Source organism: Equus caballus, chromosome 20 (genome assembly GCF_041296265.1).
Source record: "Equus caballus isolate H_3958 breed thoroughbred chromosome 20, TB-T2T, whole genome shotgun sequence".
NCBI classification, from domain to species: domain Eukaryota; kingdom Metazoa; phylum Chordata; class Mammalia; order Perissodactyla; family Equidae; genus Equus; species Equus caballus.
This window is the reverse complement of record NC_091703.1, coordinates 37,596,987-37,667,657: the sequence shown is the minus strand read 5'-3', so window position 1 is coordinate 37,667,657 and position 70,671 is coordinate 37,596,987. Positions and strand designations below refer to the sequence as shown.

Genomic DNA, 70,671 nt, shown 5'->3' with positions numbered 1-70,671 from the left:
ATCAGTAATTGGAACAGGCCTTGGAGGGCCTCGAGGTGACTGTGGAGCGCTCTTTGTGACAGCCCCGTGCCTTTGATCAGGGCTCACCTGGGCTCACTTTTGTGCCTCTTGCTCTCTGCCTGTGACCCCCACTGCCCCCTGGCACCTGACTCAAGTCTTGCATCTGTTCTCAGAAAAAGACCCAGCTCCTGTGTGTGTCCCACATCTCCCGAAGGACCAGCAGCCTGAGCCCTTCTGTTCACCCCGTCCCTTTTGCAGGCACCTGGCAGAGTGGTTAAGGGCCCAGCTCTGGACCCTTTTTATTTGTGCCCTTGGCAAGTTACTTAACCTCTCTGTGCCTCAGTTTCCCCATCTATAAACTGGGGCATGACAGTTGGGTCCCTAGGTTGTTGTGAGGGTTCGATGAGTATACAAAGCTCATAGAGCTGTGCCTGGCTCACAGCGAGCACACACAGCGTTAGCTCCCCTGGGAGCAGCAGCCGGGTGCTGGGAGCAGGGAGGGGTCCCCTAGGTCGGGCAGGGCTCTCCACCCAGGCTGCATATTGGAAGCACCTGGAAACGAACGTGCTTCTATCCCTGACCAGGCCCTCTCCCCGCCAGCTGAGTCAGGGTCTCTGGGTGTGGGCGGCACATCAGGATTGCCAGAATTCTCCGGGTGATTCTAATTTGCAGCTGGCCCGAGAACCACCAGGTTGGACAATTACAGGAAGGGCCCCAAGTCTGGGTGACAGGCACAGTCCAAATGGAGGCCACCTGGGAGAGTCCCAGCTGGGTATGACTGCCTGAAGTCTTCCTGGAGGAAGGGGCAAAAGTGGTGAGGGGGGAGGGAGAGGGGGTAGGTGGAACGGTTGGGAGGATAGGGGGCTCTGAGGCCCAGGTGGCGGTGCGGGCCCCCCTCCGCTGTCTACCTGCTGTGTCCCACTCCTGGCTCCCAGCTGCCTCTGCTCCTCTGCTCTCCTGCCTCCTAGGGCCCCGCGCTCCAGCTGGCGCCCGCCTCCTTAATAAAGGCAGATTGCTGCTCAGCTCGTCCCCAGCACTCCTGACGGGGCCATTAATATTCCAGGGAAGATTAACTCCCCCTCTGCTTCCTCCCCTGCAGCCGCTGGGCCCTGCCTGACAGATGAGGGCCTTGGGCTCAGACGGAGATGCCGCTGGAACCCAGGCAGGGGGCTGCCGGAGGTGACCTCGGGAGCTCAGGTGCTTTCCTGCCTCTGCGCCCCCTTCCAGGTTTCACCTGTGAAAGTAGAACAGGAACGAGGGAAAGCACGAGCGAGCGAGGCTGCCTGGAGCCCCGTTCGTCCTGGGACTCTGGATGGAGTCTTAAGGGATCTAATTTGGGCCTTTTATTTGCCTCAGAGAATGCAAGTGATCTACCTACAGTCTCGTGGCAGGAGTGGGACCCAGGACTCCTGACTCTGGCCGAATGACCTTTGCATACCCGACCTCAGGGCCTGGGTGGGTGGACAGCACCGCTGCACCCTCCCTGGAGGCCTCCTGGCATGGGGCAGAGGTGTGACGAGAAGGACGCCCTCTGGGAGCTGCTGGCAAGGCAGGGGCCTGGCTGCAGGGCCACCACCTGGACCTGCTGCCTCAGTGACCGGGGAGTGAGGAGGGACCCCGGGCCTGCTGCACCCCAGAGTGGTCTCTGGTCCCTTCTTTCCTCCTGATAGTGACTGGGGGTGGGTCTGCAGGTGGCAGAGGTGCTGAAGGAAGGAAGTGGGAGCCAGCAGAAATGGGAATCCAGCCCCTGAGGACTCTCATTAAGACACACCCTCCCTTGAATCCCGCTTATTCTCCGCCAGCCTCCAGCTCCCAGCCATGTGCAGACACATATACTACCCCCGACACTGCACCCACCACACAGCACACACACCACACCCCCCACTCTCTAGTGCACACAAGTGCACACAGAACTCGTGCATTCCCAGGCTTTTGATTAGCACGTAAACGCTGCTGGCGCCCCAGTCTGTGTCTCTGGTCCAGCCTCCCTCCAAGCTCCAGACGCCTATCTCTGTGACAGGTGGCCCCCAGTGAGCCACGCCTCCTGGTATTCGCACCCTGTGCAGTCCCTACCCGTGAACCTGGGCCGCTCGAGCCAGCGGCAGAAGTGACGCCGCGTGACTGCGAAGGCTGGAGTGTTAGAAGCCTTGCAGCTCCCGCCCGGGCCTCCTGGAATGCTCACTCCCAGGACGCTCCTTGGGATGCAGCCTCTGTGCGGTGATGACCCAGGTAGGGGCTCCTGTCACAGCCCCAGCCGCGTTCCCAGCCCGCGCCATCTGCCAGCCGTGTGAGGACGTCGTTCTGGACGTTCAGCCCAGTTGAGCCTTCGGGTGACTCCCGCCCCGGCCACCACCGGACTGCCACCTCACGGGGGTACTAGGTTAGAAATGCCCAGGGAGCCCAGCAAGCCCACGAGAGGTCAATTGTAGGCTGAAGCCACTAAGTTTTGGGCAGTTGGCAATAGTCAAACATGAGATGAGCGGGGTGAGAGCTACGGCAGAATAGCCTGGACTCTGGGGAATCCGGGCTGTGCCACTTCCGCAGGGCGTCTTGCGGGGCCGTGGTCAGGGATGGGGTGGGCTTCTCCCAAAGGGAATCAACAGTTGCTCACCCTGGGCACCGAGGGATCTGGGCAAAGGGAAGGAGGACTTGGGACGAGGACTTAGACCAGGGGCATTAGGATTAGATCCAGCTGCAATCACAGAAAGTCCTCAATCGCAGTTGCTCACAGTGGAAGAACGTTCCTGTCTTCCCTGCCCGGCGTCCAGAGGTAGGCAGGCGCGGCTGGTGCGATGCTGCGGTATCAGGGGCTCCGCTGCTTGGCAAACTCCCAGGATGCCCTTCACACTGTATTCTGTATTTTGTGTTCTATTCACTGTAGAATATACTGTGAAGGGCGCCCCCTGGAGGAGGGCCACGTAGGTGCCAGGCTTCTATCTTGTTGCCCCATCGTATGTGGCTTCCATTACCAAGGTCACCCCCACCTCATGATCCAAGGTTGCTGCTGGAGCTGCAGACATCACATCTGCATTCCAACTGTCAGGAAGGAGGAGTGATGAAGGCCACACCTCCTCCCTTTATAGACATTTCTTGGAAATGACAATTCCACTTACACCCCATTAGCCAGACTTAGTCATGTGACCACATCCAAAGGTTGGGAAATGTAAGAGTTATTCTGGTTGGGGACATGCCCAGCTGCAAATCAGGAGTTCACAGAAGAGAGCGGATACTGGGGACACCAGCAGTCGCTGTGGTAAGGGGAAGCCTTGCTTTCTGGGTGCAGGTATCCGTTTGGCCCAGACACCAAGGTGTGGGGAGGTGAGGGGTGGCCACTCAGAAGGAGGCAGAGGGCAAGGCCCCGGGGAATGCAGGGAGCCAGCTCAGAAGAGACCCGTTGGTGTGGTCATGTGACAGAATTATTCCCAAACCTTCAGGGACTTGTTGAAAGCCACAGCTGGGACCCTATAGGGAGCTGGGGGAGCAGGGATGGGTCTGTCCCATGCCTGGAACAAGATGGATGAGGAAGGAGAGTGGCCTCCCCAAGGTCGGTGGCAGCAGGCACGTCCGTGCCAAGGAGCCCGTGGGGGCCGCTCCTGAGGACACGGAAGCCACACCTGGGTCTCCCGGAAACAGGGTCCTGTCTTCTGGCAATACGCTGTGGGGCCGCTGGGCGCTCTGACAGACACCTCACCCAATGTGTCTGAACAGAGGCTCACCCCCCTCCCCCCTCCCCACTCCTACCCGCTGGCCTAGTCTTCAGGCTTCTCCAGTGCCCTCAGCCCATCCAGACACCTGGGGACACGCTAGACTCCTCCATCTCACGCCCCCCCAGTCGGCCACCAGGCCACCGCTCCACCCCCTAACATCCTCTCCAGGCCTCCACCAGGCCCTGTGGTCTTGCCTGGATTGCTGCAGTCACGTGCGACTCACTTGTCCCCTTCTCTGTCTCCCTGTTCCCACCCCTTCTCTGCGCATTCACCAGGCCTCCCACCCCAGACCCGCCCAGAGGCCCCGCGCGATCTCTCCTCTCTCCCCGCCTCCAGCATATACAAGCCCCAGGACACAGCCCCGCTTCCCGGAGGAGCCCGCCCACCGCCCCCGTCAGCCTGTGCGGAACTTTTCGGGGGGGCTCCCACACACACCTGCTGCTTCTAGCTCCCTCCAGCCAGGTTCGTGACGTGACGCATTATTGCCAGTCCTCAGAGCCTCCTGTGACAGGGTGAAGGCAGTCCCCGTTCTACAGCTGAGAGACTGAGGCCCAGAGAGGTTAAGAAACGTGTCCAACCTCCCAGAGGCTGAGGGAGAGTTCAAACCCAAGGTGACCTCACTCCACAGTGGGTGCTGTCTCCTCCAGCTGTGCCCCAGATGGCCAACCTCCACCTTGTCACATCCATTCCTGTTCTGTCAAGTTCACCACACATGTGCAGTGTGCGTATCGTCCTCCCTTGGGGCCTCATTCTCTCTGATGGGTCCATTTTCATCTTCCCGTGGATGGCTCAATATAAAGAATCTTACCGTTTCTCCTAAGGGAACCAGCTGCTCGATCCAGGTAAGCTTTTACCTTCCCAGGCCTCAGGGCCTTGGCACGTGCTGCCACTCCTTGCCTGCCCTCCCAGAATGCTCTCCCCTAGTCATGGCACGGCTGGCTCCTTCTCATCTCTTAGGGCTCAGCTTAAATGTCACTTCCCCACAGAAGGTAAAATGGTGAGACTTTGGAAAACAGTGTGACAGTTTTTTTAAAAGTTAAATTTTACCGTATGACCCAGCAATTCCACTCCTAGGAATCTACCCAAGGGAAATGAAAACATACGTCCCCAGAAAGACGTGTGTGTGAAATATCCATAGCAACTTTATTCACAATAGCCAAAAATTGGAAGCAACCTAGATGTGCATCAGCTGGTGAATGGATGAACGATGTGGTCTATCCGTACAACAGAGTACACTCAGCAATAAAAAGGACCAGCCACTCGTGCCCGCTACCATGTGGTCCCCGGAAACGTGCAGAGTGAAAGAAGATAGACGTATGAGATCGTATAGTATTGTAGGATTCCATTTATATGAAATTTCCAGAAAAGGCAAGCCTACAGAAACAGAAAGTAGGTTAGTGGATGCCAGAAACGGGATTAACTATATACGGGTTTAAGCAATCTTTTTGGGGTGTTGAAAATGTTCTAAAACTGGATGATGGTGACGGTTGCACAACACAGGAAATTTACTAAATATTGAATTGTATGTTTGAAATGGGTGAATTTTATGATCTGTAAAATATAACTCATTAAATCTGTAAAAGAAAAAAGATATTAAAAAAATTCACTTCCCCAGGGCGGCCTCGCTGACACCCGTTCCCCAGCGCCCTCCGACGTGGCCCTCCTGGCCTGGCTCCCCGTCCTCGCTTTTCCATCATGGCCCTCGTGTCAGGTGGAGAGACCGTATTTCGTGGGTGATCTGTTCCATGCAGATCTTGTTCTACAGAATGGAGCCTCCGTGGGGAAGGGCCTGGGTCTGGTTTCTTTTAAACAGTTTTATTGAGATATAATTTACATACCGCACAATTCAGCCACTTACAATGTACAATTCAACAGGATATTGAGTTAGTAGACAGTCGCATGCAGCATAACAACGCTTCAGTCAACGATGGACCGCGTATACGACCGTGGTCCCATAAGGTTAGTACCAGGTGGCATAGGTATGGAGCAGGCTACACCGTCTAGGTCTGGGTAAGGATACTCTATGATGTTTGCATGACAACGAAATCGCCTAATGACTCATTTCTTAGAGCTTATCCCCGTCATCAAGCAATGCGTGTCTGTATTCACAGGTAAGTGCAACCAGCACCACAGTCAATTTTAGAACATTTTCATCACCTCGAAAAGAAGCCCCACACCCTTTAGTTATCACCTCCCGCCATCTTAGCCACTCCCCTTAGCCCTAAGCAACCACTTATCTATTTTGTCTTTATAGATTTGCCTATTCTGGACATTTTGTATAAATGGAATCACATAATATGTGCTCCTTTCACTAAGCATGATGTTTTCAAGGTTCATCCATGTCGTAGCATGTAACAGTACTTCATCCCTTTTTATGGCTGAATAGTCGTCCATTGTGTGGCTAGACCACCTTTCGTTTATCCATTCCTCAGTTAGACATTTGGGTTGCTTCCACCTTTGGCTGTTATGAATAACGCTGCTATAAATATTCATGCACAAGTTTTTGCATGGACATATATTTTTACTTCTCTTGGGTATATACCTAGGAGGGGAATCGCTGGGTCATATGGCAACTCTATGTTTAACTTTTTGTGCCAGACTACTTTCCAAAGTGGCTGCCCATTGGACATTCCCACCGCAAGTGTGCGTGGGTCCAGCTCTCCACATCCTCACCGACACTTGCCTGACTGTTGGATCCCAGCCAGCCTAGTGAGCCAGAAGTGGTACCTCATTGTGGTTTCCACTTGCATTTCCTGATGCCTAATGATGTCAAGCATCTTTTCATTTGCTTATTGGCCATTTGTGTGTCTCCCTTGGAAAAATATCTACTCAGATCTTTTGCCCATTTTTAAATCGGATTTGTCTTTTTATTATTGAGTTGTCAAGAGTTCTTTATTCTAGATACAAGTCGCTTGTAGATATCTGATTTGCAAATACTTTCTCCTATTATATGGGTTATCTTTTCACTTTCTTGATAGTGTCCTCTGAAGCACACACATTTTTAATTTTCGTGAAGTCCAATTTATTTTTTCTCTTGCTGCTTGCACTTTTAGTGTCATATCTAAGAATGCATTGCCAGATCTGAGGTTATGAAGACTTATCCCCATGTTTCCGTCTAAGAATTTTATAGTTTTAGCTCTTACGTCCAGGTCTTTGATCCGTTTTGAGGGCATTGTTGCCTATGATGTGAAGTAAGGCTCCAACTTCACGCTTTTGCACGTGGAGATCCAGTTGCCTCATCACCACTAGTTGAAAGGACTATCCTTCCCCCCATCGAGGGGTCGTGGCACGCTTGTCGAAGATCAGCTGACCATGGACACACAATTTTATTTCTGGACTCTCAGTTTATTCCACTGATCACATTATATGTCTATCCTTAAGCCACACTGTTTTGAATTCCGTTGCTTGTCTTCACCACCACACTGCCTGGAACACTCTGGTTCAAATCTCTGTTAATCGTTCAAAGCCCAACGAGCAAATACCACCAGGAATGCACTTGTAATCAAAAAAGTTAGGTTGAGGGGCTGGCCCAGTGGCGTAGTGGCTAAGTTCGTGCACTCTGCTTCAGTGGCCCAGGGTCTGCAGGTTTGGATCCTGGGCGCAGACCTAGCACCGCTCGTCAAGCCATGCTGTGGCGGCGTCCCACATAAAGTAGAGGAAGATGGGCACAGATGTCACCTCAGCAACAGTCTTCCTCAAGCAAATAGAGGAAGATCGGCAGCAGATGAAAGCTCAGGGCCGATCTTCCTCACACACACACACAAGTTGATTTAGCTTGCTGCTGCAAAGGAGAGCACACCCCAGAGGGCCTCTGGAACCTCTCAGAAAGAGGGTTCTGAGAGGGCCCTCTTGGAGGGTTTGGGCTGGTGCTGAGTGATTTTGAAGAGAGGTTGGGGGAGCAGAGGCCAGTCTTGGCAGCACCCAACAAGGGGGGCAACTCAGTGATGGGGATCTCAGTTTTTATCCAGGGGATGGGAGGATGAAGTTAGGGCTAGAGTTGTTCCGGTGGCCTAGTGGTTAAGATTCAGTGCTCTCACCCCTGCAGCTCAGGTTCGTTTCCCCATCAGAGAACCACACCACGCGTCTGCTGGTTGTCATGCTGTGGTGGCTGCGCGTTGCTGTGACGCCGAAAGCTATGCCACTGGTATTTCAAATACCAGCAGGGTCACCCATGGCGGACAGGTTTCAGAGGAGCTTCCAGACTAAGACAGACTAGGAAGAAGGACCTGGCCACCCACTGCTGAAAAAAATTGGGCCTCAGTTTCCTCACCTGTAATGCGGGGAGATGGGACGGGATGGCGCCTGGGCCTCCTTCCACGGCTCATCCATGATCTTGCTGTCTTCCTGTGAAATTTCAGAGAGAGGGAACCCTCCACTGGTAAACGTCCCGGTCCCCACCACACACACACACACACACACACTCGCACACTCGCACTCTCCCCACACACGCTGACTCATCTGGCCTCGAGTCGCTGAGTCAGTCTCTTAGCTCAGCAGCTCCCAGACTTTTGGATTTTATACCCTGGCAAAATTTCCAGAAACTATTTTTGGGATCCACGTAGGGTTGCCAATATTTTATTTTGTCGAGTAGGACATTAAAAAAATACTACCACCTGTTGCAAGCACTATGCCATAAAAGAATGGATAATAAAAGGAAGGATAAATCAAAATAAAGGCTAATACTCTCACATTGCCTGCGTTCCCCTCATTTCTTGGACAGCGGCGAAGACTCCTGTTAGGATGGACAGTTGCTGTTCCCCTCTGGGTTTGGGAAGGGGCTGCTTTATCTTATGGTTTTGACTCTTATTAAAATGCAAATCCTGCCATTGGGCCAGCCTCGATTGTCCCGGAAAGCAGTGATGGGCTCTTTGGGGAGCTGTGGTTGGCGGGAGGAAGTGGGGGCGGGAGGAGCTCAGGTCTCTGACCACCGACCCGAGAGGCAAGGACGGGCACCACATCCCCGGGCTATCTCGACAGCCTCCCTGATTGCGGGATTGGAAACACTGCGCGGGGAGAAGGTGCTGGGACCTAGCGAAGCTCTAATCACACGAAGGCTGAACCAGACGCTCTTCCCTCAGGCCTTGAAGCCGCCGCCTTCGACCTCCCATCGTTTCCACCTCCAATGCGTGCCCAAAGCCTGTGAGAAACACCGTGTGTGTGGTGTGCGTTTGTGGTGTGTGTGGGGGGGGATGTGAGTGATTCCAGTGACCTCCATAGGTATTTCTGTGAAAGGGACTAGGAAGTGGAGAGGGAGTTGTCGCAGGTCTGTTTTCTAACTCTTTTGGGTCACAGGACAACACATGGCCTCCGTGGGTTCACTCTGGATGGTGAAGAGCTGCATTCAAAGAGGGGCCTCCTCCCACCCTGAAACCCGTGCTCCCAGGGCGTTCGGCGCACTGTGCTACTGTTCCTTTAAAAAGTGCCCCGGTATCGCCAGAGAGAACCAATCAGCAGACAGAGGGAGGAGCTACTTGAGGGCCTGACCACCGGTAGTGCTGTGGGAAGCCCCAAGAGTGACAGCCTCCTGAGGGGGCCTGGGCAAACCTATTTAAAGGGACAGTGTCCCAGAGGGCGGTTCAGAACTGACCAGTGCATCCTCAAGGCGGCTGCTGTCCCCTGCCCCGCCCCCACCAAGATGATAATTTGCTGGGAAAGACGAGTGATTTATCTGTCTAATTGGGCTTTTATTTGCATTTTAAATCACGCTCTTTTGCTAAACTAATGGACCCCCTATTTATAGATGACACAAAGTGACTACTAATTACTACAATTAATATCACGTTAAGGGCTTGCCAGCCAACTTCACAGCAACTTGTATCGCCTACTCATTTTCAATTAAGGCACATTGACAGGGAGAATACATGGTTATTAAGAGCGGGCCCCAGGGGTATAATTACTGCTCACAAGGTCATTAAGCAAATCCCCTGCAGGGTTGGCACCTTGGGGTCTGGGGGCTGGGGACCCAGATCCGTGTCCGACCCAGGGGCCATAAAGGCGCCGTGCCCCAGGCTGCTGAGCAGATGGGGGCCTGGCTCTGAGCTGCCTGGAGGTGGAACAGATGATGCCAGGATGGCTTGCGGGGGATGGGACAGCCAGGCAGGGAGGCTGAGGGGGACGTTCCACCCTTTCTTGAAGACAGCAGTTCGCGGCAGCCACCAGAGAGATGACAGAACTGCAGCCTCCCTTGAGCAGCGTTTGGAGAATGTCTGGAGGCTTCCTCTGGGACAGGCAGGGGTGAGGGGATGAGAGCCTAGGCAGGAAACTGCCAAAGGACCGTGTAGGGGCAGGGCCTGGGAGGTGGAGGATGGGCTTCAGTGCTGGGAGGAGGCCAGGGCTCCAAATGGTCTCCTCTGATGAGGAGGAGGAGCTTGAAAGTGAGGGAAAGGCCTGGAAGGGATGGTGGTAGTGGAAGTCAGAGAGACCTCGAGAGGGTGTTCTTGTGGCTGCCTGTCGCCTGATTCTTCTCTACCCAGTGGCGGAGGTCAACCTGCCACAGACAAGGTACAGGCTGGTGGGAAGGCCTGGGCCCCATCCCTGCCTCCCAGGGGCCAAATCCAGGCCAGGCAACCTGTGGGCACAAGGCCAAGACACCGTGGTAGGGTGGGGACCCGTGGCAGGTGATGGGAAGCCCCTGGCAGTGGTGAGCTGGAGCTGCTTGTGGGCCTTCCCAATTCTGCTCTCAGCCTCTTCGTTTCTTCAGCTTAGAATCACCATGGTCGGGGATTGAGACCATGGAAATCTGCAAATAGTACAAACCAGGGCATTTTCCTCCAGAGAGCTGGTTGTTAAACCCTTGCCAGCACACCACTGGCCTGCGTCAGCCTGTCCCGGCAGCATGCCCTGGGGCTGCAGTGTAGGGCCTGCTTTGAGTTTATGCCCTTAGCGCTTGGCCCTGTGTACACGTGGTGTACACAGTGGGACTCTGTTTAGGTTTACTGAACTGAGTTCACTCGGAACCCCGAGGAAGCCCACTTCCAAGAAGCAGCCACAGGGAGAGCTCAGGAATGAGGTGGGAGCCCTGTGGTGATGTCTACTCCTGTTGTCTTGATTTGGGAAAAACCTGCAGGTATGCAGAGACACTGTCTCCCTGCCCCCGGCCTCAGACCTCACCAGACCAGCACCCGCCCCCCAACCTGCTGCCTCATGGGAAGGGGGTTGGGCCTTGGTGGCCAAGTGGGAAGGTGGGAGTGGACACTGGGCCCTCCAGGGAAGAACTGGGGCAGGTGTGGGGGTGGGTGGGAAGTTCCTCCTTCCCCTGCTCTTCTGGAGGGTTCTACCCACCACCCCTGCACTGACAAGCCCTCCCCAGGCTCTGACCTCCCCTGCCCGCACCACGTCCACTGCCTTGTGCCTTGGCATCCTTGTGCTCTCTAAATGGCCTCTAGCGGCTTCCATATCCCTCCTCTGCTCTCCAACGGCAGTGGCTTCATCAGTGCTGGTGGAGGGCAGGGAGGAAAGGAGGGAGGAAGGAGGGGAAAGGGAGCGAGGGGGGAGGGAGGGGCCACAGTACTGTGCATCAGGATCACGTTTGCCTGCACAAAAATGATGGTGGCTTCAATAAGATGGACGTTTCTCTTGCACCTCAATGCAGACAATCCAGGGCCCATTCTCAGTGGTGCCACGGCTATCTGATTGCTCTGCCGTTCTCACAATGTGGCTTCCACCTCGTGGTCGGAGATGGCAGCCATTGCTTGTCTGCCTTCCAGCCAGGGGCCTGAGGAAAGGGCAGGAAGAGGCGCCCGCTCGCCCCTCTGAGGCGCTTCCGGAAGTCCACACACAGCAATTGTTGGGAGGGCCCATCCGACGGCCACACCTGGCCGCGAAGGAGTGCTGTGAAATTGTGCAAGCACTTCGTTTCCACCTAATAAGCAGGGTTCTATTGCTAAGAAAGGCAGGGATGGATGTGGAGGGACAGGAGCAGCCTGTCACGCAGTGACTGTGGTACTCCCTGACAGTCAGGATGACTGTCAATGTTGGCAGGGTGGAAGGACTCCCGACAATGGACAGCTGCTGCTGGCTGCCCTGCCCCACAGTCCCTGCTGCTGCCGGAGTCACTGGAGAGATGGTCAGAAGGGTCTCAGAATCTGGGAATCTGGGTAGCCAGGGCAGACTGGCCTCTGTCCCCAGCCACCAAGACCCTCCCCCCTTCCAGGGCTGGGACTCAGCATCCTCACCTGGTCCTCCTTGGAGCTGGAGAACTTCCTTTCGCAGCACAGGTGTGCATGGCTGAGGACACAGCAAGGAGATGGGCGTTCTGCCCCCAGGGCACTTCTGCGGGCAGGCAGGTCGGAGCTCTGGAGGCAGACAGGGGTGGCCACGTGCCCCCAATGGAGAAAAGAAGGGTAAGCGGTGCCGCAAGGCAAGGGCATTTCACACCCTCAGAGCTGAGATGAGTGAAAAGCAGAGACCACAGGGGCAGAGGGGGCTTCAGGGGGGTTGGCAGGTTGGGGGTCAGAAGCACGAACTGAGTAGGGAGCTGGGGTGGAGAGAGGTCAGGGCCATCTGTGTTCAGTGAACCCCGAATCTGAGCATGATTGCCCTGTTTCTCCTGAGCACTTGCTGTGGCAGGCGTTATGCTTAGAACTGGAAATAACTTATCAGGTGTTTCTTCCTCAGAGAGATGTGCTGTCCCCATTTTACAGGGGAGGGTACTGAGGCTCAGAGGGGTTAGGAGTTTGCCCAGGGCCCTGAGCTGCCCAGCAATGGGGCTGCCATTCCATCGCTGCTGAGTTACCTGCTGATGTGCGCAGCTCAGGGGCTAAGGAACTGTGCCATAAAACCCACATGGGAAGTACTGTGGGGGGGGGGGGGGGGGTCGCCAGGGCTGTGCTCACTCCAGGGCCTAGCGGGGACAGGATGTGACTCTGGGCAAAGAGCATGTTCAGTGGCTGTCCTGTGAGCCCACCGAGTTCTCTCAGAGTGGCTGGGAACGGGGGGCAGGGAGGTTGCAGGGGGCTGGGCCGGGGGGGAACCGGTAGAGAGAAGGCACATAGTAGGCACTAAATAAATGCTAATTATTCTTCCCATCTTTCTCTTCCCCATCGTAACACAAAGTGCTTTGTGAAAATTTCTGGTTACTCAGAAAAACTGTCAAGTTAAAAAGCAAATCCATTCAACACCATCCCAATCAGAATCCCAATGACATTCTTCACAGAAATAGAACAAAGAATCCTAAAATTCATGAGAGGCAACAGAAGACCCCAAATTGCTAAAGCAATCCTGAGAAAAAAGAACAAAGTTGGAGGCATCACAATCCCTGACTTCAAAACATACTACAAAGCTACAGTAATCAAAACAGCATGGTACTGGTACAAAAACAGGTGCACAGATCAATGGAACAGAATTGAAAGCCCAGAAATAAAACCACACATCTATGGACAGCTTATCTTCGACAAAGGAGCTGAGGGCATACAGTGGAAAAAAGAAAGTCTCTTCAACAAATGGTGCCGGGAAAACTGGAAAGCCATATGTAAAAGAATGAAAATTGACCATTCTTTTTCACCATTCACAAAAATAAACTCAAAATGGATCAAAGACCTAAAGGTAAGACCTGAAACCATAAGGCTTCTAGAAGAAAATATAGGCAGTACATTCTTTGACATCAGTATTAAAAGGATATTTTCAGATACCATGACTTCTCAGAGAAGGGAAACAATAGAAAGAATAAACAAATGAGACTTCATCAGACTAAAGAGCTTCTTCAAGTCAACAGAAAACAGCATTGAAACAAAAAAACTACCCACTAATAGGGAAAAAAATATTTGCAAGTCATTTATCCAACAAAGGGTTAATCTCCATAATATATCAAGAACTCATACAACTCAACAACAAAAAATCAAACAACCCGATCAAAAAATGGGCAGGAGACATGAACAGACATTTCTCCAAAGAAGATATACAGATGGCCAATAGGCACATGAAAAGATGTTCATCATCGCTGATCATCAGGGAAATGCAAATCAAAACTACACTGAGATATCACTTTACACCTGTTAGAATGGCCAAAATAACCAAAACAAAAAGTAGCAAATGTTGGAGAGGTTGTGGAGAAAAAGGAACGCTCATACACTGCTAGTGGGAATGAAACTGGTGCAGCCACTATGGAAAACAGTATGGAGATTTCTCAAAAAGTTAAAAGTAGAAATACCATATGACCCAGCTGTCCCACTACTGGGTATCTATCCAAAGAGCTTGAAATCAGCAATTCCAAGAGTCTCATGCACCCCTATGTTCATCGCAGCATTATTTACAATAGCCAAGATGTGGAAGCAACCTAAGGGCCCATCAACTGATGATTGGATAAAGAAGATGTGGTATATATATATACAATGGAATACTACTCAGCCATAAAAAAGGATAAAATTGTCCCATTCACAAGAACATGGATGGACCGTGAGGGTATTATGTTAAGTGAAATAAGCCAGATAGAGAAAGACAATCTCTGTATGACTCCACTCATATGTGGAAGTTAAACATGTAGACAAAGAAGACAGATTAGTGGCTACCGGGGAAAGGGGGGGTGGGGGCTGGGCACAAAGGGTGAAGGGTTGCACCTAGAACACGACTGACAGACAATAATGTACAACTGAAATTTCACGAGGTTGTAAACTACCATAATCTCAATAAAAAATTTTTTAAAAAAAGCAAATCCATCAGTTATTTTACTCTTAAAACGAGTTTATTTGGGAATAGCCAAAAGAATTGCAATTTGGGATTTGCCTGCTATGGCGCCATGGGCCCATCCAGAGAGACAAGGGAGGGGCTTGCTTTTATAGAGTAGGGGGTAGGAAGGGCCTCCTGGAGGGAGCAGGGTGGGGCTGTTCTAAACCAAAGTGCATTGGAGGAAAGGAACAGTTCAGGGTAACGACAGCTTCTCATTGGCTGAGCTGCGGGGTTTCTCATTGGCAGGGCTGTTGCCAGGTCAGGAGAGGAGCTTCCTTCAGTAGTAAAGTAGTTGTACTTCCTGTGGGAGATGCAAGCGTCTCTTCCTGTTTGGAGTAATTGAGATGTATGACAGGGCTTGAGAGCTCCCCCTACAGGCCTTCCCAACTCCAATTTGATTGAAGTTTTTTTTATTCATTTCACATTTACCCTTTTGATCAAGATCTTTCTCCAAAAGCATTGCTGATCAACAGTCAGGTTCTCTGCACGTTGTGGTCTTGTCCCTCGGTGCCAGGAAGGACCTTTCCTGGTTATTGTGTCCCATTGGAGGGAAAGTACATAGTGGTTGGAAACCATTTAGGCTACATTTGAGTGACAAGGAAGGTTAGAGGGAGAACTCTCAGGCATTTCCCATGTAAAGTCTATATCTTGCCAAGGTTATAGGCGTTAGAGATCATCTCAAAGTGCTGGGCCAGCATCACCTTATTGGGCACGTCAGTTTTACAGAGGTTCAGCAGGCAATAGGTACAGAACTTTACAGTAACTATACAGAGTAAGATTAAGAGCAATACTATAATCCCAGTTTGCAGGATGGTTCTAAACCAGGAGCCCAGACTTGAAAGTAACCAGCGGAACAAATCAAAAGACAGTGGATTGTCAGGTGAAATTTGTTACAGCCAGTGTGTTTGCTCTCTAATCTATGTACTTGGGTTTCTGCTTCCCCAGAGGCATTTATCCATGTGCAACAGGAGGCGTTTACCACCACATAGAGACCTCTTTGCCCAGTGAATAGATAATCAAGGGCTATATAATTATCCACAACTATCTTGGCCAGTGAGTTAAGCTGTTGTTGCTGAGCTGAACTTGCTTTGGATGTGGAGCTGGCCAACTCTTCCAGTGTCAGGGAGAGGTTCTTGATCATTTGATGGTTGGCACTCACTTTGGTACATGGGAAGAAAGCTCTTCCCACGGAGGCAAACCCACCCAGAGGTGACGGATCACGTGCATCTCCTGGGAGTTCTCCTTTAGGGAGACTATAGAGATTCGATGCGAGAGACCAATAAGAGGTCTCTGTTTGGTTCTGCAGGACAGAGAATATGACAAGGGCACGTTGTCCTTGTGCTCTTCAGTTGTCCGGGTGATGAGTTGCCCAGGCATAAAGGCTATTACCAAAACTTCCACACATGAAGGTTTAACCAGAGGGTGTACATAAGGCTCCTGCATTAGTGGGGTTATCTATGGACTCATTCATTGGCATAGAGGCATTAGCATTATCTAACCAAGGCTCAGACATTATGTTGTTACACATTGAGAGGTTGTCTAAATGTATGGATATATCAAGAAATTTACAGATGGCCTGGGTTACATTGGCAGCCCCACAGAATATTTCATACAAATATTGAAAGGATCTTGTTTTCCCCTCCCAAGACTGGGTTAAATTAAAGCAAGAATGAGTTTAGGTGGACTTAGCACCCGGCTCAGTAAAATGGGCCAGCAGAGCGATTTAGACAAACAGCAGCATCTGGCCTTCCAGTGAAATTACTCACAGAGTGAACTAAGGGGTCATCACTATCTTGGACAGACCAAAGTTTCTGATGGCAAATCCAGCAATCAGACTGGTTTCCCCGTTTTGCGAAGGATTGGGAAACGTGGACAAGAACACTGTCCTTCCAAGAAAAAGAGGGAAAAAATAAAACAGTGAAAGAGGTACACAGGCCTGGTCCGGTCATCTTGGGGAGGCTGCCTGCCTCCCATGCTGGCTGCCTCTCTTCCTAGTCAGTTTGATTTCAGGTCCCCAGTGTTTCTACAGGACTAGGTGTCAGGTGGAGCCTTCTTTAGCTGTAAGATGCGCACCCAAGGCTCGAGTCCCTGAAGTGTGGCTGCCATCTGGGCAGTGAGGAGGGCCTGGTACGGTCCCTTCCGAGGAGATTTCAAGAGCAGTAAAAATTGGAAACATTAGTTTGGAGAGTCATACCCAGACGTTTAAGGAAACTAGAAGAATTTGGGATCCAGTCCAGCTTACAGGTATGTAAGAAAACCTTAAAGATAATTAATAGGACCAGAATTTAATATTTACAAAGGTGCAAATATAATTTCTTTCTCCAAAATTACCCCCATTTTTATTAAAGATAATCATAGTAAAACTAATTTGTGTTAAACTTGGCCTGATTGTTTATATAAATGCAGCATAAATAGTGATTGACCATATAAGGTCTTTTTTTTTTTTTTTAAGATTTTATTTTTCCTTTTTCTCCCAAAGCCCCCTGGTACATACTTGTATGTTTTTAGTTATGGATCCTTCTAGTTGTGGCATGTGGGACGGTGCCTCAGCATGGCCTAGTCGAGTGGTGTCATGTCTGCGCCCAGGGACCAAACCGGCGAAACCCTGGGCCGCCGCAGCAGAGCGCAGGAAATTAACCACTCGGCCACGGGGCCGGCCCCTTTATATATATAAGCTCTTTTTAAGATTGCTTTGCTGAAAGCTTGTATGCAATGTACTAGGCTGATTTTTCCAAGCAGTTCTTAAAGCTGTCTGGTCATTTCTGAGTCTATGTACATCTTTCTCGAATATGACATTCTAGTCAAAGCCTTGATAATGTAGCCAATATTTCCTGATTGTGTCTTGTTACAAGGAGAACAGACCTTAACTGAACCCATGCAAATACATATATTGTCTTGAAAAGAATACTTAAGAGTTTCCAAATTCTGGAGGGATCGGGCAGTGAGAAAAGAATAAACGTTTTAATCCTTGTTGTAAAGATATACTTTACCAAATTGTTGTAAGTTATAGAGAGTTTAAGAAGAGGAGGAAAGGGGGCCATTTATATCTGGGAAATGAAACATTAAAGCAATAATTTTTCCATTTGAGTTTTAGAAATTCCTGCCCAGTTCAGTGTTATGACCTTAAAGTTATCAAAAACCTGTATTCCAGAGTACTTGTCAAAATCTTTTCCATGAATCCCTTTGAAAATGAAGTATATTTGTAAAAGCATTAGAGTAAAATAATAATTGTCTGACAAAAGACTTTTTAAAAAGGCAATGAATGGGTAATGCAATTGACAAGGAAATTTGGGGGTTTTTGTGACATACATTTTAGATAGTAACTAAAATTAGAGGTAAAAACATTATATTACAACATATCCGAGTTTTAGGAATTTTATACTATTTCTAGAACCTTTATAGTGACATTCCTCATACAATATGACCTAAACAGCTTTATTATCACTTGTGTGATCATACTTCTCATGTAATTTGACATACCAAATAAGACCAATTAGCGTAATCTCTCTTTTTATATAGAGAAGAAACAAATCTTTTGAGATGTCTCAGGTGCTCCCTGGAAAATCCCAAAGTTACAACTAGGTCAAAAAGACTTTTTAGAATTTGAATTTTTGGGAGACCTGTCAAAAATATCAAAAGGTTTGGACACTTGACCAAACAGGATCACAAGTCATTGTTAATACTTTAGTATCTATTTGACCAAAGTAACAATAACAGGTTTCAAAGGCAAATACAAAAGGTTACATAGGGGGCTGGCTCGGAGTGGTTAAGTTCCCGCGTTCCGCTGCAGCGGCCCAGGGTTCGGATCCTGGGTGCGGACATGGCACTGCTCGTCAGGCCACGTTGAGGCGGCACCCCACATCCCACAACTAGAATAACCTGCAACTAAGAAATACAACTATGTACAGTGGGGGTGTGGGGAGATAAAGCAGAAAAAAAAAGGTTACATAGTTGTAAGCAATATGTAACTCTTTCAATACTAAGAAGACTCTGTTATCCTAAGTGATTAAAGACCTGATAGAAACAACACGGGAAATTATTTTGACAAAACACAAAATCTCTTCTCTAGGCGTATTGCTTAAAGGTAAAGAAGCTTTCACAATCTGCTATCAGGAACAGACCAAAAACGAGCCAGCCCTGATGGCCTACTGGTTAAAGTTTAGCACGCTCCACTTCAGCCGCCCAGGTTTGGTTCCTGGGCGCAGAACCACACCACTCATCTGTCAGCAGCCATGCTGTGGTGGTGGCTCACATAGAACTAGAAGGACCTACAACTAGAATATACAACCATGCACTGGGGCTTTGGGGAAGGAAAAAAAGAGAGAGAGGAAGATCGGCAACAGATGTTAGCTCAGGGCAAATCTTTTCCAGAAAGAAAGAAAAAAAAAAAAAAACAGATCAATAGCCCAAGAAAATTTTGTCTTTTCAACAGAAAAGAGAGCCAAATTTTAATTTTGCGTCAGTCTATTTTCGATATTAAAATTCATTTTAATAAATTCATTTTAATCTTAGCCAGCTTGACCACACATTAAAATTTCTTTCCTAAGATTCTTTCCATGAACCTTCTACACTTTCTTTTCACATTTAGATTTTGTCCTATGTTTTTCTTTTTCCCATTCTGAAATAACCATCCTCTCTTTAGGACAAAATCAATTTCCTTTCCTTCAACAAAATGCCTTTCCATTCCTCATACCCTTCTTTTATTGAAACACACATCCTACTTTCCTTCCATACAGGGATGTTTCCCTTTTTATTTCTAGTAGCTTTATTACATATATTAGAATTCCTAACCTTAGAATCCCAATTCCCAGTGAAAACTAAGAAGTAAGCAACCATGGACTGGCAGATTTATAAATATATTTCATAATTTCTGGGAGTATGTGCCCTTTTGATAGTGCAATCTTTCAACATGGCACAAGACAGTTACTAACAGACCCAAATTTATCCTTAGTTTTCTTTGCAATAGGAAGCCAAAAATAGATAAACCCTGGGGCTGCCCTGTGGCTGAGTGGTTAAGTTCGTGCACTCTGCTTCAGCAGCCCAGGGTTTCGCTGGTTCAGATCCTGGGCTCAGACGTGGCACCATTTGTCAGGCCATGCTGGGGCGGTGTCCCACATGGCACAGCTGGAGGCACTCACAACTCAGAATATACAGCTATGTGCTGGGGGCCTTCGGGGAGAAGAAGAAGGAAAAAAAAGAAGAAGATTGGCAACAGTTGTTAGCTCAGGTGCCAATCTTTTAAGAAAAAAATAGATAAACCTATGTTCAGTAATTAACGTTCATCTTATCTGGAAATGATTTAGATATTCAATGACCACCCATTATTTAGTTTAACTTAGTATAAACTTGGATCTTATTTACATTTATTTACATTACTTGCTTTTAACAATCATGCTTGGATTTGACATTAGCCAACTATCATCTTGAGCTACTTTCTTGCTGACAAACCTTGTAACAGAGATAACATGAGCTTAATAAACCCAGGTACAGTGAAAATTGTATGTCTGCATTATACTCAGCACTGATAACTCTAAAGACATGCCTGTTTCAGTTAAATGAACAACCTTAAGCTAGCTTTTATTTACTAAAGATTAATCCTAGATCATATAAACTTGAAAACATTTGGGTTAGTTTCTATTATATTTTTGAGGTTTAGGAACACTTAATTTATAAGTGCTTAATTTCAAGCCAATTAAATAGAGCTCTTTACAAATTAGTTTTGGCAATACCATCCAGAGGTAGAAAAATATCACATCTCTATAACATACATATATAGACACATAGACAGACAAACAGACATCTCCTAGCTTTCACTTTAAAAAATTTAGCTATGTCTCAGATACAAAACTCAAAAGAATAGTTGGATCCAAATCATATTTCTGGCAGATGGACTAAGTTAAGTTTACTTGTTCAGATGGCCAAAGTCTTTTACTAAAGATATTTTTTATTTGCATGTTATAGGGAATCTTTTAGAGCTGTTTTTGGAGTCATTTTAGCTATTCTCAAAAGTCGAGGGTAACTACTATTTAAGTTTTTCCTTCTAGTTGTTTATTTGCTCCAGTTAACTTAGAAATGGTAATTAAGGGTTTAGCATTTGAATCCTCAGAGGGTCTGATTTTAAAGGGGCAGGTTTTTGCAGGGGGGAGGGAGGAAGATGGTGGTGGGGCAGAGCCTGAGCACAAGATGGCTGCTGGAGCAGAGTCTGAGAAGACAAGCAAGATGGTGCCTGAGACAACGAAGGAGAAGGGGACATGAGGCTTCAGAGGCCGTTTTGCTCTCCCTCGGTTTTTTAGGTGTGTTGGCTAATTTAGACACAGTATCTTGTGAGGCAATTTTAGTGTTTTGTGTGTGTTCAGAAGCCTCCAGGTACCAGTGAAAATAGATATACCATTCATTTTGCTTAATTTTGTAGCCATGGTCTTCCAATTTGGTTTTAAGAAAAATGAGTTTGGGAGATTGAAAGTCCCCTGTAACGGCCATTGCAACTCTGCATTACTCTCTGTCAGTTTGGTCCACTAAGTTAACACTGAGCGTGTAGGGGGCCCAAAGTTCTTAAACATAAACCTGACTGGGGTCCCTGAAGGAGGGTTTCCCTCAGAACGTTTAGATGACTGGGATCCTATTTCTGAAATTTCCTCTGAAAACCCAGGAAAGTTGCTAGAGTCCTAGCCCTGATCCCCAAAGGAATCTAAAAACAAAAGAAACTTGCTGGATTCCCAGGCTTGATTGCAAAAGGAATCTGAAAAGCAAAGAAAAACTCCTGGATTCTCAGCAAGCCTGACCCCCTAAAGGAACTGTGCCGCCTTCAGAAAACAGCTGAGTACTCACCAGGGACGATGCCTCGAACCCAAGTACAGAGCCTTGACCCAGGAGGACAGTCCCTCCACTGAGAGGGCAGAGCCTCTCCTGATCCTGAGTAAAGTCAGAGAGCTCGGAATGCAGAGGGAGCGGAGCCTGGAATTCCCACACAGGGCCTCAGTGTGGGACCTTGCTCAGTTCTGGGGGTCACCATCTCTCGTGGGTCACGATCTCCAAATCCCACTTCTGACACCATATATGTCAACTTAAAAAGCAAATTCACCAGTTATTTTACCCTTAAAACAAGTTTATTTGGGAATAGCCAGAAGAATAGCAATTTGAGATATGCATGTTATGGCACCATAGGCACATTCAGAGAACAAAGGAACAGGCTTGTTTTCACAGAGAAAACGGGAGAACAGGGAGGGCTGTTCTGAGAGAAGGTCCATGGGGAGAAGTAACAGTTCAGGGTTCCAGTGGCTTCTCATTGGCTGGGCTGTTGCCGGGTCGGGAGAGAAGTCTTCCTTCAAGGGTGAAGTAGCTGTACTTCCTGTGGGAGATGCAAGCATCTGTCTCTTCCTATTTGGAGTAATTGACAATGTATGATAGAGCATGAGGACTCCCCCTACAGGCCTTCCTGACTCCAATTTAGTTGAGGTTTCTCTTATGCATTTCACAAAACCTATAAATGACTTTTTCCTTTTATGACAGTTTAAACAAATTTAAAATTTTAATTTTTTCCCATCCTTCTTTTTCAGGTGCTAGTAAGGATCACGTATAGATTCAAGGTTAAAAGGTGCAAAGAGAAGATTTCGGTGCCATGATGCAACAGAACTCAGTGCCTGGGTTTGGTGGCATGAGGGTGAATGCTGTTGTATGGGTAACCTCTTTGTCAGCTGGCCTTCTGGGGCCACGCCACCTGCCGAGGACACCCCAGCCTCTCCTGCTCACTGACTCTGTTCCACTAGAAAATGACCCACGTCCACCCCCACACCTGGGTCCCTCCTCTTCCCTTGACTGGGACTGCTGACCTCACTCGCTCCTGGGTGCCTCAGGCTGCTGGGCCTGCCTCACCGCCCACCCTCTTGGCCATAGCCCCACACCCAGCAAATTAATACTCTAGCCTTCCCAGCCTCTCTCCATGAGCTGCTGGGCACCACTGTGACCAACACGCATCCCAGCAGGCCAGGCAGGCTCCTAGTGAGCCCTAGTTAGCCCCTAACCAGAGCCTAGTTAGTCCCCAGTCATCCTCAGAGCCCCCATCCTCTCAGCAGAAACAGCACCTCCTCTTTCACAGAGAAAAGAGCAGCCACAGAGAGGAACCCTCAACTCCCTTCCATGTCTCCCCGCCTCATCCTCTCCCTCCCTACTGGCCCCTTAGCACCAGCATTTACTCACCCTGAGGTCTCTCCCTCCCAATGGGAGCGCCACCCCTGGCCCTCATAGGCCCTTAGGTGCAGGGTCTGTGCTGAGGCCTGACTGTCACCTCACCCAGCCTCCTGAGGACCCCGCCTCAACTGAGGGAGCTGGGCCTGCAGGGTTCCCTCTGCCTGGACTGCTCCCCACCCCCACCTCCCATAGCCACAGGGCGCCCTCCCCTCCTCCCCATGGGCCAGCTCAGGCTCAGCTCTGCTTCGTGGAGGCCAGCCCATACCCCAGCCCGCCCCCTAGAGGAGGAGCTGCCTGCCTCTCCCTGCAGCTGTTACATCATCCTTTGGTTTTATCTCCTTCGCCACACCCACAGCTCTTGGACATAATATTAATTTGATTTGCACTTGTTTTGTCCCCTACCCTGTCAGCTGGACCATCAACCTTGGAGGTGAGCGCTTGTCTGTCTTATTCATAGATGTACTCCCAAGGCCTTGGGCAAGTGATTGTGGCCCCGAAAATATTTGTTCAATCAATGAATGCGTGGATGAACGAGCGAGTGACTGATTATTATCATCTTAATTATACAGGTGAGGAAACTAAAACAGCCCCCACGCCCAGCTTCAGCCTTCCAGCTTCAGCCTGCTGGCACCAGTTTCCCAGCCTGGGCTCCTTTTCTGCCTCTGTCTGTGCCCCAGCCCGGGAAGTCCTGCCCACTGGCAGCTTGCCTCATCCCATGGAGCCCTCCTCTGCAGGGCCACTGGGATTTTCCTCCCCACACTCCCGCTCTTGTGCAGGGTCCCTAACAAATGCCCCAGGGTTGGTTCAAGAGGAAAGAGGATTTATTAAGAGATGCCTGGTAGCTCCCAGGCTCCCGGATCAGGCCAGCAGGGGAGTCTCAGGACAGGCCAGGAGGCGTGGTCCAGCCCGAAGCAGCGCTCGGCCGTGCCTGGGGTCTGGGCTCACTAACCACACCTCTCTCCCCACCTGGCATCTGGGACCCTGGGGTTGGATGCCAGAACTCTACTCAGCCCCTCAAAGACTCAAAGGCCCCTCATTTTCTGGAAAACAGAACTTCCTGCGCAGCCTCACAGCAGCACCCCTGATAACGGAAACCCAGATCACTGCCCCTGCCAGGATCTAAAGGAGCCAGTGACAGAACTCTCTGGATTTGCCCTGGGGATGACCGAACTCAGGGTGTGGGAGGTTATCCCCCCTCACCACAGAGGGTAATGTGTCTGTGACTGGTCCAAGCGTTGGTTGGTGTGATCTGCACGGAAGCCCAGGGCAGGGGCGCCGGGCACCCCCACAGAGCGGGGATCTGCCTGCCCTGTATGTGTTCCTCTAGGAACAGTCGGAAAGCCCAGGAGGCTGCCACCACCTCCCCTGCTACCCTCCAACCCTTCAACCGCGGGAGTCTCTCCACTGTGGAGCAGGGCCCTGGTGGGGCTGGGAGATAGGAGGGCGGCGCCCGTCAAGGGGATGGGATGGGAGCAGAGGAGGCAGATCCCGAGGGGAATCTAGATGCCCACCCCAGGCCGACTGCCAGGGCTGGACAGTGGCCCAAAGAAAAGCATACCCCTTGTCCTTCCCCCGTTTTCTTGGTTGCCAGTGACAGGACGGTTTTGTCATGATGGTGACCTCTGTGCAGGAGGCACACCTGGGAGAGGGGCTAGATCTTCAGGCTAGAACTCCGCTGAGCTCCTGAACCAGATACCCACATCTTCCATCTCTTCCTCAATATGCCTGAACCCAGCCTCTCCAACCGGACATGGCCTTTTCTGCCTAGAATTGGCTCCTCCCTGCATCCCTCCCTCACTGAAGGCCATCACTGTGCACCTGGCTTCCTAGGCTAGCAGTCACTCCTCTCTCCCACCACCTGCTGATACCCCTGTATCAGTCTGTAAGCCTTGTGGGGTCGGTCTCTAGGTCTCTCTCAGTCTCCGTCGTTCCCTGAGCTCAGGCCTCTGTCATCCCTGCCTCTCCAGCTGCAGTAGTCTAACTGGCCCCCTGCACCCAGCCCGGCCTACACCACCTGCAGGCCCAGGCCTTTCTCCGGCCCACACTAGATCCTCTCTCTGCCCACTCTCTCATGGTGGCCAGAAAGGCCCTGTGCCCGGGTCTGGCCCTGCCTCCTCTCCGGCTGTGGTTCTCACTCGACACTCCAGCTGATTTCCTCTCTGACTCCTTCCCCTGCCTTGCTTCTGTCCATCCTTTACGTCGGAGCTCGGATGTCTCCGCCTCCTGGAAGCTCTCCCTGCCTGTTGCCCCTTCAGACTGGGATTTGAGCCACACCTCTATGCTCCCCAACACCTCGTGCTGGCCCCACCTACACTTCTCACACTGCACTGTGCACTCTGTGTTGACAGAGGCCGTATCTGTCTTGCCTCCTGCTGAATCACCGTAAGAGCCCAATGCACACTTCAGGGGCCAGCAGAACGCTGGGGCAGCCACGATTCCGCCCTCAATGCTTTTGGTGAGATGGAGGAGGAGATCAGGAGGCAGCTATGCCAGGACACAGTGGATTGGAGTGCTGTCTTGCACCCCAAGGCCTTTCCTCCTCCCTAACCATCCTCAGTGACTGTACGTAGGGATGGCACATGAGGCGGTTCTGGCTGACGAGATGTAAGCAGAAGGTGCTAGGCCCAAAAAGGCCCCGTCTGCCTCCTCGGGCCTTCTGTCCCTTCCCTCTGCGCACGGTACCTAGAGGAGCAGCAACATTCTGTAACCACAAGGATGGAGGTGATTTGCCAACGGTGGCAGAAAGATGAACAAGGTCCTGATGGCCTGGGCACCAGTCCCAGCCTGTCAGCCTCCACACTTCCTCTCCCAGTGGACACGGGCGCTATGTCTGGGTCACTGGCCAAGACCCTTGGGGAGACCCCCCAAGACGTCCTGGCTCCCCACTGGGGACATGAAGGCACTTCCTCTCCCCACCGCTGTGCCATCGCTCCTGCTCAGGAGACCCCACTCCAGGCACACTCCTGGGCCAAGAATCCGGTCAGGACGTTCCCAGGCTCTTAGGACCTTTTCTGATTTTACGTTTTGATCCTCAGTCTGAACTGAGGCTCCCTTGGTCCTCCTTGCCCGGGAGGAGGGGTAACATGCTGCCTGATCGCCAGCTCTGTCTGGCTGGCTCCCTTAGTGACTTTGGTTGTGGCTGCCAGAAACCCCCAGCCCACAAGGCTTGTCCCCTACGCCTGGAGCAGGCACTCCCCTGACCCAGCCTCCAGGGATTATCTGGGGCTGGCTGGGGGTGTGGGGTGGGAGCGGCCAGGCCCATCTCTGTGGAGTCTGAGCCCACATGTGCGTGTTTGGCTCAGCTATCGTGGACTTTGGGCCCAGTACCGTCTTGTGGGACACAGTTCTTTCAGCCCAAGGCCATTTGTGGGATTGGTCAGCATCAGCACTTTGCTCTCTGTTTCTCAACACTAATGACCCTGTAAACACCTTGGAGAGAACCAGGGGGTGCCAGCAGTCAAGAAGGCCTCCTGGAGCTAGGAGTGCTGCGTCCCCTGACAGCAGTGGTGGCTGATGGGGCAGAGCTGTGACACTTAACCCACACAATTGGGCAGAGAAAATGAAATTTCTTTTTTTGGTCTATAGCTTAAAAAACCCTGCCCAAATGCCCATTCTGGTTTACAGTTCAGTCCCATTCAATGACTATACATAGTCTCTCCCAGGCCCCAGAGGTGGCCTGCTCTGGTCTGGCTGCACCTGCTGGCACTCTGAGCCAGCTATAGCCTCCGTGAGGTCCAGCCAGTATCACTGGAGTGACCTCCACACCAGGCACCTCTGCAGCCAAAGAGCCAGCCTCTTCTGAGTCCTGCCTACAGCACATGGGGACTAGGGCAGATCAAGAAAATCAAGGCTCAGTGCCCCCTCAGCCTGCCCCTGAAATGCAGCCCAGGGGCAGGTCTGTGCCAGGTGGCCATGGGGCTGCTTGCTCTTTGTTTTGGCCTTACTCAGCTAATAATGCTCTCCCTGCTCTGGGCTGACCCTGGAGAGGGGTTTCTCTTTCTCTCTTCTCTTTCCCAGAATCCCCTGGGCAGGCAGGGCCAGCTTTGCCCCTTCCTTTTCATGTCGACCCCGCTCACATAAAAATTCCATAGTCTGACTCACCGAGCCTGGCCCTCAACACTGCTGAAGATGATTAAGAAAGTTCGACACTCTTCTTTCACAATCAAAGCCTAGGTTGCTTCTTCCTAAAACTGTGGCCAATGCCTGCTTACAGAACCAGAAGCTGATGATTACTTCCATCGCGTCTTTCGTTCTTTCTAGAACAAATTGGAATGCTCCCATCAACCTTAAAAATAAAACAGCCAGTTATTTTACCAGCAAAATGAGTTCATTTGGGAAAAGCCAGAGAATTGTGATTCAGGATGTGCGTGCTATGATGGACCATGGACAAACCCAACACACAAGGGAGAGGAATGTTATTTTATAGAGAAACACGAGGAAGTTGGAAGGGGTTGTTTTGAAGGAAAATCTGTTGGAGGGAATCAAGAGTTCAGGGTGACGAGCAGTTCTCATTATTGAGTTGCTGGGGTAGGTGATTTTTGTGTGGGATGCAATGCACATTTCTTCCTGTAATTGAGGATTCTTTGCTCTTGATGACTTCTTTCTGTTGGGGTCTGTAATTGATGATCTTTCCTGTAATTGACCTTGAGCGAGACTGCCTGGGAGCTCACCCTTCCAGCCCCCAACTCCATTTTAAATGAAGTTTCCCTTTATTTTCACACTCCCATATTCCAACCTTAGCTATAATTTGGGGCCACTTCTCTATCTGGGTTTTATTCCTGCATTTGCTCCCTTGCTCCTAGACTGTTTTGTGGCATGGAAACTGGCTACTCTACCATGGTAGTTGATATCACCCTAGTCCATTAAGATCCCAAAACCCTGTCCCACCTCAAAACCCCCTTCATCCCTGCTCTTGTGTATATTCTCTTCCCAAGAATTTGAGGTTAGAAGAACACAAGTCCCCTGTGGAGGTCAAAGAGTCTCTGGCCATCCAGGCCAAGTTCAAGGCCAGGCCGGGATCCAGAGGGACCTGCCCCGGGGACGGTCGTGCCTCAGGGCCCTGCCACCAGCTCCTCCATACCTCCAAGCTCTTTCACCAGGAGCAGTGCTTTAGTCCCCTTCCTGCCTCCAACGCAGACTCTTGGGAAGCAATTCTCGCCCTCCCTCTCCTGCCTCTTCCTGCTAGCAGGATGCCCCAGAGTTCCCACTCTCACTCCTGTGCCTTCCCCCACACTGTTAGGATCCCAAGTGCTGCAGATACGTTTCTGCTTTGGTGGCTATTTGGGGCTAATCCTTAGCCCTCCGTCCTCTTAGCTTTACTTACTCTAACTTCCGAAGCCTAAGTATCCCCAGAAACCAGAACAGCAGTGATGTCAAACCTCAGAAACCCTAACACCTGATCGTTACAAAGGTGGCATTCCTAAAATCCTTCACAGCTGGGGACCCCAGTTTGGATTCCATCACTCTCACTTATGACCCAGACTGTCAGGCAGGGTCAGTCCCAAAAGGGGTCCCTCCTTTGAAGGCCTTTAGTGTGGGTGTCGTGCCTAGAAAACCCCCTCCCCCTCTACCATCACTGAAGCTTGTATATAACCCTTTACCAGGACCTGATAGGAGTCCAGGGACTGCCAGGGAGGCTTGGGGACTGATGCAGCGACCTGTCATGGTCCCCACTGATCTTAGGCTCTCTGCCTCAGCTCTCACCATCTGGAACAGGGGCCCCACTTTCAGTGGGGTCCTCCTGTGCTGCTCCAACTGGCTAATTCTGGTTCCCCATCAGCCCCCAACTTCCTGCTCAGCCTGAGAATCCACATACAATATCCAGAACAAACTAAAGCTCAGCTGACCTTCAGGAGACTCAAGAACATCCAAAGAGACATGAAAGTGAAGACAGAGCCTGTGGTCCATGAAGAACCCAACTGGAGGAAGAGGACTTCCCAGCTACGAACGTTTCTGCTTGCTCTGGGACAAATGCTTTGTGATTGTTTCTGAGATTTTTGGGCATCCTTATGTTGTTTGTTACCCCACTGTTCTTAGCAGAGAAGCATTGAAAATGGTCAGGGACTCCATGCTTGACTGGGAGGTGACCAGGAAGCAGGCAGCTGGAGTGCCCCTCAGCGGCCACTGCTGAGGGCAAGGACAGGAGCCTCAGAAGGTAGGGTAGGTGGTTGCAGCTGTGAAGGGAAGAGGATGCTGCACTGAGACCCAGAGGCCCAAGCGAGAAAAAGATCCATGGGGAATGGACCCAAGACCAGGAAGCAGGATGGGGCTTAATTGGTAAGAACCCCATTATAAACATGGGGGACAGGGACAAGGAGTGGGAAGTGAGTGGGGTGGGGAGTTGGGGGTGACAAGGGGTGGCAGGTTTGGAGGACAGTGGGTTCATGCAGAGGAATCCCCAATGGGATTCCCTGTAGGGGTGGCCGTGTGGGGGCCTGCAGAAGCTCATGAGATTGAGCCAGATGGGCAAGGGTGGAGCCTCCAAAGCGGTGCCACACTCTCCATCTCCTGGGCCGAGATGCCAAGACCCGGAGGTTCCCAAGGCCCAGACTCATATGCTCTTTGGGGACACTATGGGATGCTTATGGACCTTCTATTAGGAGTGAGGGACTCGGCCAAAGCTGGACAGGCAGAGAGAACCGGATGCAGCGAACGTCAATCTGTCACCCCTATCTTTGCTCTGGGTATAGTTTTAGCCTGCATTGCCCAGCAGACACATTTGCATGCGAAGGACTCCAGCCCCAGATATCCCCACCCAGACCGGTATCAGCTTGGGGTTCCTCTTTCTAGACTCAGATATTTTCTCTCTTAAAAATAAAAGATTTAAAGTCCCTAGCAAGTATGGAAAGAGGGAAGGAACCCCTTAGAAGAGAGAAAAAGGCATCATCGACCTCTTCTAGAACCCATCTTCAGTGAAGTTCCTGAATTCCTCTCCAGGCTTCTCTGCCCCACCCCTGCCTCAGCCGTCTGAGATTTCCTGGACTTTGAGGTGCTAGGACCCTGTGGACCGGGGGAAATCTCAAGGTGTCTTCTCTTCTTTTGACTTCTCATTGTGTTGGCTGTTCTAGGGGCTCGGATGTAGCAGTGGCAGTGCAGTAGGCTAGAAAAGAGAGCGAGGCTGGAACCGCCTGTGCTAAAGCTGGAGAAAGGTCCAGGTTGAAGCTTCCGTCACCTGGGCAAGGGGCAGTGGGACAGCCCCGCCCATTCCTGCACCTAGCGCAAGGCCCATCCCACTGCCCATCACCAGACTGGCGATTGTCCCTCAAGAACTGTGCCACCCTGTAGGTTCACTGTGCACAGCACCACACTTCCCAATCTGTCAGATGCTCTGGGGACCGCGCTTCTCCCTCCCTTGCCCTCAGAGACCCCTCTGGACCATCTGGCTCTCAAGAACAGGCCCCACACCTAGGCAGGGACACAGAGCTACACGTTTTTGGTCCCTCCTTTCCCCGCCTCCAGAGGTCCAGGCTCAAATGACACTGGGGTTGCATCCCACCCCACAAATATTTCAGCAGGCCATCTGTGATACTGTGATTCATAAGAAATAGGTATTTGGTCACTGAGATGACCAAAATAAATTTCTCAGACATTATTTGGTCTTCACCCACAGTTCCTGGCTCACAGCTCCCAAAACTCTCAGAATTTCTTAAGTGATGAGAGTGATAAAGATGTTTTTTGTTATGTTAATGAGGTGACTTTTGGAAAGCTCAGGCTGGGGGCTGGTTGCCGATGGAGCCAACCATGTGATCAGAGGATTGGAACCGTCAGTCCCACCCCTGATTTCTGGGGCCGAGGGAGGCTTGACATTGATCAGTTGCCAATGGCCAATGACTTGGTCATTCATGACTACGTAATGGAGCCTCCATAAAAACCCAAAAGGACAGCTCATTGCCCCTTCTTTTTTCAGAGAGCTTCTTCATTGGGGAACTAGAACCCTTCCACATGCCACTGTGCCGGGCCCCAAGCTCCACGAGGACAGAAGCTCCTTTGTTCGGGAATTTGCCCTACATATGTCTTCATCTGGCTGTGGATTCATATCCTTTAATGTCCTTTGTGATAAATCGGTAATCCAGGGAGTGAAACAGTTCAGAACAAGCCTCCCCAAGATATTCCACTTTGGCACTTGAAATATTTTAAGCCAAAGGCAATCAGGATCCTGTGTGCTCAAGAGAAACTTTTGTCTCCCCCTTAAAAAAGTTAAATGGGGAGCCTTGTCCATGGTAAGAGATATTACCAGAAAGAACTTTTTGTGACCTATCTGTTTGAGGGCAAATCTGTAATTAGTGAACACCTGCTCTTATTGTCCTGTGCGTCACCCTCTTCCTCTCTGAAGCCTCAGACCCTTAACCCACTCCTTAACTAAAGATGGCATAGATACCTCATTCTGCCTTTTTGTCTCTGAATCCTTCATGTATGTGGGGTCTCTAACTCTCTCATGTATGTGGGTTTCCTGTACATATGCAATTAAATTTGCTTTTCTCCCATTAATCTGTCTCAATTTCATTTTTAGACTAGCCAGAAGAACCTAGAAGGGTAGAGGAAAATTTCTTCCTCCCCTACATGAGTAAACAGGTTTTCTCGAGTTCTGTGATCCTTTCTAGCAATTAATTAAACCCAAGGAGGAGGTCATGGGAACCTCTGGTTTATAGTCTGTTGATCAGAAGTACAGGTAACAGCCTGCACTTGGGACCGGCCTCCTGAGTTGGAGGGAGTCACTGGAACCTCCAGTTTGTAGCCAGCTGATCAGAAGCACAGGTGACAGCCTGGGCTTGTCACCAGACACAAACACAGGTTCTTTACCTGCCACACAACAGGGGCCAATAAAAGCTGGAACACCAGGCTTATGGCAAGGAAGAGCTTTTATTTAGGATGACATCAGCCAGGAGACGAGAGTGAGCCCTCAAATTTGTCTCGTCTCCTTAAAAGATGGGAAGCAGGAGGTTTTAAACCTTGTAAGGAATGTGGCCTCTTGTAGGGGGGAGGAGCCTGTGGCCTTGCTGGTTGGCGTTTTCCCACCAGCCTGCGTTTGGCCTTGTGAGGCTGCCTGCAGGAAGGGGGATGCGAGATAAGGGAATCCACAGGTGGTGTCCTTGGTTGTTTGCCCCCATGATGGGTGGTGGATCCTGGCACCAGGAAACTGAGGAGTTGGGATCTGGGAAGCTTCAGCTTCTTCATATTCTCTGGACATCAGTTTCCCTGTAATAAACCTGAAGAACTTCTAATTAGCCAAAACTTCAGTGTGAGCCCAGCGTGAGGCCACCTGGACTTTTAACAATTTATAACTACTATTTGCCTTGTGAAGCTCAGGGATACAAAGATTTAGAAAACCCATATTTACTTATCAGTGTAACTTAGAGAAGCAGGGAGGGGAGATGAGTGCTTTTGGTTTTAACCCCACAAATGCTGGGCTTAATGTAGGGGAACCATATCAGGGCCGCCATCAGGCTTGCGATGGGCGTCTGAAGTGGAGGGCAGTCTTGTGGGACTGAGCCCTTAACCTGTAGCATCTGATTCCATCTCCTGGTAGACAGTGTCAGAACTGAGTTGAATTCTTGGCCACCCTGCTGGTGTCCGAGAACCGCTTGTTGGTGTGGAGGAGCCTCCACACACACATCGCAATTGGGCCCAGGAACCCTTTGCACCATCTGTCAGGGAGCAAACACTGGCCAGCCCAGGCCCAGAATGCCTTCTCTACCAGCGTCCCGCAGGCCATCTCCTCAGCTGAGAGCTCCCCCTGGGGGGTCCTGGCTTCAGAGTCATGGAGGTTTAGTACCACCTTCATCCCATTTGAGAGCTGGTGTTTGCCCATCTGTTGTCATCCACCCATTCATCCATTCAACAAATACTCATTGAGTGCCATCTCCATCAGGCCCCCTTCTAGAAGCCGAAGGTAGAGCTGCAGCCAGGAATGACCAGAGCCCTGTATGCACAGAGCTTACCTTCTCGGGAGGAGAGAGAGACAACCAACAAGGAGACAGAGACAGACAAGACAAATCCAAATAATGATAAGCGCTGTGAAGAAAACAGGACCAGCAAGGCGACAGGGAGGCACGGAGCTGCGGGAGTCAGAGGAGACCTTCCTGAGGCGTCCAGGCTGAGCCGGAGGGATGGAGAGGAGCAGTGCACAGGAGGAGGAGTGTTTCAGGAGAGGCCAGACGGCTCCTACTGTGGGACCCCCTCAGGGGTCGGAGGAGCATATGATTTCATGGGAGAGGAGACCCCGTGGAGGCACCGGGGGCCTGGATGGATGGTGGAGCGGAGGCCTGCTCCCTAGGGAAAAGCCGCCAGCTACGGAAGCCTCCCTGCAGGGCCCTCTGCCTGGCATCTGCCTGACTTGTCTCTGACAGGAACTCTGCTCCCAACACCCACCAGGGGCCTCCCCTGCTGCCTCAACTCTGACCAGTCATCACTGAGGGAGAGGAAGGGCAAGCACAGCCCTGGCTCAAACCACATCTGAGTTCCTCTCCCCACTCCCACTCTGTCTGTCCCGCCCTAAGATGCAAGAACAGGTGAAGAACGATGACCCCCACTCTTCAGTTCAATCTGGCCTGTATTTACGGGCCACCTGGGCTGCGCCCTGTTTCCAGCCATCCCGGAGCCCAGCTGTGGCCCCAGCTCTGCGACCTGGGAGAAACCTCCTTCCTTCCCCTCCCTATACGCCAAACCTTATCACCCACCCCCGCTACAGCCCTCCCTCCCGGCTGACCCGACCGGTACAGGACTGATTATGGGTCCTCTGGTCCCATGTGCAAAGCAGCAATTCCAAAGCCCGGCCCGTCCACTTGGACGACTGTCCGGCTTAGGAAACCCTGGAGCCTGTCCCCTCGGCCCAGTTGCCACATCCTTCCCAAGCAGGTCTTCCCTTCCCTTCTCGGTCCCCTCGCCCCCACTGCCTCAGCCCCACCGCAGCCCCCGGCTCGCCTGAGCCTGCCCTACACTCCCTTGGTCCCAGAGGCCCTAAGCACCAGGTCCAACTCCTTCACTGACCTTGGAGAACTCAGCTCTTCCACCCCCACCGACATGTCATCAGCTGTTGGAGTGAACGTCCTTGCTGTCACAGCCAGTGCCCACGTTTACTCAGTCCTCTTTAGCCCCGAACCATCACCACCATTACACAGGCGCTTAGCACGAGGCCAGCTTCCCTGAAACTCTCGTTTATGCCCCAGAGGGGCTGGGTGGGGGGCTTTAAAAGAAATGCCGGGTCGGGCCTATGTTTAAGGAGTTTATTATCTTGCTGGCTAGAGAGAAGAATGCCTAAGAAACTCTTAGAGATTAAAACAAAGTTGAGCATAAATGGAGTATAATAAAGCCCTAAATAAACTGGGGGAGTCGGACAATAAAACTTTGCGTCGCCAGAGGACTGGGGCGACGGCAGTGGGGACCGAGGAAGCTCCCTGGAGAAGGGCCCAGGCAGGCTTTGAAGAGTGGGCAGAGCGATAAGGAGAGTGAGGAGTGGGGTGGGAAATACCAAAAAAACCCCCAAAAAGCCACAGCATTCTTAAGGGACACTATAGCATGAGACCCTGGAGCTGGGCTGGGAGGCCTGTCCCCTGCTGTCTGCTGCCTTGCTTTCGTGAAGGCGTGTGGAGGCTGGGCCGAAGAGGCCTGAGCAGTGGCTCCTCTCTTTGGCCTGTGCAAGAGGACAACCTGCTGAGGGGTAAGAAACAAGCAGGACAGGCCCTGGTAGGGGGGGCTTCGGTCATTTGGATTTGGGGGCATGCAGGAAGGAGAGACTGGCAGGGCAGGGCACCTCTGTACCAGGGAAGAGGCTCTTTCAGTGCAGCTGGGAGTGAGCTGACCATGGACTCTGTTGTTGGCACAGGCGGATGGTCAGGAGGTGGGGAAGGGAGGGCAGGAGCTGAAGCCACTGCCAGAAACAAGCACGAGGCCGCCGCCCAGCAGCACAAGTGTGGCTGCAGAAGAGAGGTTCCCATCAGATTGCCAATCATTTGCCCCTGTGTGGTCCAAAAGGATGGCCATCATTTCCCAGACTCCCTTCTCTGCTCTCAAGGCCCGGAATGCCCATCCTCCCGGCCACGCCATGTCAACAGAGCATCCTGCCCCAGCATGAATTTTCCTCTCTCTCCATATGTGTGGGTCTTCTTCAGCAGGCTCTCTCTGCCTCATCCTCTCCATCTCCCCAGCCCTTTTTAACTTGCCCCTGGATTCTGGAATCTCTGACATCGAGATCAATCCACAAGCAGCGAGCACTTGCAGCTGCTGCCCTCTCTGGCCCAGGCTATCCCAGGCTCTGCTGCCCTCTCTGGCCCAGGCTATCCCAGGCTCTGCTGTCCTCTCTGGCCCAGGCTATCCCAGGCTCTGCTGCCCTCTCTGGCCCAGGCTATCCCAGGCTCTGCTGTCCTCTCTGGCCCAGGCTATCCCAGGCTCTGCTGCCCTCTCTGGCCCAGGCTATCCCAGGCTCTGCTGTCCTCTCTGGCCCAGGCTATCCCAGGCTCTGCTGTCCTCTCTGCTCCAGGCTATCCCAGGTTGGGTTCACCATTTCATTCTATTCCTCCCCCTCTCTGCCTGCTAGACTCATTTTTCAATACCAGCATTTTCATCCTGCAATTCTCTTGTTCATCTCAAGTCCTCAGATCCAATGTAGGACGTGAGGAGATACGGTAGAGCCTCTGAGACTGAATGCACGTGTTAGATGAATGGCTCTACGTCGCTGGGAGTGAGACTCAAATGGAATCTGGGTAGTTTTTCAACTAACATAGGAGAAAACACCAATCCCATCAAACGGTACAAGATTCTGATTGGTACCTACCCTGTGACAGTCAGAGGTCAGGAGGAAATGTAAAGGCATTCAAAGAAGATGGGGGTCACGATGAAATTTACCCATGTAATCTGACAACCGAAGGCCCAGGATGTGGCAGAAAAGCAAAGACAAAGTCTGTAACGCACATCACAAGTCATGAAATAAATGGACGACTTGGAACGGTTGGCGCAGCCTCTAAGGAAGTGAGTGGAAGATATTAGCAGAAGGGAACCGAGCAACGGCCTGCAGCTCTGACAGACTGGAAATTCTACAGGAAGGAAGAGAGCAGGAGAAGCTGCACTCCCTGGGGGGGTTCAACGAGCAATTCCACTGCGCACGGATAAGGAGCGGTAACATAGCTAGAATGGGCTTGTTTTCAATAACTAAAATCTCATTTTACTAATAGCCCTGAGATGTCCCCAAAGCTTTCTAGAACTTTCTTTTTTCCAGTTGCACCGCTTTTCTGGATGATGAGTTCCATATGGTACCCTGTCAGTCAGCTGCCATTTTCGCTACTCAGGATAAGACTCCCCTCTCTCGGCTCCCGACTGCCGACTGCCGCCTGCTCTCGGTTAAGATAAATGACTGCTCCCTCAAATACAGCGTTTTCTCAGCCATAAAGAGAGGAAATAGGCTAGGTTTGTTCTCCAAAGTGACAGACCCCAAAGTGGGAGGGGTCGTTGGGGCAGCTCTTAACACCCACATGATAGCATTTAATACCCTAGTGGCAGAAGGAAAGCACCAGATATTCCCTCTCAGGTACTCAATTTCAGGCAAAGGAACTGTGATGAACTGTGGCAATTAGCAAGGGAAAAATGAAAAGGAACTATTTAAAGAGCAAAAACCCCACAGGAAGCCTGGGAGAATACTGGAAAACAGGAAAAAAAAAAAAAGTGTTTTGCCAACAAAAAATCTAGGCCCACAACCAGATGCCACAGGCAGCTGAATGCAAAGCCACCATGAGCAGAGAGCCTGCTGGGAGAGAGGGTCTGGGAGCCAGAGGCCTCAGCTCCTCACAGACACCCAAGGGCCCCTCACAAACATCAAAAGCAGGAACTCAAGAACGAGTGAGCTGCAGAAGGATTGCATTAGGGATAGAGCAACGGCAGGACAGACAGAACCCCAGACACACGTGTTGCAAGCTAGTGACAGCCACCCACCCAGTCTGCCAATGACACACAGAGGAAAGGGAGAAGGGCTATTGACCACACTGTGCAAACCAGGCCTCTCCCACGGCCACCCAGTTGGCTTCCAGGAGCTGCAGGAACCGTGACCAGGAGAGATGCTTCTGTCCTTGTCAGAACTCGGGCAAAGCCCTGATCATAGGTAATGCCTGTGCTTCGAAAAGTAAGATTCTCCACCCATCAGAGGCACTGTCACTGCTGTTAGTGGCACACTATAGTTAAGCCCCCCGTTCCCTGTTTTCTGGTCCATACATTGTAAGACCTAAAGAACGTCTGCCCAACAATTTCTAGCAGGGATTCTGAGAATCTCTCAGGAACCTCTGGGCAAATTAGAAAAAGGTACCCTCCTGGGTGGAGCCAGGGCAGCTGGGCCCTGCACAGCCTGCTGTGTGGGGCTGGCTTGACCTGGAGAGCCATAGTTGTAGGCCTTGCCACAGGGAACACTGGGTACAAGCCCTGGAGAATTCCAGAAGGGAACTGGTTTTTAGTATTTATGACATGGTTGGTCATCTGGAATGTCTTTCACCATAACTGGTGAGGGCATGGGGAGAAGACAGAGGTGGCCAGTTCTTCACCCGGAGCAATGGATATGAAGAACCACTGCCATTGTGGTGGCTGCTGTTTCCAGCCGGCCGGAAGGAGTCCAGCATCTGTTGGAGGCGATCTCAGAAGTGACTGTCCTTGGAGCCCAATGGAATTGCTTCACGCTAGATAGTCTCCTTCTTTTCAAAAAAATAAGCTTTTTACTGAAGTAGAATAAGCACATAGAAAAATGCCATAAAGGTATAGACCAATGCATTCCACCAACTGAGTGGACCCGTGGAACCAGCATCGAGATCAGCAAATAGAATACGGTGGCCCCCCGGGCGCTCTGGGGTCTCTTTCTGGTGAGCTCTCTCCCCGAGAGTAACCGCTATCCTGAAATCTAGCCCCAGCGATTACTTTTGCCTGCTTCTTGAACTTTACATAAAAGATTGCAAATAGTGTCTAGTCTTTGGTATCTGACCTCTTTTGCTCAACAGTTCTGTTTTGGAGATGCATCCACGCTGTTGCATAGAATTGCATAACATTCCATTGCAGAAATATACCACAATTTATTTATCCATCATACTGTTGAAGGGCGTTGGGGCACCTGGACTTTCTTTTTAATTGACTTTTTTCTGATTACAAAGATAATTAAACAGTCATTAAAAAGATGTCCCCATTTTTCAATTTCGTGGAGCACTCCAGCCCTGGAGTCTTGTTGGGGCCTCAACATCCAGGCTTCACTTCCTTCCTTGACTGCTTAGACCCTGGCTCACCAATGTTCACCCCTTTGGGCTCTTGCCCATACATCTCAGCCTCCTTACAATCCCCAACCCAGGGACAGTCCTCGCTCTGTCTTTCAGCCTCAGACGCTCAGGCCTCTAAGTACCGCAGGAAAGCCGCTGTCCGGGACAGTGCGTGCCCTTGCACCTGCCCTTTCACTTGGCTGCGAAATCTCCAGACTTCTTGCAACAACTAGCCAAAGACTCTGAAAACGCTCTCAGTAGCTATTTTGCTGAGGAAAGGGAAGGCCTGGAGCCCAGCGGCCTTCACTGGCCTCCCCCCACCCACCCTGTGCCCATCGACTACTCGTGCCTCTCTCCCAAGGCTTCCCAGAGTGGGGGTCTCAGAGCCCTCCACCAGCACCCAGGACCCCTCTCCCCCCACTCCAAGACTTGACCCCTTCAGGCTTCTCCCTCAGAATCCAGAAACCCTCAGCCCCACACTCTCTAAGGACATCTTCCCCTTAGGCTGCTAATGGGTAGCCCATTCCTTCCTTGTTGGGGCCGTGGAGCGCCCCCACTACCTCCACCACAGCACAGCTCCAGCTGAGCTCACTACCAGCCTTCCTAAGCCCACAGGGCACAGCACGGGCCTTTACAATGTCACCTCTAGGCGGCATCTGACATTGTCCCCCGTGCTCTCTCTCGAGACTCTTCCCTTGACTTCTGGGACAGCGATTTTCCTTAATCTGTCTCTCCACCCCACCCCTGCCCTTTCATAATTCTCTTTCACTGGTTTTCTTCCTGTGCCTGCCCCTTAAGCGTCAACTTTCCCCAAAGCTCTGGGTTAATCTCTTTCTTTCCTGGACCCCTCCTCTCAGCAACACTGACTATGGAGACCCCCATCTCTACCAATCCGGGTCCCACCCTTTCCCCTAAGTTCAGGCTTCCTATCCAGCCATTCCATCTGGGGGTCCCAGAAGAGCCTCAGAATCTCAGGGCGATGCCTCTCGAATAAAAGTATATTCAAGTTTTACAGGGAGAAATCAAACCATCAGGTGTCTACACAATGTAGAGCTTAGCAAAGCCTTGGCAGGCGGGATGCAGAGCAAGCAGTCTAGGCCTCCTGAGCATCATGGTGCCTCGTCACGCGGTGGGGAGGTCTCCCCCCCGACCTGAGAGGTGCATCAGAATTTCAGGTGGAGCGTGAGATTTGTGTATTTACCAAAAGGAGACATGGCTTTGAGAAGTTGAGTAACCACACTGGAGAGAAGTCAGGGAGTGCCCATCAGGGTGCCAGCAGGAACAAAGACCCTTCCACGCGGGCAGCAAAGCTCAGCGATCCAACTACCTACAATGGCGAGATCTAGGACGTGCTGCAGAGAGAAATCGAAGACCTGGAAGCAGAAGGAGCAGGCAGTTATGAGACCCAGAGAGGGCAGCTGTGTAGAAAGGGCAGCCGGGCCAGAGTTGTGGCCTCCCACCGAGGGACACAGCCCGGGCTCACCCTCCCCATCTACATTCGCCTCCCCATCGCGGCTGGTGTCTCTCAACCCCACTGGAAGATGTCATGGCAGTCCATTCCGGTCAGCCCCCTGCACCCAGACCAGGGTGGAGCGGCCTCAGAGGGGGTTGGAATAGGGCTCTGGACAAGAATGTGAGAAAGAGCAGAAACAGGGTGACATGTCAGCTCCATCAGGACGTAGAATGAAGAGGGAAGACTGTCCATGACACTGCAATAGAGACCAGGGAGTAAAACTGGAAGGACCAGGTGACATTCCTGGAGCCTTCACACCTTCCGCTCATCCATCCTCCTTGCGTAGTGTCTGGAGTGCTTATCAAGCCCCGCACTGGAGAGGACCTGCGTGCTTGACCCAAGGCGGAGAACGCCAAGGCCCGGCGGAGGGGACGATCAGTCAGCCTGCCCTCCGCCTCCCTCTATGATCTGTCCTGTCTTCAAAAAGGGCCCCCCGAGCGAGGGAGCTGGGAGAGGCAGTTGGGAAAAGAGGAAATAGGCAGATCCCTGGGGGTTGGGCTTTAAGGAGGAAGCAATCCGAGACAGAAAGATGTATCAAACACTTGCACGGATAAGAGAAGTGGGTCACCAAAAGCAGAAACACACGCGTATGTTTCCCAGTAGAGAACTATTACCAGTCGGGGGGTCTGGGGAGCCACGCTGGGACCTGTCTTATTCCATGGGGAGATGGGGTACACAAAAGAGAATAATGACACCCAGCGGGTAAATTCCCAGCACAGGGGACGGGGACGCTGAGGTGGACAACTGTAACCCGGCGTGCGTGGGGGAAAGCATGGCCTCCTGTGTGGCCTGGAGATGAAGACCAGGATCTGGGCCCCCCCAGAGCACGTGAGGCCAGTGAAAGGGTAGGGTCACCAGCGGAAAGCAAAGTAGCCCGTCCTCTGACCCGACACACAGCAAGGTGCGTCTGCACGGGAGACCGACTCAGGGCCGTTCACTGATCTCGAGCAAGATGGTAAAGGCTTTTCCTAGTTCAGAGAAGGCTGCCAGGAAGCTCGAGGGTTCTAGAAAGAAGAGGGCTGCCCTGGGCTATACGTCAGGCCTTCGAGGCTGCAAGGAAATGTCAGCAGACATCACGAATCTGTTCAGGAAATCCTACGGTCTCAGGGCTGGGGCACCCCTTCGTGGCCGTAAGGACCCATTTAACCAAACGTAGTTTCTCTCAGGAGAGTTTTCTAAGTTGAAAATGAACTTGAAGCAGGGTTTAGATACATCCAGGGCATGAGAGAGCCCTGTAAAAGTGATGGGGTGGGGGGGGTGGCGCTGGGAGCCCGACTGAGGGCTCAGCCCCGGAGGGGCCCCGTCCTGCCCCTTGCCACAAGTCAGTCTCCAGTGCCTCTGCGCTGGGCAGGAGGCCTGGGCATGGCATTTCTTCCATTCCAGGCCACTGTGGAGTGTGCGTGGCATTGTCACTGTGAGCAGTTCCTGGGTGTATGAACAAAAGGTGAAGAGGTCTGGTCTCTAAGAAACCAGAGTGGTTTCCGGGCAGCCGTCAGCCTGATGGTCTCAGCAGACAGCAGAGCTCAGTCAGAGCTGAGCCCAAAGCTTGGTGGTGCGGGAGCAGCGGCGGTGGCCAGGCAGAAGCAGTGAGGGAGCCCCATCCTGCGCTTCCACATCTCCAGCTCACGTCCAGGCTCAAGGCCCCGAGGGGAAGCACCAGCGCTGGGGGAGGCCATTCTGAGAACCGTGAAGCCTTTCCCACCCAAGTGCTGCGGTCCCTCCCCGCCCGCCCCCCGCCACCCTCGCCCAGGCCGCAGTGTCCTCCTGCCCTGGGGCTCAGGCTCCTGCTCCTCGCTTCCAGCTGCCTTCCCTTCCCTCCCTGCCTATCTCAGCTGCCTTTGTTTTCTTTCTCCAGGAGCAGCAGGTGCTGAGAGGACGCCAGGAGAAGGAAGAGTGACCTGACCCAGGCTGCTGGGGGCACCGAGAAGGTCCCAGGCCTCGTGGGCATCCCAAAGACTGTGGGGGCAAAAGGAGGAAAAAGACATCCCAGGAATTCAGCTCCCCTCGGTTCCTCAAAGGCCTTCTGCCTCCAGCTCTTAAGGAAAGACCATTCCAGACTCAGAGGGGCCCTCCCCCGAGAGCAGAGGCTTCTTGGCCTCCAGGGGAAGCCGAAGGCCCCAGGTCATCCTGCCTGGAAGCTTTGTCTGGAATCTAAAAGAGGACAACTTGACTGTTACTGCCATGCCGATGGGCAGGTCATGCGTGCGTAGGGAGGACCCCATGCCCACTCTCCAAGAGACGGGGAAGGAAGACGAGGATGCCCAAGTCAAATGACAAGGTGAGTAATGTATGTAGAGAACGGGACAGATGAGAGCAGGTGACCCCAGAAACTGGGGCTCAATCTGGAAGGTGGCATAATTGGAGGGGGACAGGGTGTTCAGGGAGAAGGGCAGGCGCCCTTCCTGAGACCCCCAGGAGTGAACCCAGGATATGGAGTCATTGCCACCTACCCCCCTCCAGGCCCTTTCTGCACCACGGGCCCCACCACTGCCCCCAGACCTCTTCCTCCCCTGTGGCTTCAGGGTGGCCCAAAGGACAGAAAGAAGACATCAGAAGGACATTTGCTGGCTCATGGGAACCCCTAAGATATAGGAGAACTCAATGTGCCTGGTGGTTACCCCATCTTAGCCCTCTTTCCTTTGGGGTCCCATTTCCCTCTGTGTTTGACTGTCTTCCAGTCCTGCCGCCTCTGTGTACATGCCCCTCTTCTCTTGGGACTCTCTCTTGGCATCTCCTCCTGTTTTCCTCCACGTCTCTCTCCCCGCCCGCTGTATCTGGTCTTCTCAGCCCTCTCCAGCCCTTCTTGTTTCTCTCCACTTCCACACAATGGGTGAGGGCCAGAATCCAGAGCTGAAGTCACAGGGAGGAGCCTCATCGTCCCGGGGATGGGGAGCCCCATGGCGTCTGAGGAAAGACCTGCCTTTCCCCTTCCGGCAGCCCCGCCCCCCTCACCCTCGCCTTTCTGTGAGGCTGAGGTGTGGGGGAAGGCAGGAGGGCTGCGAGGAGGAAGCTGCCTGCCTTCACCCCATCCGCAGCCTGCCTTCCTGGAAGCTCCTCTTCCAGCTCTTCTAAAGCAGAGAAGCTGCTCTTCTTCCTATCCGTGGAGCCCTCAGCGCTCCCCTGGCTTCTTGGCTCGTCTTTGTTATTCTAAGTCCTTCCTGGGTGACACTTCCTCTTCCTCTTGGAGCCCCACAGCCCAGTCAGTATGATCCCCTTCTTCCCATCTTCATCCACTTGCAAGCCAGTGGACTCCCCCACTCACCTCCCCCCAGGCTCAGCAGAGGACCTGGCACATGGTAGGTGCTCAATAAATCTCTGTTGAATGAAGGGAAAACTTTGGCCTCAGACTCCAAGGTGTTATCTTTGCCCCAATACCGCGCCCACCTAGACAATTTTAACAACTCCCAAGAAGCCTCGTCTCCACTCCTCTCCACTTCTGCAGCCCACCCCACAGCCAAACCTTGAACCCAGACATCTCCCAGGAGGCCCCATCTTGGCCCCCCACAATTCCCTTCTCTTGAAAGGCTTCCATGGCTGCTCATCCCAACTTGCAGGTCTCCAGTATCACGTTTCCCGCCTCATGGTTGACCCATTTAAAGCCCTCGGTTTCCCTCCTCTCTGCTGGGCTTGCCTTGCCCGCTCCCCAGCCTGGGAACAATGTGACCTTTCATTTTCTCTAGTCTTGCACCTGAGCTCTGCTAAGACAAACACGCAGCTGGTTTGTTCCCCAAGAAAGGTGTGAGTAACAACTCAGCTCGGCCCTCCTCTGCTGCCAGCTAGCAATCAGTTTACTAACCCTTTTTTCCATCCCCAGAGTTGACCCTTGCCCCCAAACCATTGTCCCCATTCCTCACCCACTCACTTTCCCTGACATATCCACTCTTAGTGCATAACCCCAGGCCATCAACTCTGACCTCCCCCCTGGCCCTCCCATCTCATCATATCTGCCTGTACACCCTCCTGCCCAACGCGCTCCTCACCCTTTTTAGGATAATTCCTCCATTTGGGCTTTGGGTCCCACCTGCCCTTCTACACACCCCGGGCTGGCCCTCCAGCCAAGTGTCCCTCCCCTCAGCAACCTGTGAAATTACTTCTGATCTCGCCTCCTTCCCCTAAGCCTGTCAGTGTGCCGACAACTCCCACTGGATATAAAACTTCCCTCCATCACACCTCTTCCTTAAGCTGGCGTCCACTTTCAAAAATGCCGTTCACCAGAAAACTGCTGGAAGGATCTTCCCAGTCTGTAGATGGCTTGTCCATCCCTCCTGCCCACTCCACCCAGTGCCCTTGGCCTCTGCTCCCCACCCCCTGCTAAGGAATCTGAGCTCCCAGAGGGCAAGATGCCCCCTCCATTCTGTATCATACAACCTTTCTTTTTCCTTTTTATTGCAGAAAAAATGCATGCTCATTCAAACCATACCACAGAGAGAGTCAAGTCGTGGGAGCATTCTCTTACCCTATGCTCAATCCCATTCTCCTGAGGAAGGAGCATTCAAGGGGGGCCGTGTACGTATCCTTCCAGGCTTTTCTCCAGGTACAAACATGTATGTAGTTTTATGCACACAAATAGAACTGCTTTTAAAAGATAAATGGGATCCTAGCACACACATTGTTGTGTAGCTTGCTTTATTTCAGTGAACGCATCGAGAGTTCCCCATCAGTGCTTGCCCCATCACACTCCTGGTGCGGCTGCTCTGCAGCCCAACACACCGATGGACCGTGGACTTAGCCACGCCCCAATTAGTGACTGCTTAAGTTGTTTCCAATTTTTTAACATTGCTGTCACAACTGTCCTTTCATGTCTATCCTCACAAAGTTATGCGAGTATTTCTGTTGGAGAAAGTCCCAAAAGTGGAACTGCTTTTTATGTTTAAAAGAGCCCCCCAGAAAGGCCGTCCCAGCCCTCCTGCCCGCTCCCAGCACAGGGGGGGAGCTTCTGCCCATGCCTGGCGGGCGCCTGAAAGCATCCCTCATGACATCTGCAGAAATGCCCGAGGTCTCTACCCCCCAAACTCTGCTGTTGGATTACTTCTCACTTCTTCTCAAACTGTGCCCCACCCCTCGACACTGGCCCATCCTCCTCTGCTGGTCCCTTGGATCCTGTTTCCTGATGTCTCCGCATTTACTTTTTGAATAACCTCCTGTATCACCTTTTTGCTAATGGGTCTTTCCATGCGCCTCCTGGAGCTGGGCAACCAGGCAGTTCAAGTGAACTCCGCAATGAACGAGGGTTGCACAGGCGAGTGAGAGGAAGAGGAGAACTCAGCTGGCCCCTTTCATTCACGCAGTCTACAAATATTTATTGAGTAACTATTAAGTGCTGGCGCATTGCAAGAGAGGCTGGGGAGAATGGTGAGCTGAAGCAGGCACGGTCAGTCTTGGAGGGGAGAGAGACATTCATCAAATAATCACACAAATAAAAGTATGATTTCAAATTGTGTGAAATGCTACAAAGGAGTGGCTCGTGGAGATGTCCCTGACAGCTGCCGGTCCATAGGGCCCAGGAAGGGTTCCCCAGGAACTGACATTGGAACTGAGATCTGTGTGATGCACAGGCTTTGAGCAGATGAGGAGGGTAGGGGAAGAGGTCTCCATGTTGGAACAGAAGGCCTGGCTAGAGGGGAGTAAGGCACATTCCGGGTACCGCAAGAAGAGAGGACAGGTGAATATTGAGCTGAGGTCTTAGGAAGCCTTGGGGAGTAGAGGCAGGCGGTGGGGTAGATAAGATGTGTTGTGAGATTCCTTCTCTTGACCTTGCTTGCATTTCTAGCCACAGGAAATAGGAAAACATTGCCCCCCCACCAACTACTTTGCCCCTCTCAGACCCCAGGACCTCAGCTTTAGGATGTACTGATGGGGAAGGAGCAGAAAGTAGAGGCCTTCCCCCTGCATTTCATTGATTATCCTGGTCACATCCCCATATTCTCCCTTTGCAGATGCAACCCTCTGCCTTGGCTGGACACTCAAAAGCTTCCTATAAGTCACTGGCCAGAGAAAGTCAGCATCTGGGCCACAGCAAGGGGCGGGCGGGCAAGGGGGGCTTGGCTTTTGACCAATCAATCTATTCTTCTGTTCTACCAAGCCCACCACTGGCTTCCAGATGCATGCTCTTCCGACCTCTGGGGAGCTGCGCCGGGCAACGCTTTCTCATTGGATGCATGGGGAGGGATTCTAGTTTTTCATTCACTGGTATTTTCTGCTCTTGGAATCTGGGTACCTCTCCATAGAGGTGAAAAATGCTGATCCCTGTGGATAAAACAAAGCCACTTAACTTGGCCATTGGCCACTGGCCCCATCATCCATATAACTTAAGTTTCTCCAAATGGTGGTCTGACCATTGGCTGCCTTGTCTGGCTACTCAGAATCTTCCACGGGCACCATCCTAAATGACGGAACAGGTGACAGAGGGTCTGGAGCCCCACCCTAGCCCACCCTGGAGCCCACCCCCCAGCCTTTCGGCCAAGAACCACCCACTCTCTGCCCAGAGAGTCCACCCTGGCCTCCAGCCATGGGACTCCCTCCTTGCCTCCCTGGGAGGGAAGGCCTGCCCCTATCCCCAAGGAGATTTACCCTTCCCTACCCCCCGCCGCCTCCACTGAAGTGCGAAATAGGTTAGGTGGTCCTTTCTCTCTTCATGGCACCTGGTCAATCCTGCATTTGATGCCTCGAGCCCCTTCAACTAACACAAGAAATGCCAAGGCCAGCCTACTTCCCGCTTGTCTGCAGCCTGAGGCCTGTGGTGTGAGGACTTAAAAGTTCTTCCAGAAACAGGCCAACCAGCTGCCACCCATGTCCCACAGCAGCCCTACAAACATGACTAAGCCCACGGCGACATCACTTGAGTTCACCCTCGTGCCACCCACACTGATTACCAACCGCTACACTTTGCCTCAGGAAGCTAAGGCAGGTGCCCAGGGCTGGGGCTGCAACTTTGAACTTGTCGTGAAGAGCGGGATCCCCAGGAGGGAAGCACCTATCTGGGAGATGACCCTTCTTTCTGGACTTTGGCTGTGAAAGGACTGAGAACCTGGCAGCTCTCTCCCTTCTCAACCCGAAAGACCGCTATATAGTTCCATTCCATTTCAAAGACTTGGATCTGAAGGAAAATGGTTATTGCAATAATAGCGCTGAGATTTTGAAACAAAGAATGGAGCCAAGCCCTTTGGGAGATCAGAGCTTTCAGGAATTAAACACTCAGTTAACTCAGAGAGAAAAGGATGTGTGGTGATTTCTGCACTCCTTTCACCTGGGCAGCCACGTGGCTCCCACCAGTGCTCTCCCACCTGCTGTCCGGTACCCCAGCCAGGTGTGGCTGCTTCCCGGCCCAGGCTACGTACTGGCTTAGGGTCTAAATGGCCTGAAGTGCCAGCAGAGACAGCACTTGGTGACCTCAGTTCACCAGCAGGAACTTGGGAACCCTCTCTGCATGATGAAGGCACTGCCCCAGGCGGGCGGCACCACTGCTGGGTGCAGGGTCCAGGCCACGCCCGGCAGCCTCACTCCCCAGCCCTTAAGAAACTCTTCCAATATTTGACGGAGAGTAGACATCAGAGGGTATAAAATACTTTTCCTGTGCATCTCCTCAAGTCCCAGTTTGGTCTCACTGAGCTGCAGACTATTCATGCAGAGAAGACAGGACGGACTCGCTTCTCCCTGGCCCCTAACCCCGGCTGATGCAGGCAGCTTCCCTCCTGCTCCTGGAAACAGGACCTGGACTGTTTTTTCTAGAGAAGTCAGCCACCCACTCTGTCCAGGAGTGTAAGTACAAGACCCCTTGGTGGGGTCCCCAGAAGCCCTGCTCCTTCCAAAGTTGAAAGCAATGATGACCTGCTAAAGAAGCCAAAACGCCAAAGAAAACTGCTGAGAAAAGGAGGCAGGGCCTGAAGCCCCCAGACAACCAAGTGGGGAAGGTGATAGCTCCTCTGGGCTGGGCTAAGACCTTCCCATCACTGACCCCTGACTTCTGCCCGGTATCAGAGGTGTGTGCATCTTTCTGAGGGCCCGGGGAAGGGAGACTGCAGCACAGGCCAGGATGCTTTTCCTAGGCCCCTGATGCCCTAGCAAATAGTCCTCTGTCTGCCTGCTGCGGGGGAGGGTGTGTGTGACGGGGTGGCTGGGGAGGGGGCTGCCTTCTATTGCTGGTAGTTCTAGGAATCTATGGCCATCCCTATCACGGCTGTGGGTAGCGGCCAGCAGTGGTCAAGCGGCTGTCTCTGGGGCGTTGCTGGGCGTGGAGTGGGAGGTAGCTGTCACACTGTCTGCAGCTGGGGCCCAGGATAGGACAATGTGTACAGCCCATGACTAAGGGACAGAAGGGGCAGGCAGCCCTATACATACAGCCCTTTTTCCTCTACATCTGGGTGTGAGTTTTAGCGTGCATTTCTTGGCAAAGAAGCATTTCAGTGCACTTTTTGCGCTGCTGTCCTCTGCTCCCAAGCCTTCTAATATCTACTATGTGAATTATTTACCGGGAACAGATGTTGGAGTTTAAAGAGTGTTGAGTGGGGATCTTTTGCTAATCAATTTAACAGGTTTACGTATTTAAGACAAGCCAAGTTGGAGATTTCCCTGCCACTGGAAGACCATGATGCTACAAGACCGTGTCACCAGAGTTTCCAGTTCACCCCCAGCCTGCTGCCTGTGCTTTCGCTGCCCCATCCTGGCCACGGTGTCTGCTCTACTGGGATTCTAATTTGATCTGGAGAAAGAACTGCTGTCTGTCCCTTCCCTCTCCGACCAGAAAGGACAAACGTCAGTCCTGGGGTGGGACTAAATGACCCTGCAGTGAGGTCCAGGTGTGCCTCTCCAGACTTCCAGCCAAGTCTTCCCGGATCACGCTGTTAGAACATTCCTGGGATGGAGAAGACCACCTGAATTCTAAATGAACAAGGGCTGTGGACCTAAGTGAGCCCATCTGTGTCTCTCCCCGATGGCTGCCCTCACTGGGGCCGTCCAGGAGAGCTGTGGAGCACTGTGGAGCACTGTCGCTCCAGCCCTAAATCCCCAGCAAGCTCGATGGCAGCCCTGCTAAGGGTTGAGGGCAGCTTAAAACATCGCAGGGGAAGGTGGGTGGCGGGGAAGGAAATGATCCAAACAGGGCAAGGCCGTGCTGTCCACGAGAATTTACAGTCTACCAGGTGGCCAAGCCTGCTCTCACATTTTCCTGCCCCATCAGTGAAGAAGGGAAAGACAAGCTCTGCCCCCAGGGGCCTCTTCTTCCCTGCCCTCTGCCAGCCCCCAGCTCATGACCACCGTGTCCTCTGGAATCGCCCCCAGGAGGGAAGAAACTGAGGCGTTTTGAAAGTCCACAGGGATTCCCATGCCCGCCACGGCCCCATTTCATTCGCCAGCAGCTGCTCTGGGCTCAGGGGGTCTGCCAGAGCCGAGATGGTCTAAATGGCAGACACGCGGGGCCAGGGCAGATAAAGCACGGCTAGGTGAGCTGCCAGTGCCCCATTACTAAGCTTCCCATCTCCCCAACACTAATCCCGCCCAGAGCCATGGTCCAGAATTCTCTGATGGTTCTGTAGTCTAAGATTCTGTAGCCTTGGGGTGAGAGCACCTCCTCCTCCGAGTCCATCTTTACTTGAGAGGCGGGGGGAGAGTGGAGGAGGGGCCCAAGAGAAGGTTTACCTTTGCTCCTGCCCGGACCCCCAGGGCTATCATTGTCCCAGGGCCACCTTTTAGGTGAAATTCTGTGGGCCCCGCCATAAATCTTAAGAGGCATGTATCCAAGGGAAAACTGCAATCACTGGAGATGTGGGTCACCCTCCACGTGACGGCGCAAGGAAGTTGCACAGGGACAGGCAACTTGGGTGCAGAGGACAGACGAGGACCACATAAACAGGAGGAATCCATTTCAAGGAGCTGAATGCCATGTCCACGTGACCCGAGGCCAGGGTAAGGAGCCATCACGTACTTTATTTTGCCTCCCAAATGGGGGGACTCGTGATCCTGGGGTGGAGGAGAGAAGCAAGCTTCCCTGGTTCTTCCCAGGCTGGGGCCGGGGCTCTGCCTCTGGCTAAAGTCCAGAAGAAACCATAACACCTCAGACATGACAGTCTCCCTTGGCCTCGTCCAGTATTTGACAGTCGTCACTCGCCGCTGGCAGAGGTCCCTGTGGGACGAGCTCCTGCTCCCCGCCCCCAACACAGATCCCGGTAAAGATCACTGTCCAGAATTCTCTGATGGTTCTCCAGTTTTTTGGAGACCTAATCCTGTTGTTCTTAGCTGCTCTCCTTGTGAGAGAGGTCATCTTTTGGGGGGCCTCTGTCTGGGCAAAGCAGGGAGCCAGCGCCCCAGTGGGGGCTGGGCCACCCTGAGCTGTGGGAAATCTCCTGAGTCCTCAGGTCTCCACAGTAAAGTCTGCGGAGCAGGTGAGGGAGGCTGCCCCGGAAGGGGGTCTGGAAAGCACGCCTGTGAACGTGTAGTGGTCGGTGGCTTATGACCCCCGCAGGGCCTGCAGCCCTGACCCACACCTGAGGATTTCCCGCTTCGTAGCTTTTAAAGCCCGCATAGCACACACGAGTGCCCACGATCCCGGATTCCTGGGCTTTGGGGACCAAAGGTGCCGCCACAGCCAGGGGAAACAAGACCAAGCAGAGAACAGCACAGCACCCAGAGGAGGGTGCAGCTGGGCAGGTCAACCACAGCCCACCACCCCTGGGGAGGGGCAGCTCCAGGGAGCACCAATGGGGTGGGCACTGAAGCTGGAGGCTCAAGGCGCCTGCAAGGCTCCAGGGCCTTCACTTCCTTCCCAACTCAGGCTCCACGCGCTGTTGGGACCACCTGTCACCCACTTCAAAGATGTCTCCCTTTCAGCTCTAATCTCTTCGAGCCAGGCAGGCAGGCAGGTAGGCCCAGGGCTTCCTAGGCCCCTTCCTCAGGGCTTGGCGCAGGCCAATTGGGCAGGCAAGAATATATAATCTCCGTACCTTTTTTAGGGAGCAGGGAGGTGCTTTGAGGGGGGGGTGGGATTCACTGCTAGGGCAACCCAGAAATCCTTCACAGTTCAGCAGGAAGGGGGCTTCCTCCTGGCTCTTACGTTCCTAAAAGCCACATCCGACTTATCCACAAGTGGGAGCAGACGGGGCCGGCACAGGCTCCAGTCTCCAGTAGCTAAAGCGCACACTGATCACCTCCTCCGAGATGCTACCCGACTGCAATCGGCCCCCAGCCCCTCCTCAGCCCACTGCTGCTGTGGATCTTATCCATGTGCCAACGGTCTGGGCCTTCAGGATCCAGTAAGGATGTGCAATGCCAACGCCAACCATGCGCCAGTTCAGTGCCAGGGCTGCAGGGGCCCAGAAGTGAATGTGGCACTCCCTGCCCACAGGGGAGTCTGCCGCAGTCTGGAAAATTAGAGGACTGTAAGGGGCCAGTGCCACCTCGGAGACCTTGCACGTATCCGCATATGCCACGTAGGCAAAGGCTTGGACCACAGCTAACCTGAATCCTGGCCTGATGCCTTGTGATCCTCCCAGAACGCCAGACAATGGAGGCCTGCCTTGAGGCCATCACCCACTCTCTTCTCTTTCTCCCCTAGGAGACTGTCATGAGATAGTCTGTTAGCACCTCTGGGTTCTAGCTGGAGGACAGAATACCGGGATGGAAAGAACTCCTTTCCAGATGCTCCTGATGGGAAAACCTAAGCCATGAGCAGTCATGCCTGCTGGATTCAAGGCCTAGGTACCCAGAACCTTTGGAAGTTAGGGTCAGACTTAAAGATTTTCTTGTGCTCTGGCTTAACCCATGAAAGGAAGATATTTTTCTGAGGATCTTAGCAGGGAGCCAGTTAAGGCCCCAAACTTCCCCTATTTCTCCATCCCCATTCCACTGACAGACTCCAAGGTCAGGAAATGTCTCCCAGAGGTGGCTGAGAACTGACAGCAAAAAGCTGATGATACGGCTGGGCGACCGGGGACACTGCCTCACCCTCTTCCCCTTCAAACCCTCCCCATCCTTTTACACGATGACACTCCACTCAGTCCTTATTTAATGACCCTGGCTGGCACCCACCCACCCCAGGAGTCTGCCAGGGTTAATTTTCCACACTTCCCATTGCCAGGCCCGTCCGCAGTGAGCTGCCACTGACTTCCCCTCTGTAGGAGCCTGCTCCAGCCCATTTCCTGTTATCACACGTGCCCCTTCTTGCTTCTCCCCACAGACCCTCCATGTCAGCATTTCTTCAAGATGCCCTTAGTTGCTCCTGAAGAGGGAGCCCTGGCAAGCTCACTTCACAGGAGCCAAGTTGCAGACTGAGCTATACACATGTGTAAGCGCAACTTTAAAAGGGATCACGTCGGCAGATTCCTGCCCCCAAATACCCCCACAACATTCTGATCTTGGGGAGGGGTGCAGTTGCTTGTCCTCCATTTGGGGCCCAAATCCTGCATCCCCGGGGTGAGCAGCCTCCACCCCAACATACTCCATCTAACGTGACGCCCCTGAAATGCCTCCCCTACATGGAGATGCCGCGGGCATGAAGCCCCCTGGACCGGGCTGTGACCAGGGACGGGGGCTCCGGGCAGCAGGACGGAAGGCGCAGCAGCGGGCAGTGCAGAGGCGGCCTGCGACCCACCGAGGGCACGGCTACCGCCTCTCCCTCGGGGGCCTCCCTCTCCTCTCTCCCGGCTGTCCAGCCTCCAGCAAGGTGCCCCCCGCCCCCGCTGCCTCCGCGCCCCCATCCTCGGACCCTTCCAGTGGTCCAGCCCATTTTCGCCCTCAGGGAGCTCTGCAGCGCGGCAGGACGGAGGTGGCAGTTGGGCAGCCGTTGCCCCGAGGCCCCCGCGCGGGGTCTGCAGGCGGGGCGGGGCGAGGACCGGCTGCCCTCCAAGCCCCGCCCCTGGGCCCCTCCAACGGCGGCGCGGCCCCAGCTCCCCGGAGGTGGGGCTGAGCCGGTAGCGCCCCGCCCCCTCGCCCCGCCCCCGCCCCGAAACACACCAGCCCCGCCCAGCAGGCGGTCACTCGGCTCTGAGGTTCCTGGGGGTGGGAGTGTGCGCGCCTCCGGCTCCCTGCGCCCTGGGGCCGCGCGTGAGGACCTACTTAAGGGGGTTTCCCGAGACATCCCTGATTTCAAATATTTTGTCCCCTTGTCAGGAGACGGAGCGGTTCTCCCTGCGCTTTGGAGAGCGGCATATTAGTGCGCTTTCTCAGTCTCTTTCTGAGATTGAGCTGAGTAGGAGTGACTGAGGGTTCCTGTGGAAGGTCCCGGTGCATTAAGATATCCTGATCCGCCAGGTCGTCGTTGCGGTCAGAAGCGTCCTTTGGGGGCGCCTATAGACGTTGCCTTCCCAAGTCTTTGGACTTGAGGAGGAATGGACAAGTGCCACGGCCAAGGACTGAGTGAGCAGGAGAGAGGAGGGGGTAGGGTGGGCCCATGACCTACTATTTTCACCTCACCCAGTGGGACTGAAAGCCCTACCCAGAAGCTTCCGACGCCTTCAAGTCCCACTGCTGCGCCGAGCCCTCCCGTTCCTCCCCATCCACCTTGAAGTCAACGGATCTTCTTAGCTTCCTCCAGAAAAATTCAGGCCTCAGAGTTTCTCCACCAGCACCCTCCTCTCCCAGAGAGTGGGCGGCTGCATTTCTCTCCTTATTCTGTTCCAGACAGAGTCTTGGATCATCCGCCTTCCCTTTTCCCCACTTAGGTGCCAACTCTGGCTGAGGAGATAGAGCAGGAGGTGAAAGAGAGGAGGTGAAAAGTAATTTCCTTTCAGTCTCACAGGTTCTAATAGGGACCTGGAGGAAGTGGCATTTAATAAGCTGAAAGTGCTTGCAACTAATCTCTGCTACACCCGCCCCCCCCCCATCCTTCCTTTCAAATAACTAAAGACCTTTTTAAAAATGTAAAGCAAATTGGCTGTTTCTTGCAAACAAAGGTGGCTCTGAAATTATACCATTTGTTAGTGTAAATCCATTAAAAAGAGTTTATGACTATCCACGTTTTCCTTGACGACCCCAATCCATCTGCTTGCAGTAACCTCCTCTCCACCCTCCCACTGAATCCATCCACAATTGTTATTCTCACAGAAAGTCATGGAAAGTTGCAAGAGAATATACCCTGAATGAGGGAAGGAAGGAGAAATCTATTTTTAATTAGAGCTTGGACTTTAAAGTAGCAAAAATTAGCGGGGGGCGGGGGGATCTCACCTTTAAAATGCAGATGTGTGTTGTGATGTGTGAAGGGGGAGGTACTGGAAGATGCAAAGAAAAGAAGGTGGAGAACTCTTGCCAGGCGCCTGTGACAGTTAAGATGGTCCACATCAGAAGCCAGAGGGGCCAAGCCCACAGGAAAGAAGAGATCTCAGACTAGAATGAAGAGCAGCTTATCTTTGGTGGAAGTGGTGGTGACAGCCGGTGTGTCTAGAAGGTTCTCCCTGCTGTGTTCTGCTGTGCTCTCACCTCAGCGGGCTGTGTGTGCGTGTGTGTGTGTGTGAAGCAAGCTGCAGTGGGGAGCCAGAGAAAGGAGGCTGGGGTTTGAGGGAGAAAATTCACACTCTCCCAGATTCTTTTCTCGGAAGAGCCATTTCCAGATCACCTGAAGACAGGTTCTGGGCTGTCGCATCCCAAACGGGAGGGTCTTGGAAACCTTGATAATTATAGGAAAGGGGCTGAAGTGTGGTGGGAGGGCTAACCAACCACCAGCCCTGGATAACCAGGCTTGGGAGAGTTGGCATGGCGAGGTCCCACCAAGAGGACTTTGATACCCAACCTCTTAATCTCAAGTGCGTGTGGCCAATGCTCAGCAAACCAAAACCAAACCTGGAGACATCCATGCTTGGAGATGGAGAAAAGTTTATTCGAATTGGCCAAAACGAGTAGGTGGGAGCCTAGGTTCACTCAAATCCGCCTGCCAAGAACAGAAGGCCCGGGGGGGGGGGGGGGGGGGGGGGCGGGTTTTAGAGAGCTGAGGGGCTCGCCAGGAGGAGTTTTGGGGAAACAAGGCAGTCACTGCGGATAAGCCCCTGGGCAATCTGACTCCTGGATTTCAAGGATGCTGAGGGCTGGTCATTCGATGATCCATGATTGGGACCTCCCCAAAGGCATTCTCTTTCCTCTGGAAAACAAGCTCACAAGTCCTCAAGTCCCCTGAGTCACCCCTCAAGTTAAACAGGAAAAACAGCAAATTGGTTTAATATCTACAGTAACCCTCAGGTACCCAGCTTCAGCCTCAGAATGCAGGGAGCATTTACGCCTCCCCACGATTCCCCTGCAAAGCCCTCTGCCACCTCCCAGAGGGATGGGGTCAGGAAAGCTTCGGTCCGTGCAGGGGCAGCTTTGTTTCAGGTTGCATGGCATTGGCATTAAAAGCGGAGAGCAGAACTCCAATGGTGCTTCCAGAAGGGAACCAGAAGCTGTAAACCAGAGACTGGAACTTGTGGAATCTTTGAAGAGTCTGTATCTTGTCATTTCTGAATGTTTCTATTTTGGTTAACTCCTTTATCTCTCTGTGGTTAAACCCTTAACACAGCAAGGAAGTGGGGAGCAGGAAGCCCGCCCGTCTCAACAGCTGGTCTTGAGTGGAGGCAGCGCCCTCTCAGAGAAAACTGAACAAACCCTTGGGGCCTGCTGTGCGAAGGAGGGATGGTGGGCTGGAGGGGTGTAGGCAGAAATGGGCAGTCCGAGGCTTAAAGACAGAAAATTTATGGGGATGTCATTGGGGGCAGGCCACATGTCTCAGCAGAGAAACCCCAGAACAGAGAATTTGGGGCAGAGATTCGGGCACCAGGCAGGACAAGGGAAAAAAAGGGTGGGCTGGGCACTAAGAAGCTGGGTCCTGATGGAACGGAGTTCGTCTCTCCTTTCTTTGATTTGTCACATGAATTTGCCTACAGTCTGACTGCCTCTGCTAGACGGCTCACCCTGGGACTGGAGCCCGTCTCCATTTCTGTTCCTGGTAGCCCTGAGCTCAGTACCTGGCACACTAAGTTGAATTTTATTTAAAACTTTTAATCTGCCTTAAATGGTATATTTGCAAGCTTATTCTCCCAGGTCTCACTTTATCATTTTTTTCCCAGTCGTTTTAAAGAGATTCTCTCTGACCTTCTGTTGGCTGAGGGAATTGACCCCACGGCGCTTGAAGCTTCCTTCCAGAATTCTCGGGAAATGGAGCTTATGGCTTAGGGGCTGGTTAATTCCATTTAGAATTAACATTGTCTCACAGAATATGTGGGTGCCCTCTGAGTGGAGGCAGGCTGCTGAAAGAGGGGTCCAAATAGCAGAGCCAGAGTTTGACCAGAGGTTTACAACAGGGCCCTCAGCGCAGCCACAGGAAACCCCCTCCTGAACTGGGGCTGACTGGGGCGAGGCTTTGCCGAGGCAGCCTCTTCTCAAACGTCACCCCAGTCTCTCTCCGGCCCCCCTCCTCCCCAGCATGCTGTCTAGAAGCTTCGAGACTGGAATGGCTCAAACTCCACATTAGGCCAGCATTTTTACGTTAATGATTCAGCTTTCTCTCCGAGCGGTAGCCTTGCCTCAGGGTGGCCATTAAGAACATTGCTTCCCAATTTAAGAAGTTCAAAGTAGAGTGCTTTGGGGGTTGAAAAACACACCTGTACTCAAATCTTGATAAATTGTAAAACGTCTTCTCCTTCCCACATCTCCCGGTCCCACACGCCCCACCCCCCTTCTTTCTACCATTGCACTCGTAAGCCTTCCAAAGAATAAATAATATAAAATAAAAAAAAGAAGAAAATGAAATCTCATTACTTCTCAATGTCCCCTAATGTTAAACACACACACACACACATACACAATTATACACTCGGTGTATTTTTTCAGGGAGATGGAATCGTAGGGGGGTCACATGTTGGCGTCTCACGTCTACACTTCGAATGGGAGTATGAATTTATTTGAACAAACTTCGAGTGTTGCCCTGAACAGAGTGGCTCTGACGTTTCACTGGCCCCAGCCCTGGGGTACTGCCCAGAGGGTTCTCTCTAGCTTGTGACTAGCCCTGGAGACTGCATTTCTTTGTTTGAAAGTTACTTTTTATAAACAAAACCCAGATAGCACTGTTGGAACATTTTTCAACTATCAGCAAGGTTGAGTGCAAATTGCACCAAAATTCCCACTGTCGGGGCTCTCTCTGAGCCGTCTGATGCTGCTGAGGCAGGAAGAGCCTGTGTGAGTGCATCCTGGCTCTCCTCTTCCCTCGGCCGGAAGGGCTGCCGCCCTCCTCTTCACTCTGAGCTGGATGGCAGCGGATGAAGTATAGAGCCTGTCTGGTCCAACCCTCTTATTTTACAAACGAGGAAACTGAGGCCCCGAGAGGGCTGACCCTCACCTGGTCCTGCATCCTCTACACCCTTCCTTCTGCCTTCACTCTGGGCCCCTTCTGGTGTAAATGACACAACCTTGCCTCTCCCTGCCCCACATCCCACATTACTCTTTTCAGAGTATATTTGAGTAGGTGGCTGCCACCCCCTTATATTTGGCCTGATAAAGGCAGACCGCTTTCGCTCCCTTCAGCCCTCTCAACCCTGCACTGTGGATATTGTAATGCCAGTCCCCATCCGTGTCCTTCCGTTCATCACAAACTCAGCACGTACTGCCCTGTCTTTACCACCTCATAGCCACAAAATGGGCTGCAACAAGGTCATGCTGCAGAAATAGATCGGGGGAAATGGTAATTGACAATTTATTGTAAGAACTGTATTGAACAAAAATCCTCTTTTATTTGAATAATGACAGGAGAGACGACTTTGCCACTGTTTTGCTTTCTCCTTAATCAGGATAAAAAAACTCAGTAACAATGTTCTATCAAAGGCTCAGGAGCATCATTCAAATCTTCCCTAATCCGTTACCCTCATCTGAAAACCGAGCAGTTCATTAGAAACAGTGCTGTGGTGCGTGACACTTGACAGTACATTAGTCACGTGAATCTGTCACTTGGCAAACAAATGCTTGGGTGTTCTGTGCCTGCGGGATACCCTCTCTGGTTTTAGCACAGCAGCACTAGAGGGAAGTGGGGGAGCCACCTGCTTTTGTCCCCTTTACTTTACAAACGAGGAAACTGGCACCCAGCGAGAGGAAGGGACTTGCCTAGGGCCACTGACTAGTAGTAGAACTGGGCCTAGAAGGCGAGGGTCCTGAGTCCGGGTCAGGAGCCCCTCCCCCCCAACCCCAGCTTCTCACAACAGTAGAACCACAGGACGTCCAATGGAAAGGTCTTGGAGGTCTTCCTAGCATTTTCTTCTAAATACAAAAAGGCTGGACCATCCGTGCTGAGAGAAAGCCAGCTACACTGAAGAGTTTGTCATTGCCTCCTGACAGCTACCTGAGTTAGAGGCGCAGGTCCCAGGAGCGGAGACTCTCTTCTCCAGAAGTGGGCTGGACAAGCCCACGCAAACATATGGAATCTGAGTGTCACTTCCCTCCAGCTCATCGAAGCTACTCGAAGGAAAGCACTAGGTGTCCCGACTTTGGGGTCCCCCCTCAACTCCCACCTCTGATGCTTCCTCCGCCGAAAGGTGGTCACAGAAGGCCACTCAGCTGCCGGGTCAGTTGCCGGGAAGCTGAGGTGTCGATGGAGAAGGATAAAGAGCGGGAAAGCGTTTCTAACACAGTTGGCCGAGAGCAGAGAGTAAATCGCCAGGAATGGCCTGGAAGAGGCTATAAAATGAGAATAAAACAGGATGATAATTTATGACGTGCAGTAAAAGATCTGGGGAAGCCAAGCGGCCAGTGAAGGTTCGTTTCCCCCTGCTCGGTGGCTCTTGAACCTCGCTGAGCTCTTCTCCGCCCACACTGCCAGCCGCCACATTTTGGAGAGCTTCTGGCTCCCATGTCAAGAGAAGAAAGGAAGTGAAGGCTGTCTTTGGGCCCCAGACAGCCCTGGCTGCACCAATTCCCCTCTGCAAGGGCGTCTGCCCTTCTAGCCCCCAATTTCCGCCAACCTTTTTAATACAATCTGTTTCCACTGTACAACGCCTTACAGATCGCAAAGCACTTTCCCGCCATTCTCATTTGATCCTTAGAGGAACTCTGTGGGGAGCCTTCTAAGGAGACATCAAGGGACTGTCTCAAGGTCACACAGCTAGTCAGTGGCAAATCCAAGACCCAGACCCGGGACTACCTATCTCAGGATTGAAGTCTTGCTCAAACCCGCCCCCGTTATCCTGGCTGGGAACAGAAGACTTTGAAATTTAAGGTTTAAGTGAAGAATATTCCCCACGTCCAACCTCCTGCCCACCCAGAAAGCCCCAAGGCTGGAGCCCAGGCCAGGCCAGAGGGCACCACCTTAAGTGGCCCATTGAGCGTCCAGGTAGAGTGGGGCAGCCCCAGCGGGAGGCCAGGGAATCTCCTCAGTATTGGGTACTGGCTGTGATTAGGGCAGGCTGCCCCTCTGCCTCACCCCACCCCATCAGTTCAGGCTCCTCCACGAGCCACTGAGTTTGTGGAGTGCAGGGGATGCCCCTGCTCTGAGGCTCTCACCTGGCTCTCCGCAAGGGCTAGCCGGGCGCCCCAAGGCAGCCGCTTCCCCACTCACTGCCGGGCGTGAATTGTTCTCTGTGGTCTGACAGGCAGGAAGAACCTCTTGTTCTGTGCAGGAGGGTGATGATGAGAATGTCCCTGCCACATCCTTCCAAGGTGGGTTTGGAAGGTGCCTGAATGTGGAGGGAGGTGCTGGAAGCAGACAGAGCACTGCATCCTCCCATTCCAAGGACTCTTTCTTGGGGTGACTTGGGGACTCCCCAGGGACTATCTGTTTGGAGCTTGGTAGCGGGGGAGGCAGGAGGGCAGAGGGTAGGAGATGAGAACCCTGGCCTGGAGCCTTGGGCTGCTTCTACCACTAACTTGTCGTGCACCCTCAGAGAAGTCACCTCTGAAACCCAGTTGCCCTTCCTTGCTCATCTCAAAGAGCCCTTGGAAAGTTCCAGTGAGACAATGGATGTGACAGGACTTTGTTAGTCCCCAAACGCCCCTGAGTTGTAGCGTGCTGTAACTCTCACTGGCTGAACAAAGAGGTCACCAACAGGCCTGTCCCAGACACCACTAGTCTTGAGGCCATTTATGGTCAGTCCCCAGGCCTGTCGCTGCTGCCACGTCCCTGCCACATGAGGGCCCTGCCCACTCTCATACACCTCCCCCGAAGGCAAGCCGAAAATGGAGGCAAAGCAAGTGCAGCTCTCATCAGGCCACTGGGGAGACTGACGGTCGCTGACCCAGAATAGCCCCCAAGATCACCCTCCTCCCCCACGCATCCTTTCTTTTTACTCCTCCTTTTTCCCGTGATCCCACAGAGGAGGGAGGAGGCCATCGGCTCAGAGCCCTGCTCTACACCCTGCTTTTCTACCTCTGGCTCAAATTGTCCTGATTCCCACGCATTCTCAAGAGCTGGGGTCTGTAAGGATCCCCCTCCACTGGCATCCTCGGCAAGGGGACCTGGTGGCTTTGGTTGAAGCTGTTCAGCCCAGCAGCTGGCCAGAGGCCCAGCCCAGAGTTCCTGAAGATGCTCTGGCTACCGGGCCTGGCAGCAGCTGCCCTAAGCTACTCCCCAGCGGTCGTTTCCTCAGCCATCCCAAGAACTGCGGATTCTCCTGCCTGGCTGCTCCCCTTTATTTACCTCGGTGAACCCCTGGATCAGCTGATACTTTAGAGGACAATTCTTTGTGAACCCAGAGCACAGAATCTCAAAAGCGACTTTTCATGGGTGTGGAGGCCACCACCAGGGTCTTGAGCACGAGCCTCCCCTTGCTCTCCAGACACACAAGTCCCCCTCTGGCTGAACACGTGGGTGTCCACCCCTACCCTACTATCTCCAAAAACCGCTTCTCTTTCCTCTCTCTCACTCGGCAACACCCTTTCTCCGCCAGAGCTTCTTCTGTTCCTTGAGTGGGTTGACATAAGCTAGGTAACGGGGATAAAGGAATGAAGTTTCAAAGTAATTTACACAAGGAATTTGGGGACCAGGGGAACTTCCCAGAGGAATAGAAATCTGCAGTGTGGTGGCCTCTTTGCAAAAGCGCTGGCATGTGTAACAGACCCTGAGAAGGCTCACCAGGCCTGTAGGCTCCCTCTTCCTTCCTTTTTAAAAGCATGATCAAAGGTTGCGCGAGGGAGAATCCACCCAAACCCTTTATCCGCGCTGCCGCGGAGGAGCCGTGCCGCAGAAACCCCCAAACCGTTTCTCCTGGGTCTGGGCATATTTTTCCAAAACCCTCCAAGGGGAAGGACTGAGGTTTCTGTGGCTGAGTCCAGAAATGAACTCTTGGAGTTTCCTGCCCGTCTGGTTATTTATTCGGCATCCTGACAAGTCGCTTGTTCTTTTCCACTCCCCTGGAGTTCTGCAAACAGGACCCTCCAGGGTCATCCAGATGCTCCCCCAGCCGGTCGTGGGCAGCAGGGTGATGCTCCTCCCGAATGGATGCCTTTGGACATCTCCTATGGCTTCTTCAAGCCAGAGTGAGTGCCCATCACTCATCTTGACATCAACTGCTGGCCCCCCTTGGAGGGGGCTCGAATCCAAGGGGTTCCAGTGTGTGTTTCTGCGCTTGTTGACTGCCGCCTGGCCGAGCTGCCCAGAGTTAGCCCAGGCAGTTCCTCAGGGGTTTGCTGGTGCGCGTGACACAAAGGCACAATGTGCTTTGCTCGGGAGGTGCCCAGTCCCAGCTCCTGTCCTCACGTACCTTATGATCTAGTAAGGGACACAAGACAAAGACAGCCCCAAGAAGAGAACTGCTAGGAATCATGCACGATGCCCCTGTGAGGCCAAGGTGCGAAAGCCTGCCTCCAGGGATCTGGCTGGGCTGGCCACTGCTCTGCAAACCCTTTCCCCCAGACCTGGAATAGAGGCAAACTCTGTCTAGGCCAGCTCTGAGTGGCGGCGGGGTCCTAATGAGCGGGGCCCGAATTGATGAGTCCTCCTGCCTTCGTTGACAATGCAGGTGAGGTGCTTACTAAATGGAGCTCAGCTGTTCCCCAGACGGGCCGTCCTGGCTCTGTTCCTTCCAGAGCCCACTTAGCCCCTGCTCCCCTCAGCCTCCCTCTGCTTATGTTCAGCCTGACGTTTCTATGGACGTATTGATCTCTGCTGCTGAGGAACATTTCTGCCGAACGTGCCCACTGCTCTGTCTGGGGGCCAGTGGGTGTGGCCGACGGCAGCTCCTGCAGTGCCAGGGCCCAAGGGGCAGGCTCTGGTCGGGATGCTGGGGACAGCGGCGTCAAGTCTGGGGCTAGGGTGGGGAGGAGGGTCTGGAGTGAGGATGGAGAGTTGGATGGGAAGCAGAGGGATGATTCTAGGGAGGGACAACAGTGGGCAAACGTGGCCGCTTGGACGGTCTGGGGTGGCTGCCCTTAGGGGGAGCGGGCTCAGCGTGGCACTGAGACACGGATCAAGCTGGAGTGTTTCTGCCGCACTCTAGAACTGAGTGGACGTGTGTCAATCTCCTCATCTGCATAGGGAGGCTTATTTTTCTCCTTGCTCTTCCTCCATGGTTAAGAGGAGGCTTCAAATAATGTGGGAATGTGCTCTAAAACCTATAAAATGCCAAAGGAGGCAACGGAAGTTGTGACTCCTTGTCACCACCATCCGAGGACCTGTGAGGTATTTAACCAAGTGCCGTCTTGAGAACGTAGTTTTCTCCTTAGCAGCTGACCCGGCCAGCCCAGGGGTCACAAGTTCATCAGGTGGGGGGCCCTTCAGCTGTCCAGACAAGACCTGCTGGCCCCTTCCACAGTTCACAAAGCAGCTAGCTCCACAGCCCTTCCCTCCTAACTGGCAGGCCTCCCTCCCATCCTCCATGCGGTGGAATTTGGAGTCATCCCGGCAAATCTCTCATTTTTGCGCTTATCCCAAACAGGCATTTAAGCAAAGGCAACATTCGGGCCGAGGGCAGGGCGGACAAAGTCAGCTGCTTTGTATTTTACTTGAAACACTTCCGTTTCTTGGCTTTTCCCAGCTCTGGATACCTGCTCACACGGCTCCAGTCTTTCCACTCAAGGTGGCCTCAGCTGGCCTCGTGTGGGACGGTACGAGACATCCCTTGGTCCTCTCGTGTGTTAACCTGAAATAACGAGCCCAAATGAGAGGCAGCAAGGCGTTTATTTTGGGAACCAAAGAAACGCAATCTGGGGAGCATAGATTCTGGTGACCCACTAAGGATAAGAGGCAGGGGCTCTGAGAGGCAACAGAGGGAGGTTTGTATTACAAAGAATGTTTATTGGGGTTGGTGGCACAAAGCTAGTCTTGGCTAAATATAATTTTAATTTATAAAAGATTGCTGAAACTATAGCTAAAGGGAGATGAAAGTCTGTCACAGTGATGAGGGGGAGGTCTTGGAATTTTTGTGTCCTTATTCAGTTCAAAAGTTCATTTTCCACCCAATGAGGATGTGCGTAAGACCCATTTTATTGACGGCTTCCCAGCTCCGTGGGAAAGCCCTTAGACGTAAGTGGCCCTGTTTCCTTTCACGTTTCACACGTGTAATGTAATGAGACATTCCATTAATTCTCGTAGCCTAGCACATTCACGCACACAACCAGCAAGACGTGAGCAGATCGCAGGTCAAGAAATGCATGTTCTCATCTTAGTGAAGGGGGAAGAAGGCAGAGCCCGAGTCCTGGCTCCAATTCTGCCATTGCCGAGTGGGGGAGCAGGCATTCACCATATCCAAGCTTTGATTTCTTCCAGGGTTGGGTTCCAGACCTTTCCCAGAGTCTCCTCTTTGGTTCTGACATTCTAGGCTTTAAGAACACTGGGGACCCAGTCATCAAATTTCACGTCAACACCACGAAGAATCACCCAGTCAGAGTTATCCATGGAGGCCCCATCCCAGCCCCCAAGCGGGCGGGGTCAGAAAGAAATTTGAGTTCACCTAGCTCACCTCTCCTCTCCACCAGAGCCGTGCACCAGCGCCTACACACGTTCATGACTGAGGGCTGGCTCCCCCACCGGATGCTTCTGATCACCATCTGTCTCCTTGCAGCCTCCACCCCTGGCCCCATAGAACGAGCTGGGCTCCCCTCCACACACTGACATCCGTCAGGCTCATCTTTACACACTGCACCCCCCTGCTCCTTCTCCACACGGAATGTCCTCAGGGTAACCTGACCCAGCCGCCTGAGAAGGAGACCCCCTCAGGTGGCATTGTTGAAGCCCCAATATCCGGGTGCTCAATTTCTCTGAACATCTACTTCCTGGAGGGTCTAGGGTAAAGCTGCTCAAGAACTCAAGGGGGTGCGCCTGATCAGCATGCCGTATCCCACTGCCCAGCCCCTACCCTGGCACCCGAGCCCCAGGACCCCTGCTCCCAGCCCCTCCTTCCCTGGCCAGGCTCAGCAACTCATCTGAGCCCTCTCACACCCCACCCCATGCCACACCCACTGTCTGCAAGGGAAGCCCTTATCGGACATGAATGATGTCACCAAGAGGTGAATAGAACTAAGATTTCTGCAGAGGACAGACCTGCAAAGGGTTAAAAATGGCAGAATGTGATATGATTTTTTCGGGGGACAGAGTGCTCTGTAGACATGGAGAGGCCACCAGGTTCAGGGAAGAGCACATGGGGAGGTGACGCATGAGCCGAGTCAAATCAGTGGGATAAGAAGGGTGGGGTCCATGGGTTGGCTCAGTAAAGGTGGGGTCAGTCTATGAGCCCTCCTCAGCAGAGAGCCCCAGTGGGGGTGGGAGCGTAAGAGGGGAGAGAGAGCACCCACTCTGGCTAGGGAGACAGACACACGCCTTGAGTTTAGCATGGTGTGGTGTATGGCAGTGACAGGCTGTGAACCCATGTAGGGGATGATCAGATGGGAGCAACTGATTTTGCCTGGAAAGGCTGGCAAGACGCTGCACAGAGCTGGGTTTCCACCTAGGCGTGGCCTGGATAGAGAGGCCAGCCACACAGTGGGAGAGGAGCAGAGCACGAGCCTCTCTTTTTGATGTTCAGATGGCCATGCTGCTCTCCTTGCAGCCCCTTCTTCCTTCCCCTGGGTGCCCTGATGTCACCGTGGCAACAAAGCTCCACTGGGGCAGGCTGGGAGCCAGGCAGTGTGGGCTGGGGGACTGGGGGCTCAGTGAGCTCAGGGTGGGAAACCATCCACAGGTGATGACTGCAGGCCTGGGGAGAGAGGAGAGAGTGGGTGTGACAGGGCAAAGTGGCCCTATGGGGCCGGGGCGGCAGGTGGAGGGGGAGGCTGAAGGAGTGAGCTTCTAGTGTGGGGGGGATAGAAATGATAATGCCAACTTTAAAATAAAATAGCCAATTACCTTACCTACAAAATGAGTTTGTTCGGGAATAGCCAGAGGAATTGCAATTGGGGCAAGCAAGCTATGGCAGAAACCATAGGCAAGTCCAAAGAACGAAGGAGGAGAGCTCGCTCTTACAGAGAAAAGGGGGAATTGGGGTGGGGAGGCGCTGTTCTAAATGAAAGCTCTTTGGAAGACAGTAAGAGTTCAGGATGGCGACAGCTCCTCATTGGCTGAGCTGTGATGTTTTCTGTTGACTGGGCTTGTTACTGGGCAAGAAGAAACTCTTCCTTCCTCCCCGGGTAGCAAAGTAGCAGCTGACTTCCTGTTGGAGATGCAAGATGCCTCTCTTCCTGTTTGGGGTAATTGACGATGAGTGGCAGGGTTGAGAGCAACCTCAAGGCCTTCCCAATGCCATTTTTGTTGAGGTTTCCTTTATTAATTTTCACAATAAGCACCCACAAGAGTGAGCAAGAAATGGGGCTTCCTCCTCTGTTCCACCCCCGCCGTACCCGGTGTGATGTCACGGCTGAGAATGCCACAGTCGCCCGCCCTAAGAACAGCAGGGGAACACAGTCCCCAACCGCAGCCTGACCCCGTAGCTGGGTCCCCCTACCTGGCAGAGGTGGAGTACCACCTCTGGAAGGGAACAAGCCTCCCTCTTCTTTGCCTCTGCAAGGAGGGCAGAGTTCTAAACCTTTTCCAGCAGTCCCCGAATTGTCACTGACTGTCCCTCTCATCGAGGTTTCATCCTGACATTCCTTACTGTCCCCCTGCCCCATTGGTGGTATTCAAAGCATATACATGCAGCAAATAGTTGGGGTCCTCTTGAAATTCTTCTGAGGAATGACTCAGGACAGAAGAGGAAGAGCTAGCATGTGACTGGGGTGGCCCTGAGCCATGGCCAGGGGTGCGGGTTGGGAAGAGAGGCTGTCCTGGACCACAAGTGTGACACTCCATGGGTGGCCTTCCACCATGGGGCAGCTTCCTCTCCACGGCCTCCCCTCCCTGGGAGGAGTGTGATGGAGAGGACTAGATTAAGGGTATGGTGTATGATGACAGAAGCTGTATCTGTGGTTGAAAGTCCCCTGGGAGAGGGCCCTGCAGCCTGGGCCCCTGGAGCCGAGGTCAGATCTGGAGACAAGCCCGCTTTCCTAGTCACAGCCCCAGGTCAGGTGGGGTGTCTGCTTTCCATTCTCCTCAGCCTCCCCAACCAAGCATTTAAAGTATTTTTGTCTGATGCGTGGAAGCCCAATGGGTTGCTCCATTAGGATCCCACCAAGATGTAACGTCCTCGGGTCAGATAGACCCAGTGTTTCCTTATCCAGCCAAAGTTTCAAGGAGTCACGCCATCTGCACCTGGAGTGGAGCTGTCAGGTGTTCCTTGGGCTCTCTGTCTCTAGTTCCCACCCGACTCTTCCCGCCGCCTCCCGGCTCCCTCACCCATCCCGACCCCATCCTCTGCAGTAAGGAAGTTGCACCTGATGATTATCTCTCCATTCTCCTCCTGGGGCCCTGCAAGTAGCTCTGGGATCTTCTCCCTGAATCCCAACTCAGATGAATGATCCCCTCACTTGTCCACAAATTATTATTCTGCCTTTGAAGCTGGTCCAATTCTGACTTCTGGGTCCTGGTTGTGATAAGATGTGTCTTCCTCCTGCCTCCACCCCTCCAAGCGTGTCTTCTCAAGGCTTTCCCTGGAGCTGACTGAAATCGCAGGGGAAGGTGGGACGGGGAGGGGCGGTTGCACAGATCACAGGAAGCAGTGAGGGACACTGGTGGAATCGGAGCAGAGGGTCTCTCTGGTTGGTCCCGACCTCTCACCCCGGCGGGTAAATGTCTCCTCTCACCTCAGCACTGCTGCTGACATCTAGGTCCTGCGCGCTGATCGTTTCCACTCGGCTCAGCTCTTAGTTACCCTGCCGCTAGCTCTTCCTCCCCACAATTCTCTTCAGCTTCAACTCTTGCTGCTCACGCTCTGAACGCTTCCCAGATCCACCTTCTGAGAAGCAGAATCCACTTCCTTTCTTATCTCTTCGCCCCAGGCCACGTCTCAAGTGGACTTGCCCCAGTGGGCTGCCCTTAGAGCAGCTGGGACCAGGCATGATACACGTAACTGTGGCTCTCTCTCTGGGGCAAGACACTTGTCTCTAGAAAGAACCATGAGCATGGCAAAGCTGCAACTGGCAGGTGTGTCAACTTTTCTTTGATTGCACAGACGCCTCCTGAGCACTTATCACAAGCCAGGCTCTGTTGGAGGCCTCGGGGACAGCACGAGGTCAGGGGCCCAGCCCAGCCTCTGCCATTCTTTCTCTGGCACACAGCCCTCTGGAGTCTGGCCGACTCTTCTCTCAGAGATAGGGAATGGGGGTGTCTGGAGAACACAGAATCCTGTGGTGGACCTCGCAGAGCCTTAAGAACTCACCTTGCACCTGTTGCTCATTGCAGATGAGGAAACTAATGCCCAGAGCAGTGGCGGAGCCCAGGCTGTGGTGCTGGGAGTGGCCTCCGTGTTCCTTTCAGGGAAGTGTCCATCAGGTTTCTCCCCCGACCTGGAGGCAGAAGGGCAGGCCCTGATCTCCTGATTCTGCAATTCTTCTGCCCTTACATCCTCTCCTCTCCTCCCACTCGCCCTCCTGGGGCCTCCCCAGACTGCACCTGGCCTCAGCTAACGTCGGCGGGCATGGTGGGGAGGGTGCTCGAGATCCAGGGGCCCTGGGGCCCCCGCTCACCACCTGAGTGGCCCAGAGCCAGCCCCCCAGCCCTAAGAAGCCAGACTGGCTGCTTCCCTGGGGGTTCAGACTCCTCCCATGTCTGCTCTGGGGGCCACTTCCATCACCACATGTTGATAACTGAGTTTTGAACTCTGAGGGAAGTTTGCCAGAACCGGACACCCCCTGCACTGATGCCTGTAAAAGATGCCTGCACTAGACCTGGGCTTCCCGCCCCTCAGGTCCCTTGGGATGTAAGCAGAAATGCTTAGGAGGAATCCAGTCCCTTCTTCTTAAGCCCCGAATCAAATTCCTCCCAGTTTGCTTTTGGTGCTTCCACTCCAAGTCGTCTTGTTTTTTGTGCTCAGCTCCCTAAAGCTGCCCCTCTCCTTACTCTGAGGCAGCAGTGTCCCTTGTCCCCCCAGCACCTCCCGTCCTCCTTACCATCCACTGTCAACAGGATGGACCAACAGGGGGAGATGGAGAAAGAAGGAGAAGAGGGATTTCCCTGACTGCCCCCCACGCCCCCCCCAACAGGCAGGCCCGGGTCTGGGTTCCTCGCCTGGACTGCAGAGCAGCATCACAGGAAACTCTTTCTAGAAACACACGAGCCGGGCCACCTCCCGGAGATTTTGGTCAGTAAGCCTGGGGAGAGCCCATGTTGAGCTTGCCTGGTCTAAGCGGTGGACCAGGGGAGAAAAGAGAAAGTTGTCCTCACACCCTCAGTCTCCAAATGGCAAAAAAAAAAAAAGGTGCAGAGAGAAATAACATCAGGGACCAGTTGCCTGTAGTTGTTACCAAACTATTGAAAAACAAGGAACAACAAAGAAAGAAAAGCAGTAGCAATTAAGTACATAATTGTACACACCACTTGTTAATTAAGCTTTTACTCCAAGAACCTGACAGAATCTGCTGATAAGGTGATAGCGTGAGGGAGGGTGGCATATGGCAAGCCATCTGCAATACGAACGCTTTTTCAATGGAAACTTCTCTGCCCCACGAAAAGGAGGAGATGCTAAGTGTAGTTTTCTGGAGCGGAGCGATTTATCTTCATTCTGTGCAGAAAATGAGTTGACGGCACTGAGCGGAGATGAAGGAAGCTCGGGAAGAGCCGAGGGCTCGTCTGCGAAGGCTGCGGCGCCCCACGTCCCGCCCTTGGGTGGCCCGTGGTGGGAGCGTTCTGGGGACCCCCTTGCTTGATTCTCTGTCCGAGAGCAGTTCCTTAAGGACACATGGTGCACAGAGGAGAGGCATAGCCGAGGGCTGTGATCAACACCTCTCTGAAGGCGCCCGCTCTGAGTGTGCAGGAAGTCAGACCTGCGGAAGGTCTTGAGAAGAGTGATTGATGGGGACATTGATCTTCCCCTGTTTCTCAACTGTCAACCCACTGCCTGCGATTCCATTAGGGCTTCTGGTCTCAAAGGTCCTTAACCTCTTCCCGCCTACTTCCTCAGCTGTAAAATGGAGATAAATTACCTACCTTGGCTGCCACCCAGGGTTGATGTAAGACCTGATAAGATGATGCTAAAAGTGTATTAAACAGTGTGAGGTTTACATATAAATGGAATAATTGTTATTCATAATGAGCCTTGAGGCCCATGAGCTCACACCTCCACTTTCAGTTAACCACAGGCCTTCATCAGGAGCCCCGCACACGCGGCAAGCCCAGAGCCGCGGGATCAGTCCCTGGTCCTCCAGGCAGTGCCTGCAGCTGCCAGCACTCTGAGGCCCTTCCCAGCTCTGCGGCTCCTGTTCTGAGAGACTGACGCAAGTGGCTCTGTGGAAACTGACGCCTGGCAGCAGGGGGCCCGCTAGGGCATGGGGCTCTCGGGGGTCACTGGGTGGCTGGCCTCCTGGACACAGCCTTGGTGGGGGCACAGCAGGGCTGGGGAGGTGGACCCAGGCACAGCCCTGCCAGACTCCTAGCCGCGTCTCCACCTCTCACTCTGCTCCTCTCCAACTCCTTCCTCCTCGGAATACGTCACCACCCCGGGGAAGAGGGGGCTGCCCTGGTCTCATGCTCACCCTTGGCCTCATCAATGGGATCACATAGTACAAAGCATGGCGACGTGTGTGTCTGGAAGCACCTCCCTTCTCCTGTGAACCCCTAGTTCAGAACTGCCTTCTACCTAGACTCAGGCCAGAACCCCAGCCTTTTGCCTCTGGACCTAAAAGTGGGGGATCGCCATCCCCTCCGCTGGGGGGCATCCATCGTACTCATCAATGACTTTTTCTCTCCACAAGCATTCTAAGAAATCCCTTGTTGGGCCATGGAGACTGGGCCGCCTTGCTCTTGGGCACCTCCCCTCCCACCCCTCGCTGCCTCTCTGCAGGGCCACCGCCCTGTGCTCCATGGCAGGCTCACTGTCCCCCTCCGGCAACTGCCTTACCCTTCTTCCAGTGGTTAATTCTTCCACACAGGCGGCCCCTGGGTGGCCCCTGCTCCTGTCACATGAGAAGGACTCTGCTCCTCGGAAGGTAGGGCCGCGGCTGGTGTCAGGGAGGGGAAAATCCTGCCCTCCACCCTTCTTGTGTTCTCATGGCTGGACTGGAAATAAAATTACACAAGACCAGCTTAACAGGAGGAAACCCCAATTTAATTATGTATGCACGGGAGAAGCACGAAAATGATTTTCAAGAGAGAACAAAGCCGGCAGTATATCTATCTTTTACACAAAGAAACAATAAATTTGTGAGGAATTGATAGGACAAAAAGCCTTAGGTTTGGGGTACAAACTTATCGAGGGGTTTAAACAGAGTCAGGTTTGAGACAGTAAATGAGCAGAGTCTGTTGATGCGGGTTCCGGGTCGGGAATCCCCAGCTCTGATCAGGACGCAGGGGGAGCACCCTTCTCTGGGAGATTCGTTTCTTGCTTTCAGAGAGAACAGAGACAGGAGGGTCAGAAGGCCCTTTCTGCTTCTCAACTAACTTTAATTCAAGGTCATCAATACACCATTGTGGGATAATTGGGGGGCCTGCCCTGGGCCCCAACACCTGTTATCATATGTGCTGCTGTTCGCCACAATTGAGCTGAACGGGCGATAGTCTCAGAGTATCCACATGGGCCTTTGCCATGGGCAGGGCACCTGGACATAGAGCATCCCATTGCTTCCTCCCACCAACCCTGGAGGGAGGCGCGGGGGAAGGAGGCAGCGGGGATGTGAGGGGGCCAGGAGTCCTGGGGTCCAGGCCAGGCCCCTCCCTTCTTTGAAGGGTGGATAACAGCATTCATCCCAGAAAAGAGGGGGTGAGCACCCTTCATACTCCACGCGTATCTCCGTGGATTTATGACTCTGCAGCTTATCAACAAAGGAAACAGGGCCCACACAATCCCCATCATCCCAGAGACAGATTCTTAGCTGGAAGGAATCGCTGAGATGATGGAGTCCACTCCCCCTCATTTTACAGATAAGGAGAATCAGGCCCTGCAGAAGGTCATGGAGGCAGTGGGAGCACTCCCTGCCTCGGGACCCAGCACAGGGCAGC

The 70,671-nt window shown here is 52.7% G+C and overlaps 2 long non-coding RNA genes and 1 other non-coding gene across 3 annotated transcripts; 1 reads left to right on the top strand and 2 right to left on the bottom strand.

The window, feature by feature from the left end:
• Positions 1-21,917: 21,917 nt before the first annotated feature.
• LOC138919477 (uncharacterized) lies at positions 21,918-39,872 on the bottom strand. The gene is made up of 2 exons (XR_011429681.1): positions 38,973-39,872; positions 21,918-31,762 (listed from the first exon to the last, which is right to left on the bottom strand). It is a non-coding gene; the product is annotated as an uncharacterized lncRNA (long non-coding RNA).
• On the bottom strand, positions 38,872-38,962 carry MIR8909 (microRNA mir-8909). The gene has a single exon (NR_127895.1). It is a non-coding gene; the product is annotated as a microRNA mir-8909 (primary transcript).
• Positions 39,873-41,423: 1,551 nt separating the features above from the next.
• LOC138919476 (uncharacterized) lies at positions 41,424-43,891 on the top strand. Its single transcript, XR_011429680.1, has 2 exons — positions 41,424-41,562; positions 43,677-43,891. It is a non-coding gene; the product is annotated as an uncharacterized lncRNA (long non-coding RNA).
• Positions 43,892-70,671: the final 26,780 nt, after the last annotated feature.